At 38.7% G+C, this 71,603-nt stretch overlaps 5 protein-coding genes and 1 long non-coding RNA gene across 6 annotated transcripts; 2 read left to right on the plus strand and 4 right to left on the minus strand.

The window, feature by feature from the left end:
* The first annotated feature begins 3,260 nt into the window (after positions 1-3,260).
* On the plus strand, positions 3,261-4,098 carry LOC122672133. The gene is made up of 3 exons (XM_043869630.1): positions 3,261-3,428; positions 3,608-3,820; positions 3,931-4,098. The coding sequence occupies exons 1-3, from the start codon at positions 3,261-3,263 to the stop codon at positions 4,096-4,098; spliced, it is 549 nt and encodes a 182-aa protein (XP_043725565.1).
* A 10,055-nt stretch (positions 4,099-14,153) lies between these two features.
* Positions 14,154-15,738, minus strand: LOC122671398 (peroxiredoxin-2). Its single transcript, XM_043868588.1, has 3 exons — positions 15,581-15,738; positions 15,026-15,105; positions 14,154-14,551 (listed from the first exon to the last, which is right to left on the minus strand). The coding sequence occupies exons 1-3, from the start codon at positions 15,733-15,735 to the stop codon at positions 14,298-14,300; spliced, it is 489 nt and encodes a 162-aa protein (XP_043724523.1). The 5' UTR covers positions 15,736-15,738; the 3' UTR covers positions 14,154-14,297.
* A 10,433-nt stretch (positions 15,739-26,171) lies between these two features.
* On the minus strand, positions 26,172-28,886 carry LOC122671397 (protein NRT1/ PTR FAMILY 1.2-like). Its single transcript, XM_043868587.1, has 5 exons — positions 28,814-28,886; positions 28,635-28,756; positions 28,276-28,493; positions 27,618-28,171; positions 26,172-27,051 (listed from the first exon to the last, which is right to left on the minus strand). Exons 2-5 carry the CDS (start codon positions 28,732-28,734, stop codon positions 26,175-26,177), a joined length of 1,749 nt encoding a protein of 582 aa, XP_043724522.1. The 5' UTR covers positions 28,735-28,756; positions 28,814-28,886; the 3' UTR covers positions 26,172-26,174.
* A 5,653-nt stretch (positions 28,887-34,539) lies between these two features.
* On the plus strand, positions 34,540-36,740 carry LOC122672135 (F-box/LRR-repeat protein At2g42720-like). Its single transcript, XM_043869632.1, has 4 exons — positions 34,540-34,581; positions 35,167-35,526; positions 35,807-35,953; positions 36,104-36,740. The coding sequence occupies exons 1-4, from the start codon at positions 34,540-34,542 to the stop codon at positions 36,575-36,577; spliced, it is 1,023 nt and encodes a 340-aa protein (XP_043725567.1). The 3' UTR covers positions 36,578-36,740.
* A 2,366-nt stretch (positions 36,741-39,106) lies between these two features.
* Positions 39,107-40,657, minus strand: LOC122672136. Its single transcript, XM_043869633.1, has 3 exons — positions 40,390-40,657; positions 40,153-40,220; positions 39,107-39,376 (listed from the first exon to the last, which is right to left on the minus strand). The coding sequence occupies exons 1-3, from the start codon at positions 40,616-40,618 to the stop codon at positions 39,107-39,109; spliced, it is 567 nt and encodes a 188-aa protein (XP_043725568.1). The 5' UTR covers positions 40,619-40,657.
* Positions 40,658-58,898: 18,241 nt separating this feature from the next.
* Positions 58,899-67,075, minus strand: LOC122670755. The gene is made up of 3 exons (XR_006334248.1): positions 67,017-67,075; positions 59,924-59,926; positions 58,899-58,911 (listed from the first exon to the last, which is right to left on the minus strand). It is a non-coding gene; the product is annotated as an uncharacterized LOC122670755 (long non-coding RNA).
* Positions 67,076-71,603: the final 4,528 nt, after the last annotated feature.

Below are 71,603 nucleotides of genomic sequence, written 5' to 3' on the forward strand. Positions count from 1 at the left end.
TGCTTTCCAGCCTGCCCTCTTCCACGAGTGTTTCTTGCCACCCGCCATACTACTGGGTTTTCCACGGCTTGTGGAACTTCAATGTTGGTGGGAACCATGTTATGTTCGCCCGCCATGGTCTTTGATTGATTGACTGGTAGAGGTAGGGCTGCAAGTTTGGCCCTGTCGGCCTGAACCCGCCCTGAGCCCGAACAGGGCCTGGGCTGAGATTTCTGGCCCTGAGGGTGGGTTAGGGCTAGAAATTCCTATCCCTGAGTCAGGGTAGGGTCGGGTCGGGTCAAGGTTGAGACTTCGGGCTCAGCCCGACCCTAATTTTGACCCTGATTTTTTACCTTGATTTTGGCACTGAAGAAATTTCTTTATTTATAAAAAAATAGAAGCTATTACTAATATATAGTTTGTATTGTGGAAAAACCAATTGCTACCAAAAGGTCTTGGGTTCAAGTCTCCTCTCTCACATCTTCTCTAGACTTGTTATTTTAATTTAATAATTTTTGCAGGGCCAGGGCCATTAGGCCAAGCCCGACCCAATTAGGGCCAATCAGGGTGGGCCTGGGCTGGGCTTGGCTCGTCAGGGTCAGGGTTAGGGTCAAGGTATTAAGGCGCTGAATCAGGGTCAGGGCGGGCCTAGGCCCAGCTAAGGGGACTCAGGGTTGGGCTAGAGTTTTAAAAAGCCCGGCCCAACCCGACCCTGTTGCAGCCCTAGGTAGAGGGTTTTAATGGCTTGTGATTGTCGTTCCCACAGACAGTGCCAATCTATTGCATCAAGAAACTCGCCAGAGCGTGCTATGCCTACAAGATGAGATTAGCAGAGAGTACCGACGACGCAACAGATAATCCAAGTTGAATTCAGATGATCGTAATGAGTGTTACCTCCTTTACTTAAGGTGGGCGATGGACAGAATCCTGCCCTAATAGGAAAGCTAGATCCTCGGAGTGGAGTGAGAATGTTTAGGAGAGATGTGGGGATAACGTTTATCCATAACTTCCCACGTGCCTGATTTGGCACAATGTGGGCGAGAATCTCGGGCCATGGTAGCTCATGGCAAGCCATAAGGCGTTTGTACAAAGTATGGAGGTCGCCCCTCCTGCTGGCTGGGACCAGGTTGTTGTCATTTGGACAATGGCGCAACGAGCTAGCACTGTGGCATCGCGCCCTGCGGTGCATGTTGCTCATTGGCCTCGTTCAGAACGAGGTCGTTGGCTCGCGCCTAAACACGCGTGGCTTTAGCTCGCTCTCCACGCACTTATCAACTCGTTCCCGCGGTGGCAGGTTCCTTGACCCATCAGAAACCATATCCCTCGTTGTGCGGTAATATGGAAACTCCTAACATTAATGGACCCCTACTGACTAGGGAAGCACTTTCCCAAGAGAACTCTGCAACAAGATCTCCTACCAAGAATAGAAAACTGACTAGTACGGGACTCTCCATCACTGCCTCTACCTACAGTCCACATTTATATACTCAGGTATAGATCACAATGATCATCTATAATTCTAGTAATCTATCTACTGCTATCCAGAGAAAAGCTTTTCAGTTTGACTCTCATCGAAGCTCTCTCTCCGGTCGCCACTGCTACTGTAGGACTAAAGGATCTTTGCTTTTCCGGTTGGCTCCAACCTTAACCTCAAATCCATTGTTTGCATAAAAAAGAATGACACCCATTGCTGTCGATGATGTCATCCTCGATGAAACCCTGGCCTGCTTCGAGAGTCAAACTGAAAAGTTCCATGCGTGGGACGTAGGGGCCACACCTAGACACAGTGCGGGTGGAATGACTGCCCCGCCCCATGAATGGTGGAAATATCGCCCCCAATGTGCCAACGCACTTTCATTGCCTGTCGTTCGCTCATGGCCCCCGCGTTCTCATGCAAAGAACGGTCCCCCATATCGTTATTATCTTAACCAGGTAGTGATGATATGCCAAGCTTTCAGTTTTGATCTTTACCCTATAATTTCTCAAACTCTCTTATTGAGGACCCCCCCAATGTAAACTTCCACATCTCTTTCTTCATTGATACTTTAACATCCTAAATTACCTCTTACAACTAGTCCATCGTTTTGAGCTCCACCTCCTGCTGCGATCTTCCCTTGGTGACCTCCCGTTGCATCCTCTCTTGTAGCATGTAGAGAAAGGCAGATAGAGAAGAAAGAAGCGGTTAAAGTTCATTGTTTGGCAGATACAGAAAGACCAACTTGAGAGAGAGAGAGAGAGAGAGAGAGAGAGGTAGTTAGCCAAGGTGACGGGATAATGGGGAAACGAGGCAGAGTTTGTGACTGGTGACTGGTTTGAGGGTGATTTAGGGATTTTAAAGTACCAGGAGACCAAGAGCGTAGAAGTTTACTTTCTGTGGAAAATCAGAAAAGGAGTTTGAGTAATTATAGGGTACATGTAAGAGACTATTAGAAAAAAAATATTATTATTATTATTTTTAGATAGATACATATTCCATGGGAGGGAGGGAGAGAATATGAGAACCAAGAAGCTTGAATCCAATACCTCCTATTAGGCGGGCTACAAATTATTGTCTCATACAAATGTTTTCATTCACTATTTTGGGAGGAGGATCTACACACTAGTAGCTTGGAAAGAAATCCCCAAATGAATAAGGGGCGACGACAATTCTTCTGATAAAGAGAAAGGAGGAAAGAGAAATATCAATTTGAGAGAGTGTAAACTTAACCGGGCAATTAAAATATTTTGAATAAAGTTTTCCTCCACCCATAGAAGACCGTTCCCCATAACCTTGGAGCTCACAAACCCCTCCTAGAGTTTTTATACGTTCCAAAATACTCTCCCAATATCCATTACCACCCTAATGTGGGTGGAGGGAATCAAGGTCCAAATAATTTTCCAATTTTTTATTTATTTTTTGGCATAAGGTCAGTGCACCATGCATGGTCAAGCACTGACCTTGGTTAGTGGACAAGAGGGGGTCCCCTATTTGACGCATCATCACCCACCCTGCATAATGTGAAAACCTTCACCTTCTTTTTTAAACCAAGTTTTACTTTCCCCTCACTTTCTTTTACTTTGCATATCGAGTCGTGGCTTTGAAAAAACACTGTGAATGGTTGAAACATAAGAGGGGATGGAAGTTTAAATATTAAAGGGAGACCTTCTCACCCACCTAACCCTTGATTTGACCAAAGTTGCGGATGATTTGAAGCAGAAGAACAAGGGTCGCGCATGTACAAATATGGCCGCTTTGGGAAATTAGTTCGTCACATTACCTCATCGGGTGGGTGAAGTAGACGATGGGAAACGAAGCAATCTTCGTGGAAGAAGCGAAGAAATGGCTTCAAGAGCTCGGGCGGAGACGCTTCAACCAAGATATCCAATACATATCGCTTCAAGGTCTCCAGATCGTACAGGCCCAGAGGGATTCGATACTCTTCAATCAAATCCTTCACAAAGAATTAGCTGTAAAATCTGATATCATGTCTCATCACCCTTTCTTTTCTACTTTTCTCTTTTAATCGTCTTCTTCACTCCCTGTATCCTTCGTACCTTAAATTCCCTTATTATTCTTTTTTGTGGGTCTGAACTTTTGTTATATATATTTGTGAGTAGTGTGTTTTGAGGGGTTTCAAAATCTGTGCAGGATAGAAGAGGGAATTGTCATGTGGGAGCCATAGCTTCCATAATCGATGCAGTTGGGGCGACAGCTATAGCGACTTACACAGGGGACCTCAAAGTCTCTGTTGATTTCAACATTTCCTACTTCTCAACGGTTAAGATCGAGGTTTCTTCTTCCTCCGTTTCAATTCCCAATTGCTCTTCAGCTTATTCTTACCAATTTGAATTCCATAGAACAGTCAGTGGTGCCCAATTGATTTTTATGCGTACGGTGTGGCTAGAATTTAGATCAAAACCCATAACCCAATCATCTAGTCGGACACTAAGCAAATCTCTGTGCAACTGCAGGAAGAGGTGGAGATTGAAGCTAAGGTGGTAGCACACACAGGAAAACTTTCATTGACGACAGTGGAGTTTAGGAGGAAGAAGGATGGAGTGGTGGTTGCTTTGGGTAAGCAATGGATGTCTCAAATCAACGCCATTCCAGGTCTTCAATCTCTCCGAACTAGGCTTTGATTTCGACCCAAATTCAACTTCAAATGGACAGAGTCAATTTCTTTTTGCTTCAAATTTCTTCTTTTGTTCTCCGAAATGTTCTACTTAAGATTTTTCATCCCACCCCAAATCCATCATTGAGAATATGCAGTTCAGATCAGAATGGGCCACAACAGAAATTTCCAATTGTGAGTTTACTGTTTTTAGTTTTAAGTTATATGTATTTTTTCATTTTATTTTCCAATATACTAACCTTTGTTTTGTAGTCAAACGTTTTGGGTATGTGCCCATCTCCAACATTTAATTAAAAATATTATTTTAGATAGTTTTGATCAAGTAAATAAGGTGATGGATTTAATCGGGTAGACTAAGGTATCTAACACCTTCCTTGGTCTGCAACTTAACTTTAACTTACAATTTAGTTTGATTGGCTTTCATTGTAGCCGTCATGGAATCATGTTTTTATTTTGTACATCCTAGGCCCTAAATCTAGGTAGCGATTCCTCACACCCATTCCCTATCTTTGCTCAAGAGAAGAGGATGCTTCTTTAAGTGATCCAACTTGCAATTAATAGACTTCCCCCTATCCCCCTTCTCTTCAATGCCTCAATCAAACGGCAATGGGAAGGAAGCCTTACAATATTGGAGCCGATGATGACAATATCTTCATCTCCGGCCCCGTACTTCCTCCTTCTGAACAAGTGTAGGAGGAAGGTGCAGTGCTTTGCGAATGGCACTGGTGAAGTTTTGAAAAGTTTGACTTGTTGCCTTTTATCTTCAATTTAGATCTCAATTGTGTTGATCCTTCTAAAACTTTAAGAATTGAGAAGCACTTCGTTTTTACTTCTCAATTTAGATCATTCATCATAATTATTTTTGAATACCCCTTTTGAAACAGAGAAAGGGTTTGTGGCAAGAGATCGTGCTACAAGCATGGTTTTAAGAATCGGGAATCGGATCTGAATCGGTTGACACCAATCCCAATTTCCACTGTATGTTCCTAATCATTGCTTTCTGAATTGGAATCGGATTGGCTGATTCTTAGTCATTTTCTTTTTAAATCATCTTCAATCGGACCAATTCCCGATTCCTAAACCGATTCATTTTTCACCATAAAATAGCTTAAATTGCCAATTCCTGAACCGATTCAGGCTGATTCTGATTCGATTCAGATCAGAATCCTCTCTGACCGGTTTCGCTCCCAATTCCGAGTTATAGTACAGGGAGGGAAAGAAATTCTGGGTAGAAGTTTTAAAGGGAAAGCAGAAATGAAATTCTGCGTAGAAGAATTTGAGTAATCATACATAGGAACTGAAAGAAAATTATCCCTCACAAAAGTTCTCTCTCTATTTTGAGAAAAGGACATTCTACACTGCTAGAATGGGAAGGAATCCCAAACAGACCAAAGGTGGTTGGGGATGATGGCACAGGAGAATATAGAGGAAAGAGAATACTGATAGTTTAAAGGGAAAAGGTTCTCTTGGGGGAGGCCACGCCTAGACATAGTGGGGGCGCAATGATCGCCCACCCCCCATGAAAGGTAGAAATCCTAACCCCAGATGCCAGCATGTGTGTTCTCATTGACTGTGTCTCTTTCGTTCCCCCCACAAAGATCGCTCCTCCTAGTTTAAAATAATTAAAAATTGATGTGACCGGATGCAGCATTGCTAAAATGCTGCCTAGTGCAGTTGGTGAGCTATGGTGCGCTTCATGCCCATTCTCAGTAGGAGGTCTCGAGTTCGAGTCTCCTGGATGGTACCTTCCTCCCCCCCCCCCCCTTAAAAAAGGAAAGAGCAAAGTACATGTACCCCCTGGTGTTTGAAACAATAACAAAACACCCCCTAGTTTCACCTTTTACTTGCACCCCCTGGATTATTGGGAGGTTTATAGATAAGCCCTTATAGTCAAATTTAAACCGTGAGTTGTAGTTAAACTTTTGAAAAACCCTATATTACCCTTCAATTTTTCCCATAGACCATTTCACCCTTATGAGACATAAGGGTAGCCCAAACCCATCTTCCCCAAATAAGCCGTTATAGTCATGTTTAAACCCATCTTTCGTTTGTCTCCTTGGTTTTTGGATGAAATGATGGTGGAGGTGTTTTTGGTTTGTCGGAGTTTGAGGCATATGCCGCAGATCCAGTGGTTTTGAGGTCTTAAATTCGCTTTCCTTCTAAATTTCTCTGTATTTATTATTTTCAGCTGGAAATTGTATTTAAATAATTCTTTCGTATGATGAATTGTTGTTGATTTGGATTTTTCGGTTTGATAAATGAGTATTATTGTGGAATTTAATGTGGATCTGGACTGATCCAAGGTTGTTGAGCTGGTTTATGGTACTGAATCTTTTGTTTCTTTCTTAAAAACTTATGTTGTGGAGGTAAATGAACTATTTGTTTTAGGGCAGGGTCAATCAGGGTCAACCCAACCCTGCCCGACCCTATCAAGGTCAATCAGGGTTGGGTTGGGTTAGGGAAAACCCTAGCAGGGTCGGGGTGGGTTGAGGGTTTCTTAGGCCCTACCAGGGTTGGGTTGGGTTGGGTTAGGGTTTAGGTTAAGGCCCCTAGGATTGAGTTAGGGTTTAGGGCAGCCCCGACCCAACCCGACCCATTGACATCCCTAGCCATACTTTTGGATAGAGTTCTTTTTCCCATATTTGGATATTCTCTGTGAATGATTGCCCCGTCTTAAAAGGAGATGAAAGCCAAATTTGGGAATTTATTCTCCAACATTTCTTCCTTGGGTGCGTGCAGAGGGGGGCGAAATATCAGAGAGAGAGAGAGAGAGAGAGGAAGCAGGTGGAGTTGGAAGCATACGGGGGAGTGGGACGATGAGAAACGAAGCAATCTACTTGGAAGAAGCAAAGAAATGGATAGAAGAGCGTGGGCGGAGATGCTCAAGTCAAGAAAATATCTTCTACCTAATGCTTAACGGTCTCCAAATCGTACAGGCCCAAAGGGATTCCATGCTCTTCAATTACATCCTTCACAAAGAATTAGCTGTAACTCACTCAGATATCATCCCACCTTTTTTTTCCCCTAATTTTCTCTTATAGTCTTCTCATCCTCTGTATCCTACCTTCCTTCAATTCTCTTCTCTTTCTTTTGTAGCTCTGACCTCTGTTATTTACTTCTATGGGTAGCCTTATTTATTTATTTTTTTTGCAGACCCAGATGGGTAGATACAAATTCATTGTAATTTGATTGATTTGCAGGATAGAACAGGGAATTGTCATGTGGGAGCAATAGCTTCTCTAATCGATGGAGTTGGGGCAATAGCTATATCGATTTACACAGGCGACTTCAAAGTATCTATTAATCTCAACATTTCTTACTTCACAACGGTTAAGATTGAGGTTTCGTCTTCCGTTTCAATTCCCAAATGCTTTTCCCACCTGGATTGTTCAAAAACTTGAATAAATCATTTATAACTGCAGGAAGAAGTGGAGATTGAAACTAAGATGGTAGCACACAAAGGAAAGCTCTCTTTGACGACAATAGAGTTTCGGAGGAAGAAGGATAGAGTGGTGGTTGCTTTGGGTAAACTATGGATGTCTCAAGTCAACGCCATTTCAGGTTTCCGAACTAGGCTTTGATTTCGACCTAAATTAACTTCAAACGATTAGAGTCAATTTGGACCTTCATTTTCTTCTTTTCATCTCTCCATTATATTTTTGTTAGATTTTTCTCCCAACCCAAACAATTTAAAATGAAAATGAAAATGAAAATTAGAGTGAATTTTCTTTTAATTTGTTGTTTTTTCGATTACTAAAACTCAGAGCCAATCGATAAGGTCTCTCTATCAGCAATTGAGCATCAGTGATTGATAGCTCTAATCTCTGCAAATCACTTTCCAATATACATTTCATGCACCTAGCTCGCAACAGATAATAAGAACTTGTAAGATTTGATAAGAAAATGTGCATTGAATTGAGAATTCCTGGGTCCTTAACGATAACCAATGACCACTTCATTTGCTGAATTACCCTCGATCAATTAATCAAAGCTTCATCCACATTGATCAAACTCCAATTGAGAGAATTTCACAAAAATTTGGTATAAAAAATCCATCACATAAGATTTTTAACCTCATATTCCATGGTATCTTAATTATGGAGCTGATTCAGATTCTAGTCCCAGAGGAACAAGGAAAATAAAAGCTTTTCCCAGAATGAAATTAGAAGTCGTTTCCTATTGAATGTTTGCAAGTCTTTGATCAGACAGAGAAGTCGATTCTGCCAATGGTTTAGATAGTTCTTCGTTTGTTTTTATTTTTGTTTTTGTTTGGGCTTTGCCCTTGTCTTCTCCTTTCCATCTGCAGGTGTATGAAACATCCTCAGATAACAATGTGGTGCAAGAAGCAGAGCAATCCCCTTGGAGTGTGTCCCTACAGATTTGAGAGATCATAGGCCTCTAAGTTCTAACCAGTGAATCATTCAAGTAATGGGACATATTCCTGGGTCCATCCAGGCAAAAAGCAACCGAGCACTCCTAAACACCTCCAATCCAGAAATCTGGAAGGAGGAGGTGCATTGGCAAAATATTCAAGCATCTGGTTAGAATAACAATCACTTCGACTTTTCACAACACATTTAAGGAAGTGTTTGGTTCAGTTAATCTGAAGAATTAGAGTCTACGGAATCTTGATTCTTACAAGCAAATACCTTTTGGTTGATTCTGATATGGATTCTACGGAAGTACAGAGCAGAGGTGAATTCTAACGAAAAACAATTTTTGAGGTACCTAGTATATAAATCAGAAGTTGGGTAATTCCAACCCTAAATCTCCAAATCGCAAAATCCTATTTCCAAAAAATGGAGACTGCAAGCCGAACGAAGAGGAACTCGATTGCTTTCTACCTCCAGCACGCCATCGCCTTCAACCTCCAGCACGCAACGCTTTCAACCTGCTTCTCACTGCTCTCTGCTATCTCTCTCTCTCTCGTGCTCTCTATTATTTCTCGCTCTCTCTCTCTCTCTCTCTCGTTCTCTCTGCTCTCTGCTCTCTCTCTTTTTTGCTCTGTCCCTCTTTGCTCTCTCTCTCACTCTCCATCGCTCTAGCTCTTCTCTCACTCTGTCCATCTATGGTGGAAGCAGTGGGTCTAGGAGTCCAGCCATTATCTTCAGTTTGAGGGAGATACGGAGGGAAGAGAAGGGGTTACATTGCCCTAACGTTTATGTTGCTGTTGTTCGTTCTTCTTACTGTTAATTATTGTTTGCATTCGCAGAATAGAGACAGTTTTCTATTTGTGAGTTTTAGTTTTAGGCAGATTCACCGATTGAAGCACGAGAAGCTCGAACCAAGTCTCTCTCTCTCTCTCGCTCTTGCTCTTGCTTTGGGTTTGTGTTGAAGAAATCGACCAGTTCTGTAGTATATTTTGTGGTTGGCATTGGTTTTAGTTTGATGTGTTAAAATTTCTTCTTTGATGATGCTCTTGAGGATCTAAACTTCTTCCTTCATTCTGTAATTTTTTTATTTGATTTTTTTCTGGGTTTTGGGAGAAATTAGAGATAGGGCAAGGTTCCTGTTTGAATTCTTCTTTCATTTTGATAAATAGATGTTGAGAATTACTGATTATCATGATAGGGATGAAGTTATCTCTATAGTTCCGGCTTAAATAGACTATTCGACAATTACAGTTTTTGATTGATTCATGGAGTGATGTGTATGAAATATGAGTGGAGAACAGCCTTGGAGACGGAAGGTCTGATAGAAAAGGTTTCTGTTAGTGACCATAAAAAATTTATTTTCAACAAAGGGTACAGTTCATGAGGGTTGGTGATAAGCAAGGGGTGATCAGAAAGGTTTGCGTGGACATGAGCAATATTTTATGGTTGCTTGTCTGTGTTAGTTTACTTCCTTCTAAATTCTAATGTATGAAATATGAATTGGGTAATATTCATTCAATTATACAAATTGGTATTAACTGTATGCTCTCATAAATTGAGTAATATGAATTTACTTCCTTCTAAATTCTATTTTTTTGTTGTTGATACTCCCACTTGGGGGTTTTTTTTTTGTGGTAAGAGTCACAACTAATTAGGGTTCTTGATATTACAACATTTTTTTTTGTTGAAATGTATACTTATCTCTCTCCCTCTCTCTCATCAAATCAATGAAATATGATTAAATAAAAAAATATATATCAGATCCATAGAAGTTGAGGCTTACAAAAAAAATTAATGGAACTCTTTAACTGTTACTGTTTTGATTAATGGATTTCTCTAAGATAGTTGAAGGCATGGTTCAGGAAGGGATAAGAAATGGGCTTTCAGGGTGTTGGGATGAGTGAGAAATCATGATGAAAGGATAGACTGTAGTACATGTCGATTCTTGAAGTCAAATTTAGCATATAGTGCATACTGTTCAATAAGAAAAGTTGTGAAGGTGATGAGGTTAGAACTTCACATTCAAGCCCTGAAAATGGCAGTCTAGCTAACTGAGAGATCTTATCTTCACAGAAAAAGAATATTTGAAAGCCAGTGTACTTTTGATTTCTTAGGCTGATGGGGTGTTTCTTTTTACTACAAGATAGATTGTTGAAGTCATCATATTCTAATAGTAGCCGCCATGAATGATGGGCTTTAATTATGATAGATCATAGGGGTGATTCTCATCAATTTTTCCTGGTATTAAGTCGATGTGCAACAGATGATTCTCCTCTCTTGATTAAACCAGTTTTTAGCAATCTAAGGTAAAGAATGTGAAGGATTGAATTATTCACCCAAAAAAATTGTGAAGGATTGAGAATAATTGTTACTTTGTTTTTTACTTGCTTATCTTGGTTGAACCATTTCTTACAATCAAAGTTGTTGCAAGGCATGGGAAATATTGAGAGTTATTTTAGCCACGTTTAACTTGCTTCTCTTGATTAAACCATTTCTTACCATCCAAGGTTCTAAGCATGTGTAGGGTTGACAGTGATTATAACCATGTTTGACTTGTTTCATGGCCTCCTGATTTCAATTTTGACCATTAAAGACTAGGCATAGGAACCTTACCTCAGGACCTTTGTAGAACTGGAAAAAATGAGGAAAAACCAAACAGGAAAAAGCAACAAATTAGAGCACAACCTGAGAGCTGCATGAACAAAATGATAGAGATTTTTTCAATTCCCCATGTGTTTGTACTTTTCCCACTTCAATTTTCATTAGAATCTTCTGGTTTCTATATTGGTAGCTCCATAGAACTCTACTGGTACTCCTTGGTTGTGCATGATGAGCTACCTTTTGCAAGAATTGATTTGAAGCAACTGACAAAAAATGACTAATTATCTTATGTCATAACTCCAGTATAGCAAAACTTTGCATTTCAAGGCATTTTTCCTGTTTGAATGCTCTGTGACAAAGGATTAGCATTCAATCAAGGTTTTTCAGCTATTCTTTATTCAGTTTTTTCTTCTTTAGCCTTTACTTTTTTATTACAAGAATACAGTGTTGAATGCTTCCAATTAGGGAATTGCAGAAATACCATTGTAAAAACAGCAAGGCTGCTAAAAATGTAGTCATGGTTAATGATGTTGTCTGATCAATTATTTGGTCTTATTTGATAAGTGACTTGGCAATTGAATGCAGCAATGTGGAAATAAGGACAATATTTTTGCTTACCAAAAAAGAAATAAATAAATAAGCAAGAAAGTATTTAAAACTTTTTCATTCTCTGCTACCACAAACTAGCCTACATAAGCAAGTTGAAATCTTTCTTGGATGACTGGACTGAAGCATAGGATCCATTATCATTATCTCAGTGTTTTATTGCTTGAAATTTTGTTTTTCATATGAAAATACTAATTTAGGAAGACAAGATTCCCAGATTGTTGTATTTTAGGTGGTGGAAATTTGAATGGTGAAAGAAAACAAAAAGTTAAGAAGATTCTCTAATTCATTTTGTTGTGTATTGTGATACTACAGGTTCAACTTGGATGGTATGATTCTGGAACCTTTGACAAACACATTGAAGAGTGGCCACAACGAGGTGGAGCTAATGGAAGTTTGAGATTTGAAGTAGAACTGAAACATGCAGCCAATGCTGGTAAGGATTCTTCGTTGTTCATAATCTTATCTGGCAGCACTGAACTATACCTGATTGTATATATTGTATTCTAGAACTTTAGGACTGTGTCTTCCCAACATCATGAATGTCAAGGTTTTGTGGCAAGGTCTCAGGGTTATTTGTAAATTCCAAGCTCCATTTGATAGGTCTTTAGCTCAAATTGGTAGAGCACTTGGAATATGAGCATGTTCCAGGGATGGTGGTTCGAATCCACCAAGGCCCTTTTTACCCAAATGTTCATAACATAGTTAATTATGACAATAATTTACACAATTTTAAGTGGTGTTCTGCATTATCTTTTTCTTTCTCACACATCAATTTTTTTCTTTGGTATAGATGGATCACAAAAAGATGTCATAGACATTGTTCAAAAGCTTGACTTACAAAGGAGACAATTAAAACCATGTGTGGGTTTTTTGATGTGTTCGGTTTTTTTTACAACTTGGTATTTGGACTATAATAACTCTTCATTTCATGGATTACAATTTTCTTTTTGTTTTTTAGCTGCGTCTTTGGATAATGATATTTATCATTATTAGAAGTAAGAATTTAGTGATTGTGGTGGACTGTTCACATTTTTTTATTTATGTTGGATTGCAAAGTAATGGCACAATTACATAAGTAGTGGGATAATGTTAATAGCAAGGTAATGGCAATTAGTTTGTATGAGAGGAGAAAATTAGTCTGTAAAAATTCTTTTTCTTGCATATGTTGGACTGAAAAAGAGTTAACAAATGACAGAAACATGGGAACCAAACAGTTTTTAAATCAGATTCCAATTGAATCCAATTGACAAACTTAGGATAACCAAACAGGTTTTCATAAAGAATCAAGACACAGAATTATGGTAACCAAACAATTATTCAGGAAGATTCATGTTACAGAATCAGGATAACCAAACAGTTAAATTTTAAAGTTACGAATCCACAGAAACTGATTTCATAGAATCTGATCCAGAATCAGAATCAGAATCTTATTCTTTAGAATAACTGAACCAAACACTTAGGGATCTCTATGAAGCACAGGTGATATATGTATAATTCCATACCAGGCGTTTTCCAAGTTAGGGCTGCAACAGGGTCAGATTGGGCCGGGCTTTATAAAACCCTAACCCAACCCTAAGTCCCTTTAGCTGGGCTCAAGCCCGACCCGACCCTGACTCAGGGCCTGAAAAATCCAACCCTAACCCGCCCCTCAGGGTCGGGCCCGGCTGAGGAAGAAGGAAATGCATGGGCTGAAATGGGACAGGGAGAAACTTTTCAATTTTACATAAAATAACACTAATAAAATGTATTATATCACTTATTATCTTCATATATAATATATTATATAACAAACTGTGGTTGAAGTTTAAAGTTTGTAATATATATATTATATTAATATATATTCTGTAGTATAACTTAAAATAGGGTCAAACCGGGCTAGGCTAAGCTTAGCCCAAGGCCTCAACCCTGGTCTGAACCGACCCTAACTTAGGGCCAAAAATTTCTAATCCTGTCCCACTCTCAAGGCCAAATATCTCAACCCAGACCCTATTCGACCTCAGGACAAGCCAAGGCAAGTTCAGGCCAACAGGCCAAACTTGCACCCCTAGTAAATATTCTAACGATTCTAGAGTTTTTATTAAAAATCAGCCTCAAAGACCAATCAATAATTGAGATGTGAAGAGGAAAATGCCCATTCATCAGTGAAGGTCCATGTCACCCTCTAGGTGGTTCTAATAAAAAACAAACCAATGATTCGATCCTAACAAGTGGTCCTAATAAAATACCAACTAATGATTCACGCATTAATTGACTTCCTAGACATGGCAGGTAGATACCGTGTGCAGCAGTTTGACCATTTTCCACTTCGTAGTTGATTGAATTTTGAAATTTCTTTCACCAAGCGTTCCTCACGGGAGAATCAATAAACAAAAATTTACCCAAAAAACACAACACCAACTAATACCATCTGAGAACTTCTTATATTAAAGCAAGGTAGCACCATTAAGATCAAGGGAATGCTACTTCCCTAGCCATACGATTCTGTCCACATTCAACTTAAAATGACAAAACATGCACGATAGTGTTCAATTATTTTCTTAAAAGAAAAGAGTTTTAAGTTGTGACCAAGGAAGATGGACTGGGTAGTAGGAGATACTTAAAGGCAAGAGCGGGGGTGAGTTAGTCACAAAGCCTTGAGAATTTCTTCTGCACTGGAGACTGTGAACTCTCCTCCCGCTTCAACATTAGCTACTTTCACCTTGAGGTCGTCAACCAAGAGAGCAAACCTGCGAGACCGGGTTCCAAGTCCTTTCTCTGCAAGGTCAAGCTCAAGCCCCATGGCTTTAGTGTAGTTGGCAGAGCCATCAGCAAGGAACTTCACATGTTTGTTGTCTGGGTACGTCTTTGCCCATGCCTTCATCACAAAGGGATCGTTCACTGCAATTAGATAAAATCAGGGTCAGACATAAATACTCGTTAAATTCATTCCCCAGTTCCTCCAGAGGAACCTGTGTTCTTCATCCTACATTAACCAGAGAAGATAAGATAGCATGTTCTACAGTACATATGCATCAAGACAAACAATAAGAGATTCTGCTTTTAGGATTGTAATTAGATTGCAATGTCTTTGAAATGTCAATGTGATTGGAAGAAACCCTAGAGCCTTGAGAAATTTCTTCTTTTCACACAAACACAAACACAAACACAAACACATACCTATGTCTATGCATGAATTATTGTCATGGGAGATAAAGAACCACTAATAAACAGGTTGAATGGGTTTCTGCAAGAAAGCCTGGGAAGGACGAGGAGGACACAATTGTATAAGAGGAACCTCTGAGGATCAAAAGATGAGAACAGAAAAAAATAGTAAGCCCTAAAAAATCTGAAAATGAGGAGAAGGGAAATTACCACTAATAAGCAGAATTTCAGCAACGCCCTTTGCCTTGAGCACTTCTGCGCTCTCAATGAAGCCTGGCACATGCTTCATGCTGCAAGAATCCAGAGCAGACATTTGATACATGAAATTTATACCAGTATAATTAAGTGGGGAAATGGTACTCAAGCAAAGAACAAAATTCAATTCCAATTGTAGTAAATAAGGAAAATAAAATGGAAAAGAAATGGGAAAAACCCTAATCTGTTGAAAATTAGCTTAGTAAGAGTCGATAGATAGATCGTATGGGTCTGTTTATCCGGAAAGTTAATTAAGTTAACCAGTTTGGCTAATCGATACGTAGCCCCTGCGAAATCTCGACAGCGAAGCCAAGAAGCAAGACCACCCCTTTGCATTCGAGTTTCAAACTCAAGGGGAGGGCGATGATCTGATGATCGAGATGATATCCCAGCTATCTGATCTGATTAATTATGATTTTTTTACAGTATCATCTAGCCAGATCGGCTTCACAGTGTTGAGAAAGAAACAAAGAACAGTCAAAAGAATAAAAAGCAGAGAGAAAGAGAGACCTGCAAGTAGGGGTGAAGGCACCGGGGACTCCGAAGAGGATGACTTTCTTTCCAGCGGCGAGGGAGTGTATGGAGACGTTCTGTAGCTGATCAGACTCGTCGAAGTAGGCAAGGGTTCCATCGGGGATAACGTCACCAACAGCTATGGGTGCCATTATATTTTGCAAAGCAATGGATTTGAGGTCAAGGTTGGAGCCGGCCGGAAAACCAAAGATCCTTTAGTTCTACGGCGGTCGCAGTGCAACGGCGACCAACGAGTGAGCTTCGATGAGATTCAAACTGAAAACGATTTTCTTCCGAACTTTTCTGAACTCTGTTACTGTATTTATAGTAGGAGGCAGACCATTGTTTTTTTTTTCCTTTACTGAATTTAATAGTGCTCTTACATCCGGCATGAAAGCCCTCAAGGAGGAGTGGTTGCTGAATTTGTGGTCCTGGTGGATCGAATCTCTTATTAAAATTGACCAAACGCTATTGTTCATATGGGGTGACTCACTTATTCCTAAGAGCCATGCCTGGCTTTGAGGGTGTCAATCGATCGGTTGGGGTCGGTTTTGGTTCGGATTGAGTCGTTGTCTGAGTGGGAATGATAAATCCGAAAACAAATCAATAAGGAAAGTTCAGTATCGGTTTGATTTGGGGTTGTATTGGTTTTTTGTAACGTTTTATTATCGGGGTCGGTTTCAGTTTCAGTTCAGTTTTGGTTCGGTATAACATACATATTTAAAAAAAAGTAACTATTTTTTACTGGGTTTCAGGTTCCCATTAGAATAGATCGGTTCGATTTCGGTTTTGGTCTGGGTTTTGAGCTAGTTTTGATCTCGGGTTATTTTGGTTTTTTAGTGTGGTTCGATTCGGTTTCGGGATCGTAATACTGCAATATGAAACTTGTCCAATAAGACATCGATGTGATTTGGTTCGGGCGGTTTACTCGATTCGATCCAATTTTGACACCCCTACCTGCCTTTGGTTCACGGAAAGACCCCAAGCCCACGCTCGTTATGTCAAAATGGTAGAATAACATTTTGAAAATCTTCTGGGTGAATGAACATACATGAGAGGATATGTAAAAATAAGAAAGAGCCATGCCATTCACAATCTTTTCCCCCTTTGTGTATAACCATGACCTATTTCCTAAACCATGAATCATTTAGCTTCGCCCAAAAAACAAATGCCCTCATTGCCAAATCCACCCAAGTCAACTATAAAAAGTGATCCTTGATTGGAGTGATACCAAGTTCAAATCATCTTGAGTCTTTTCTTGAATATTGAATATTTATAGATCCCCTCCGTCGATGGAAAAATGTATATTGTATGGTCAACCGAACCTCTTCAAAAGGGAGAAGAAAGAAAAAAGAAAAAAATATATATTTGCATGGTCAACCAAACCTCGAGATTCATAACAAGTCTTTAATCCTCAAGTTAGGGTGGAGACTTATAAACAATACTGATGAGCAATGTACTAAGGTTATAAAGGCTAAATACTTTGCCCCACACATCCATCTTTGACCCTACTATATGCAAAAAGAAAGACTCTTGATCGTGAAACAGTATAACTCATATGCTATCAACCCTAAAAAATATGGTCCTTCACAAAATTGGTAATGGCAAAATTTCTTTTTTTTGGATTGACCCATGGTGAAATCAATTCCAAGTCACTGCATAACCAATTTTTTGTATGATGAATTCAAAGGGGATTCGGTCTGTAGTTACTTTTTTATTTTTTTATGAAAAGATATATATATATATATATATATATATATATATATATATATATATATATATAGAGAGAGAGAGAGAGAGAGAGAGAGAGAGAGATATTAAAAATAAGAGTAATTTACAAGAAAGCCCTTACAGAGATGTTCAGACTTCTCAATAAGGGGTTTAAGAGCCAAGGAGTTCAACATAGTTATAAGTTTAGCATCCTCTAAACATTTGAAAGAAGTATTAGTAAAGTTAGTTGTGTGATCAACGAGTTCTAAAAAGTTTGGGAGGAGGTTCCAAGGAATCTTACTAGACTCAAGAAAGAGGAGAAGATTGATCAATTCTCTGTTTTGACTCCTAACTTATATGATTTTGACTCCTATAGAAGCATTAAGCTTATGAGTCACACTATGAAATTATGGGAGAAGGTTATTGAAGTCCGTTTGAGAAGAGAGACTCATATCTCAGTGAACCAATTTGACTTTATGACAGGTAGATCTACGATAGAAGCTATATACTTATTGATGAGGTTCATGGAAAGATATAGAGAAAGCAAGAATGATCTCCATATGACCTATATTGACTTCGAAAAAGCATATGACCAAGTCTATAGAGATTTAATCTAGCGTGTCCTAGTGAGGAGAGGAGATCTTAGTAAATATGCGAATATTATTAAAGATATGTATGAGGGTGTGGTGACTAGAGTGAGATCTGTGAGAGGTCAGGAAATGGAATTTTCAATTACGATTGATTTACACCAAGGATCAGCCTTAAGCCCATATCTATTTGCGCTTATCATGAATGATCTAACGAAGAACATTCAAGATGAGATCCTGTGGTGTATGTTTTTCGCTGATGATATCATTTTGGTGGATGAGACAAAAGAAGGGATTAACTTTAAGTTAGAGCTTTGAAGGTCAACCATGAAAAAAAGAGACTTTAAGATCAAAGATGGAGTATATGATGTATACTTTTAGTCACACTGTGATGGATACTGATATGATGTGAATTGAGGATAGAGAGTTACCACAAAGTGACTTTAGATATCTAGGATCAATCATAAATGAAGAATGTGGCATAGAGGATGATGTTTCATAGAGAACTAAACTGGGATGGATGAAGTGGAGAGGTGCGTCTAGAGTGTTGTGTGACCAATGTATTCCTTTAAAGCAGAAAAATTCTATAGAACTGTTGTACGACCGACTATGATGTATGGAGCAGAATGTTGGGCAGTTAAGAAGTGTCATATTGACAAGCTTTGTGTAGCAGAGATGAGGATGTTAAGATGGATGTGTGAAAAAACAATGATGGATAAAGTATCAGATGAAGGTATTAGAGCAGACGTGGGAGTCATCCCGATCAGTGCCAAGCTCCGAGAGAGTCGTTTAAGGTGGTATAGTCATATTCATTGGAGGCCTAAGGACGCCTCAATAAGGAGTGATATGATCCCAATTGAAGGAGCTAAAAGAGCTAGGAGTAGACCTAAAATGACCATAGGAGAAGTGGTGAGGAAAGGACATGCATATCCTAGGTCTTGTACCAAGTATGACTTCGGATAGGGCCTATTGGAGGGCAAGGACCCACGTAGCAGACCCCATTTAGTTGAGCTTCTCTTGTCATGCTGGGTTGGGCTTTTTCCCTCTTACTATCTTTCATCTTTCATTTGGCATTTGTCATTTTCTTTTTCCATTTCTCCTTTCTTTCCCCATTCTTTTTTGCTAGAATTTAGTTTTCCTTTGCTGTGTTTGGATCCATGTAGCCGACCCCATTAAGTTGGGATAAGGCTGAGTTTGCGGAGTTTGTAGTTGGTTGCCTGTTTCCATCCATGTAGCATCCATGTGAGTTCCCCTTCCAATACATCCATAGAGTTGAGAAAACCTGAACAAAACCAAAGAGAAGATTGTTTATCAAATTTCTGGAGAGGAAAAGAGAACGACACAGTTGTGCCAATAGGGTCTGTAGTTACTTCGATCATAATAGATTGAACACATCTTCCATCCCTTCCTTTCCCTACTTGTTATGTATCTGCTTTTGTTAATTTGTCTTTAACTAATACTGTAGACAGTTAGAGATGTTTTATCTCTAAAAACGGTAGATTCACTACTCGGTTAGCAACCGATTTTATTCTATCTACTTTGAGACTGTCTAAACGAGCTAGAAACTCACGGGTGGCGCTTTCTCTAGAAGCTTCCTATTCATCCCAAATTTAAACTATTTTTTTGGCATGTTTTACATGCAGGGATCCCTGTCAAAGCGAGTCTCTCGAAATGTATCCAAATGGATTCCCGTTGTGTATTTTGTGGATCTTGTGTTGAATCCATATGGAACCTCTTCCTTTCATGTGATTGGTCTAAGCATATATGGGTGGCAGGCCCCTTTAGAACAGAGTATCTCTCCCACTAATCTATGGTCCAGCTTTGTGTTTCTTATCTCTCTTACAAACACTTTGACAAGGCTTTTTCTAGATGGTTGTTCTTCTCGGTTTTTATTATAACCTGTTATTTTATTTGGCACCTTAGAAATAAGGTGATACATAAATTTGTCAAACCTGATCCTATGTGGGTCATCAATAATATCCGGGCATGGTTATGAGACTTGAATATTTTACCACCTTCCCCCACATTTTCCTATGAGATTTTTAATCCGGATCAATGTGAGAACTCTTTATTATCATGTTTGGATTCATTGCCCATATTACACTATCCTATTCTGATTTGCATAGGAACAACTTACCCTCCTTTGAAGAGATGGATGTATTCCATTTTGTTGAAAGGACAAATTATTTTGATAGCTGCAGGATTTTTGGGAACTAACAATTTTTTGAAGACAAAACTTTTTGGTCTAGCCCAAGGTCTAGATCATTCTTCTCAACTAGGTTACAAAATCAAGGAAATCTGGTGTTGCAACAAGGATATCCCTGTCATGATTTCATCCCCAACTACTATGGTGCGACCCTAAGTCTAATTTCTATATTGATAAAGTATCACAATCAACTTCTGTCATTCCTATCATCACCACTAAGAATGGTCATATTTTGGATCTTTCCAACATCTTAACTAGACATGTAGCTGATATATAGCAGGACTTTGTTTTGTATGATAACATTGTACAAACTCTGTTATCTTTCTTCTAATATATCTTTTATTTTTCTCTCCCAAAAAAAAAAAAAAAACAAGAAAATGAAAAGGATTAGAAAAGGAAAATACACTTCAATCAATCCCTACCCTTCAATGAGAATATAAGAATACAAAATAATAAAGATAGCCGCCATAGAGCTGCCATCACCGCCAGAGAGCCGTCATCATCGCCAAAGAGCTGTCATTGCCACCACAAAGCTGCCATTGCCTATAGAGAGTTGTCATTGCTGCCAGAAAGTCTCATTGCTATCAGAGAGCCATCATCACCACCAAAGAGCCATGAAACCCCCAAAAGTGCTCAAAAAAATCTAAAAATGATAGAAAAATCAACCTATATATATATATATATATATATATATATATATATATATATATATATATATTAAAATAGATATTCCTAGATACAAAATATGCTAAAAATGATGAAAACACTTTATTATTAAATGATAACCTAAGATGTTGTACAAAAAAAACCCATATCGCCACCAAAGAGCCATGAAACCCCCAAAAGTGCTCAAATAATATCTTAAAAATGACAGAAAATTCAACCTCTATATAAATTAAAATAGATATTCCTAGATAACAAATATGCTAAAAATGATGAGAACACCTTATTATTAAATAATAACCTAAGATGTTGTAGAAAAAAACCCATATCGCCACCAAAGAGCCATGAAACCCCCAAAAATGCTCAAATAATATCTTAAAAATGATAGAAAAATCAACCTCTATATAAATTAAAGTAGATATTCCTAGATAACAAATATGCTAAAATCGATGAAAACACCTTATTATTAAATAATAACCTAAGATGTTGTAGAACAAAACTCATATTGTCACCAAAGAGCCGTGAAACCCCCAAAAGTGCTCAATTAATATCTTATAAATAATAGAAAAATCTACCTCTATATAAATAAAAATAGATATTCCTAGATAACAAATATGCTAAAAAATGATGAAAACACCTTATTATTAAATAATAACCTAAGATGTTGTAGAAAAAAAACCCATATTGTCACTAAAGAGCCATGAAACCCCCAAAAGTGCTCAAATAATATCTTATAACTAATAGAAAATCAACCTCTATATAAATAAAAATAGATATTCCTAGATAACAAATATGCTAAAAAAATGATGAAAACATCTTATTATTAAATAAGGGGACAGTTTTCATACACGGCTGTGTAAGCCGTGCATGTGAGAGGGTGAGAGTTTCAAGGCATTAAAATAGGAGTGGGGTTTTATGACTTTTCTAACTCCCTGTGAGAGGGGACACCACCGTGCATGCTTGCACAGCTGTGTATGAAATCTTTGACCATTAAAGAATAACCTAAGATGTTGTAGAAAACACCTATAAATTAGAACACACTCTAAAGAATGCAAACCTAACAGTAGACACCAAAGATGAGTGGATTTATTTTAAACAATAAGAGGGGAGAAAACATTTCTAGAACAATAAAACATTCAATAACAATAAAGCATTCAATAATGTACGGAGGATTATTTTAAAATAGCAGTAACATGTAGGTTTTAGAAAACATTAAAAATAACATAAAAGCAAGGAGAAGAAAGAAAAAGTAGGTTCAAGACGGAAAAATATCTCCTGTGATTCCCTGACCGGTATAGTTTCCCTAATGTCTCTAATAAGAGGGGGGGGGTGGACCTCACCCGGGCAGAGTGTTCAGTCAGGAGTGGAATGGTCATTTCGCCTGCCTTGTTAGCTAGGGAACCGCAGGTGATAAAGATCCAGTTCAAGACCCCAACCTTAAGGGTAAGACCAAGCAAGAAGAAGGGAAAAGGGATCAAGAAACCCTACATGCACTATGCACCATTAAAATTATGAAGAAAACCAAACAAGGGAGAATCTACCTACTGAAACCAATTGTAAACACTATATTAATGCATGATCATAGCATGTACCATAAAGCAAAATAAAAATGAACGTAGAGCAAACATGATGCTTTAGGCGGGTGGTCCCAAGAAATTATGCAACGGCGAAGGCTTGATCACGAGACCTCGCTTACTGAGGCAAAGTATCATGTCCCCTCCAAGCCAGCTCCGCTAACCCCTTGAGGTTAAGCCTAGATATCAATGTCTAATAGCCTCACTCGATGTCTAATGCATGAAGATTGACATCAAGTACATGGGCATTTTGGGCCTGTTCGGTTCGAGGTTTGAATTGGGCATGGTCCAACCTAGTCCAAATCCATTAAACCTGAAAAAAACATATAAGTTTTATTCTAGTAGAAGTCTAAATTTAATGATTCAAAATGCATTTTGAAGCTTATTCCAAATACTTATAAATGTTTACAAAAAAAGTACTATTAAAAATTATCCTCAAAACAGGTCTCACATGATTAAAATGTAATATGTACTGTTCCAAACTAGGGATGCAAATCAGACCAACTTTGAGTTTAAGGATGTCGATTATTAAAATCATTTTAATTGAAAACTTATGTTAATTTTAAATCTATTTGATCATACTTTAACCTAGTCAACCCTATAGAGGCATTTTGATCATTTTACTTTACCAGATGATTCAAGACACGTTTAAAATTACATGGAACCTCTCAAACCACAAAATAAAACATTCCCACAGTTCTCAAACACTTGTTAATCATCGTTGAATATGCTTGAGGATTACAAAATAAGGTATCTAAACATGATAGGTCATGTGGTTGACACCAACCATTGTATTATCTGGTGGTTTATGAAGTCGATCCCAATCCATCCAACGGTCAGGTTGCCAAATATCTAATCGGTCCCATGGATTAGGACTAGGACCTGTTAGTAAGATGGCAGTGGATCTTGGTTCTTAAATAGTACTAGTCACGCGATTCTTAATCGATTCCAAAACCCAAAACGACAAATTGTCCAAAAATGAGTGCTTTCTAGCCCATATATAGTATAGGACAAAGTTTTCCTCCACCCATAGAGGATGGTTCACCCACCATCCTAGGGTTCGCAAACCCCTCTAGGATTTTTGAATGTTCCAAAATATCCTCCCGATACCTATTCTTGTCCTCTCCCATCCCTCGGTGAATGGGATCCCATTCACTGTGGGTGGAGTGAAACTCGGTCCTATATTATATACAAGTCATAATCTATGGTAAAATTAGATGAAAATCTATGAAAAGGGCAGACAATTGCAAATTATAACATGAGTATGTTTGGCCCAAGCGGTCCTTACAGTTATTCAACTCGGTTCGATTTCGATTCCAAAAAACATATCACCCTAATGGTTAGGACCAAAACCAACCAATTAATGATTGGTCTGGTTAGGTCTGGTTTTAAATCGGTTAGTCCCAGTCTGATTAAATGGTTTCGACCCTAGCAAGTGTGATGGAAAGGGTTCCCTAGTGCATAAATTTGGCCTGAAACAAGGTTGGGCCATACTGGACTAGGATTAAGGCAACAAGGCCAGCCCAATCTGTTCCCTAGCCCAAATTCATATAGGGGTTAGGTATATTATATACACCATAGGGGTATACCATGTCTACAATGTACATAATATATTATGGTTTCAAAGATTTTTGCTGTTTAATTGGAAGAGTTAGCACAGTGTTGATGGGCCCTTGGTATTTATTTTACTCCAACAATGGTCAAACCCTCAAGGGTATCATCATTGTGGTTAGTACTCCCTCTGTCCCATAAAGACAGTTCTATTCAGGTTTGCAACTGGGTTAGGCCTGGTTTTTTAAAATCTCAGCCCAATCTTAAATCCCTTTAGCTCTCGACTTAGGTCCAGCCCAGTTTGAGATTGGTTGGAATATCACAGCCGAGGACAAGCCCTACTGGGGCTTAATCAGCCCAGCTTGCCCCAGCTGATTGACCCTGATTGCGCCAGTTGGCACTGATTGACTAAGGCTGCCCCTATTTTTATCATTTCAATGCTAGGCAAGGTTGGGCTAACCCCTTTTTTAAACCATATGTATGATATTATTATGTATAAGTGTGTGTGTGTGTGTATAGACCTATCTCGATCCTAGAATCTCAACCCTGGCCCAGCTTAGGCTCAGTCAAGCTCAGGACAGGCATGGCTGAGCTTAGGCTTTGTCATGCTCAGGGTGGCCATGGGTGGACTCGAGTTTGCTGGGCCAAACTTAAACCCCTAGTTTTTTTTTTTTGTTTTTTTGGGGAGGGGGGGAGTGCTTTTTTTTGTCAACAACATAAAAAAGATTCAATAGGAGAAATCATAGGAGAGAAACCTCGTACCAAGAACAAAATGTACAATAAACGAAGGAGGTGTAATACCCCCTTCACCGGTTTGTGGTTTTTAACTATAAGAAATGGGCAAGAGATTGTTGTTTAGTCGCTTGGCCTTACACCAGTGTGGGGCTAATGAGAATGCGCACAAGGGCATCAACAAGGATGGGATACTTGATTTCACAGGAGAGGAGCAATAATTTCGCACTTCAGGGAACATTCTTTTTGCCATTTATATGCCCATTTTGAAAATCAAGATATGAAGTTTGTTGGATTCTGCATAATTCCGGTATTTAATCATCCATACTTTATTGTAATTAATTGTCATAATTGTTTCCTCTCTACTACATAAGCGATAGTAATACGTATAAATGTATAATGTTTTCAATGCCAGTCTTATTGGTCACTGTGCTGGTGTAGGGGCTACATGACCGGTTAGCGACTTAGCATTCTCTTGCGCTATTAAAATTTACCCCTCTTAAATCATTAAAAATACCTGCCATCTCCAGCCCACATACCTTGGCTTGAAGTTTATATCTGCCATGGATGATAGACACTAAATGTTTTTTTATGATTCTCTTCAATGTAATCCACAACTATTATCAGAGGCTTGTCTGTATTTGGACTAATTGCTGATCTTAAGCTTCATTTATTAAATCATTTTGTTGGAAAAAGAAATAGATGAATTAGTTACAATCTCTGAGATTTTATTCCAACTTCTGTCATGGATTTTGCATCATTTGCAACCACATTTTGAACATTTTGAAGATTGACGAGGAACTAATTTTAGGTAAGACATTGATATTTTTTTAGTTTACAAATGCAACACAGTTCTTTGATTAGCTTGATTGGACAAATGGTTCCCTCCCCCACAACCAAACTGTTTGTTTTTTGGTTTCAAACAGTGTAAGACTTTCCCATTTCCAACTCAGATTTTTCGACAGTCACCAATTACTCCTTCAAGCTACAAACAAGAGAAAGGTCCTCCAACAGCAAAGCTGCCTTGCAATAAATTGCCACAAAGTTGTCACCAATTGGATGTGAAATCTCTTTTTAAGTTTATGCTTACCATGAATTCTGATGGGTTTGTGTGTTTCACCTCAGTTTCTCAAATAAATTTTATTTTGCCTTTGTCATTTGCAGGTAGCGCTGTACCCTTACAATCAAGTAACACAACAGAGTTAAAACAGTTTCAGTCATCACCAGAGAGAGAGAGAGAGAGAGAAACGAGGTGCTGGTTCAAATTTAACCTTTTCCACACATTTTTTTCCACTAACTTTGTTACAAGAAGATTTTTCCAACAAAAAAAAGATACAATCTAACACAGATATACACCAGGATGGTTTCATATCAACCAAGACAAATATATAGAAGCAGGTATTAATTGGGGAGTTTCTATTGATGACCCACCAATTGGTACCACATACCAAGTTTAATGGGTTTTGAAAATTTGTAGAGAGGTAGCCCCAAAAGGTTTAATGGGAAACCATCCATAAAGCCTTTTGCCAAAATAAAATACACTGATAATGGATGGGTAATCCTCAGGCTTAGGTTGCAATACTTTCTCCAGCTCCACCTTCAACCTTGGTTTCCTTCTCTTTGTTAGATCCATAAGCCCAACAACATACCAGAAAATAAACCATATCAACTGAACAAACAATTGCAAGAAGCCAGTAATAATAGTCATAGTGACCCTTATTAGGGTTACTTGACACCCAACTCTCCTTACCTTCTCCCTTTGTAATTCCATCCACAATCTTCACTATGAGACTCCCTATCAAGTTACCAGCAGCCATACCCAATGTGAAAAGAGCCATTGCCATGCTAGCCATGTTCTTAGAGAAATGAGAGTAATAAAACTCTATTTGTGCCACAGCACTTATTGCCTCAGCTAAGCCATTCAAACATTGCTGTGGAACCAACCACATAGCCGACATGTCTACCTCTCTGAATGCATTTTCTACTAACCCTTCTCTGATTGCAGTTCTCCTTCGAACCCTCTCAACTCCTGCTGAGACTGCCATGGCTGCAACAGAGACCAATATTCCAATCCCCATACGTTGATTTTGGCTAAGCCCTTGAGGCCTTCCCATGTGTTTTGCCATTAGAGGAACAATTAAACGATCATACATGGCTACCCATATCGTCAAAGTGAGTACCAAGAACACTGAAAACGAACCTGCTGGAATTTGGAAGTGAGAAGTAATGTGTCTATTCATGGTACTTGCTTGGATTGCTGTGAATGAGGATTGGTTTATGACCACCTGTACAATGATACAACTAGACCATATAGGAATAACTCTCAATAGTGATTTCAGTGATTCCACTTGATCCACTGTGCAGAGCTTCCATGGATTTGATGGTGAGTTATCAGGTTTTACATCTGTCACCTGATTCCCAATGATGCAAGCTTTGTTTAAGAACCTACAAAGAAAAATTGATCAATGGAGTTCTCATTTAATCAAGCGACGGTCAGAAAGTGAAATAGAAATATAGAACAGCAAATTGTAAGAAAAGTTCAGTTTTTTTTTTCCCTACAGATGGAGCAGCTTCAGGGAGTTCTTGGGTTAGATTGTTGGAACAAAAGTCTTTTACCATTCCGAAGGATTAAGACCTATCGTTAGATGGGTTCTAACATGAATGGGGAAGAAAGGGAAAAAATTGAATTTATTTTGGTCAAAAGAAGTTAATGCAGGATTGAAATTAGCACAGAGGAGGAGTTAATGGCTGGATGGGGACTAGCGTACGCTAGAAGCCATTATAGTACTTGCTGAAGTCAGCATAGCTGACCTGATTTTTGGTTTTTTACCGATCCCTATGAATCATAGACTTAAAGTACTGATTTGGTGATGGTGATGGTGATGGAACAGGTGCATAGAATCATGGAAATGGAAAAGATCAAAACAAATCTAATTTGATTTTTACCTATGAGAATGACTATTCTGTTTATGTTTATCAATTGCTTGTGAAAATGGGCAAGAGTACCACACCTTAGGTTCTTGGTCGGTTCAATGAGCTCTGAATCTGGGGCTTGATGGTAGTATTCATTAGAGTTGTTGGCAGGGAAAGAAAGATTTCTGTTTTTAAAAGCCACCACAAACACTTGAAAGAATCCAGTGAACAAGCTCTTACTGGCCTTCACTTTGATGTAGAGAGGAGAACCCATTAAGAACAGGAGAGAAGCTATGAACATGAGAAATGCAGGAACTGCAAAACCTACTCTCCAACCCAAACGGTCTTGAATGTACACTATTACGGTGAGTGCAAAGATGGTGGAAGCACCAGTGGAAGCATAAAACCAGTTGAAGAAGCTCTGTAAGAGGCCCTCATTGTTTGGATCTCCTTTCTTGATCAACTGATCTGCTCCAAAGGCAATGGAGCAAGGCCTAATGCAACCGGCACCTATGGACATGAGACCAAAGGAGGAAAACAGGAAACCCAGTTGGGCCGCCGAGGCGGATTTGCATTTTCCGTACGATGCGTTACAGAAGGGAGAGGGCTTCGTTTCTGGAACCATAGCTGTTAACCATAGCATAATCATCCCCTGCCATGACCAAAACCACTGTTAAAAATTGGATCTTTTCTCAAAAGAAACGAACGAAACAGAGTAAAGATTGTGGGGGAAACCCAAATGAAAGCTTTAATTACAAGGAGGCTAGAGAAGGAACCCAAGGCGACGACACGAAAGCGACCAAAGCAAGAATCGGAGAGGAAAGCTCCCACCATGGCAAGGGCATTAGAAGTAGCAGACCAGAGCAAGAGAATGGTAGTTCCAGTGGCGGCATCCAAGTGATAATCTTTCATCAAGTAGAAGATCATATTGGGCATAAGCCCATAACTTGCAACCTTCTCAAACGATTCATTCACTGTAAAATTACAATAAGAACAGAGAAATGTGAAGTAATCAAGAAACCCAGTTGTAGTTGTGAGATTATTCTCAAAAAAAGAGAGGGAAAAACAAGTAACCTTCTCAAAAAATGGAAAAATGGAAGAGCTAATGAACTCACATATGATGAAGGGCATGGTTCTCAAGCCACCCTTTCGCATTGTTGAAATTGAACACAGTTGGGTCGTTTTCGGAGAGCTTCGCGTCAACTCCTCGTCCATCTTCTCTCTTTCCTTCCTTCACCTCCAACTACTACTCTGCTTTTAATTCAAAGAGAGAGAGAGAGAGAGAGAGAGAGAGAGTTTTGGGTGTTTTGGGAGCCTGAGCTTTGTGTAGTCATATATCCAGTTGCCCACAGCCCACGCAATGGGTAGTGGGGTTTTCAGAAATCACAGAGTAACGTAATAACAGGTGCAACGGTAGAAAAATTATTGAAATCCTTCGTTCAAGCACAGTAGATTAGGAGAGGGATAGAAATGGAAATTGGATCTGGAGATTTCAGAAAAAGTCTTGTAGTGTGGAACTGTTTATGTAATTGTTGGCCAATGGTGGTGAATGGTCCTCACATTTCTAACAATACAAGAGTAATCAAGTTCTGAAATTGCAGATAACCATGGAAGAAAGAACTCCACAGAACAATCTGTAAGAGTGGGTATAATCTGAGTAAGGGAAGAAATCAAAGGAAAAGGACAAAATGTTTGATATAATCCAAGACAATGTCACTTTGGCTATACGAACAAATGGATCTTTTTCTCTGTTCTAGTGAAGATCTCCAGCAATTCCTCTGATCTCAAACAAGCCACCATGGCCCATAAGTCAATTATTACGATTTTGTCTATTTCCTATTACAGTATAACCCTTATTTCAAGATACTTCAAAATACCAAATTTGACCTTTATTTTGGGTGTAATCTTTTCTACTGTTAACATAAAGGGGAAGCCATAAACTCAGAACTTCTGGTGAGTGTTACCAAACGCAGCCTAAGCTATCAAAAAATTGACCCGGACTGACAGATCGAATCAAAATCGACTAATTAATCGAAGTTGGATCATGCGCTCGAGAGTGATTGACAGTGATAATCGATCGTGATTGACTGGTTATAGCCCAATTAGACCTATAATATCTTGATCAACTCATTTATAATCTGTTTACTATCCGTTTATAGCCCAATTAATCCAATTAGTTTGTTTATATCTTCATCACCTGCTTTCATCTATTAGATTGGAACGGATTAGACGGGTTTGCCCTTGATTTTTTTCAAAAATCTTTTTTTATTTTATTTTGTAGTTTTACTCCTAGTTCGTATCATTCCATTGATATGGGATCGATTAGATATCAGGATTGATCTATGCCAATGCTAATATGTGACCTAATACCTCAAACCATTAGTTATTATGATAAAAAAAAATGTAGAACCGATTTTCGCTCCACCCACAATGAATGAAATTCCATTAATCCTGAGACAGAAGCGGATGGGAGAAAGCATCACGAGGGTCTTTAGAAAACATACTAAAACCCTATTAGGGTTTATGAACCCTAAGATGGTGGATGAGCGTGTAAACTCACTAAATAAACCACAGGGGAAGGTCAAGAACATTGTCAGAAATTTGAGAGGAGATATGTGAAGTTGCCTAAGGGATTCATCATTAAATCATACTTCTCTAAGTCAGCAAAAGATTTAAATATTCAAAGAGGGAGAAGTAGAGGAAATAAAGAAAACCTTTATAGATGCATGTGGATGTGGGTCACCTAGGAAAAGAGTGCAATTGCAACCTGCCCTATACAACTATATATTAAATACTCATAAACTATAGATTAAACTAGAGAACACAATGTAAGTGGTATGGATTATACCCATTATTAAATTAAGATTGTACATAAGAAAGAAGAAAACAAAGAGACCCAGTTGGATTTGGTTCACAAACTTCACATGGGGAGATGGGTTAAAGGAAAATGGATGGACCCAATACTTGGAAATGGAAATTGGTCCTACCAGAAGACAACCAAAGTTTATGGTCCAAAGGTCACAAAAATAGCCACACTGCAGTAAAGATATGGAAAGTTGATAGTTTTGCAGCTTTTCTCAATTCTTCTTTTTTGTTGTACCCCTTACTGTCAAGAAAAGCTTGACATCTTTATATTATCTTATTAGTTGGGTGGATGGAAATTTTATCCTCCTATACAATATTCTATATCTAGGCTAGTCATGGTCAAAACCCAACATGTTCCTTGGCCTGGTGTATCTTAGGATGTAAATCGGTTTGATTTGGTTTTGGTTTTGGTTTATTCATTTGGGTTTCTGATCAATCTCGACTGTTTATAAACTCAAACCGAACCCAAATCGATTATTAATTGGTTCAAAGTTTTGAAGCCATAGTTGCATGGTTTTAATCTTGCTTTTGATTATTATCTATTTTAAACAGAATCAAATCAATTAAAAAAATAGCTTACACTAGCCCAAACCAAAACCGAACCAACTAATAACGGTTCAGTCTGTCGAAGGGTTAATTATACAGTAATTTAGCATCAATTTTCTATAATCCTTGATTCAAACAGAAGGGTGTTTCCACATGGTCTGGATTTTGATATCAAAGTCAAATCCTTCAAACTCCTTGAAAGTTGAAACTTGAAACTTGAAAAGTGCTGCATTCTTTGACAACTTAACTAATAAGTTGAACTATAAGGTTCATACATTTCTTAATTACCTTAGACCTCTACAGCTTTTGATGGCTAACGACAGAGAGATCATAACCCAAAATAATTCAGAAAAGTTTTCTTCTTTTTTCAATTTGAAAGGATGAAAACCAAAAAAAAAAAGAAACCCAGCAAGCAAAGCAAGAACGAAGTGACTTCTGTTTCTATCTTCTGTGCTTTCTATATTTGTCCCTGGATTCCAGGCTTTGGTTGACTCTTCAGTCCAGAGAAGATATTCGTGTATGGGTGTGTGTTTATTTTAAGTCAGGATTTGAGGAGATTTGTAGTTCTTAATGAAAGCTATTAAGTGAAGACTAATCCAATCATTTAAGGCTTTCAAGTTTTAGATCTCAAAGAGGCAGTTAGAATATCCTGCAACAAGGTAGGGCAGGTGAACTCAGTAAAAAGTCACACCAAATGTTCAATGTACAAGCACACGACAATAACAAAATGGTTTTTTTTTTTTGGTCTTCTTAATTGATAGAAAGAAAGGGAACTTTACTGCTGAAGAGAATCTAATCTACGAAACGAGATGGTAATCCATACTACCGAGTCTGCAGGCTCACAGCCACAATGGCAGGGGCCCAACCCAGATTCAAAAACTCCCTCTCTCTCTCTCTCTCTCTCTGGAAAAAAAAAAAGCCAATGATGACAACAGCTTCGCCTTGTTCTTCTTTCTATTGATATTAACAAGACAGATAGCGTGGGGGAGAGGAGTTGGGACTTTGCATTCAAACAATCTAACCCCCTTTACGGCTCTTCTCCACTTCTTTACAACTTCAGAAACCCTGCTCCTCTGTTCACTGTTACCCATAACGTGCCCTTGATTCAATAGCTTAGTATTGAGTCATTGGGGAAATTGTATGTCTTGATTATTGTATCCGTTTCGAAAAATGACCTGCTCCGATATTTTTGATCGCGATTCGAATGAAACTTTTTTCTCAAATCTGTGATGGTAGCGGAGGGCTTGGGCTGACCCGATGGATCGACTCGATCTAATGGAGGAGTATTTATATTCTTTACCCGCTTTGTCGTAAAGAGAGTAACATTTGGGGTTTTTTGATTTAGGGTTTCTGGGAGAGAACAACAACGTCGATTTGGGTGTTCTTGAGAGATCTCCATTGTTACTTTCTCTGATTTACATAGTGAAACATCTTCAGCTTCGCCCGTGGATGTAGCATACTATATTGGTGTGTGAACCACGTAAAATCTCTTTGTCATCTTGCTTTATTTTTGTTTCTATTCGTGTTTTGTTTTAGTGTTTGTTCTAACAGAAAAGGTCCAAGTGGGCTTGGCCAGTGGTAAAAGATGTAGTGTGTGAACAAGTTCTGAATGAACCCTCCCCCCCCCCCCGCCTTGTTGATAAAGCTATCCTTTCCCCTTTGTATTGAAGGCATTTTGCTTGCATCCACCTTCCCCTATCAAAAGAGGCTTATGAGTTGAAAAATATATTTTTCGCTCGGGTTAAAGGTTAGGGAGATCACATTTAATCTTAGGAGAGAGAGTCTCACTGTGAATTCCATGACTCTGTTGGACTTCTGGCATAGTTTGGCAGTGTTTAGGGAGTTCTAGGTGTATGTGTTGTCATTGTTGGCAACAGTACATGGGTGATGGTATTTTGATGCCCAAGGGCATTTCAATAATTTTACACTTGTCTTGAAGTGGGTTGAGTTTTCTGATGGTTGTTGATGAGTTTTAAATGCATTCGGCATGTGATGACATGTGGTTTTTCATGAGATGTTTCATGGTGGCATGTTTGTGAGTTCTTGGTGTTTATAAGGGTGTGGGCCCACCAAGGGCTAAGGTGGCTTGATGGCATGTCATCGAGTTGGCATTTCTTAGGGTGATGTGGCAAAACACAAGGCCATCGATTTTTTGGTTCTACCCAATTGGAACAGCTCACATGGACTCATGGGCAAGGCAGATGGACAAGAGCGCCCTATGCCTAGGCAGAAGAAAGGCAGTTATGCCCATGTGCATGGGTGGCAACAAGGCCACAAGGCCATGGCCTAGGGGGCAAAGGGCTATCTATGGGCCTGCGGCAGGCAAGGGCATGGCCCTCGCATGTGCCAGACGGCATGCCCACAGAGGCCCCTGAGTGGGAAGGCAGGCCATGCCGGGCTTGGCCACATGGCTCTTGCATGCAAGGCAATCTCCTTCAATGCCTTAAAAAATATTTGAGGCGTTTTGGTTCTAGTAGCTATTGGAACCATTTAACATTCAGTGGGATTTATCCTATTATTCATATAAATAGATGGGGTATACAAAAAGACTCAAAATGGCAGAGGGGCTTGAGTGTTATTATGAAATTTTCGGTTGGTACTGAATGGTGGGTTCAAAATGAGACATGTCAACATTTGTTCTGATAGAAAGGCATGCGGGAATGTATTTGCGTTAGATTCTTTCTCCTAGATGCTCATTGGTTGTGTGCAGAGAGTCCTTGGTAATCGACGTGGCACAGAATTAAAGGGTTTTGCGAGATTCCTTTTGGGGAGCTTTAGTTAGCTGAGTAGAGAAGTGTGCATATGCGATGCTATACGAAGCCCAAAGGTTAAGAGTCATAATGATTTGGGGCAGAGTGCGTACACGATTTTAATCATGTCAAATTCTCTTTACTTGGGTAAGACATTTTATCTGGACACTGACACAAGACGTCAGATCTGACGGCTATTGACTGACGTACTAGGAATCTTTGGATTTGATGGCCAGAAATCCAGCCGACATAACTGTGAGCTTTCAAATGTCATGATCTTTAGTACTACGCTACAAAATTTCACAAAACATCCTTCGAAATACTCATTATGCCCTTTGGAACTTTAAATACCCATAATTTGGACTATACAACTCCAAATTTGATGATTCTATTTGGAGATTTTTTAGAATTTCGTGAAGAACACTTTGGGAGTGTTCGTGACAAGTGTGCCAATAAATTTGATTTTTGAGAGTTTTTTATAGTCAATGCATTTGAATGTTTGGGATGACTTGAAGATTGCTTTGATTCATCATTTTGAAGGTGTGTGAGCTTGGTGGAGCTTGTGAATTCTTCATTGGAGGATAGGTCTTCAAGTGGCTAGTCCACTTAGGTGAAATATTCCTTCTTTTTTTTTTTTTTTTTTCATTTGTAGATCCTAGGATGTGTTGATGCATGATGTATACTCCTAGTTGATCATTGTGGGGGATTGGGGATTTCCATTTTACATTATTAATTCATTACTTATAAGAACTTTTTGAGTTGTTGATAAGGTGTTTGTAAGAAATCCTAATATGATCTAGGTACTCATAGTTGAGGTTGTGAGTGGCTGGGGTTGTTGCCCTTTATCTTTTTAATATCAATGACTAAAGCCATAACTGTATATGGGTATTGCACTGTGGATGTAGGTTTATTGCCGAACCACTTAATTTGTGTGTTGTAGTTTGTTGATTGTGCCTCTTGAAGTACTATGGTGTGTGCAGAGTCGGTGTTACTATGGTGAGGAAGAATCTTTTCTGTTTGTAACTTACCTTTTTAGGGTTCTTTAGATTTGAAACGGTGACGACCCATAGAAACTGAGTAAATTGTAAACTGAGAGAGAGGAAAGAACATTATAGTCTCAATGGGTAATGGAAAGTTAAGCTCAGGTTGACCTGTCCAGTACACCCACACTCCACGTCTTTTCTCTTTGGGAGAGACCATGTTCTCGTGTTCTCCAATTAGGTTTAACAACATTGGCTTGGCCATTTGCTCTGGAAGAAATCGAAGAAGCGGTTCACGAAGTATCATTGGCTAGACTGGAGGAACCTACGAGTAATGAAAGATTTTTTTTTGGGCCCTTAAACACTACGGATGACCTCATAAGGATCATGACAACACTGGCGGTTTAGCTGTTGGGCCGTTCTTGGATTTCAATCCAACGTGTTTTTGCAGATCGAGGGATTCTTTACGTTGAAACAGTTGAGTTCAATCGTCATCTTGTTGACAGGAGATCGAGCTAATTGAGGAGGATCACATAAGCAATCTACCGGACGAGGTCTTGAGCTACATTATATCATTGTTGACATTGAGAGAAGCAGTGCGAACTAGCACTTTATCAAGAAGGTGGAAGTATCTTTGGAGAACATCAGTTTCCAATCTTGATTTTGATGCTGACAACATGCTTGAATTGGGAGCTAGAACCCCTCAACAATACATCAAGCTTGTCAAGAAAGAACATCCAAATTCATATGAGTGGTTGATCAAACCTTGGAGCTTCTTTAGGATTTTAAGGTTCAAAGGTTTAGGATTTGTTCTCACTGGGATAACAAGTATGCCAGTAATCTTTACAAATGGATCAAGTTTGCAATAATATCAGGGGTCAAAGAACTTCATCTTGACTTCTACAACAAAAGTAGTTCTAGACCAAATTCTGGGCTGTACAGATTTCCCTCTGATCTTCTTGCTTGTGGAAAAATATCATCCTTGAATCACTTATATTTGAGTTGTTGCACCTTCAACATCTTGAGACCTTACCCTGGTTTTGAAGGTTTTGACTCATTTACACCCTCTCACTAGAATATGTATTTATAACTGACAAAGATGTAGAGGATCTATTGTGCCATTGTTCTCACCTTGAATGGCTGAAGTTGGCAAAATGCAACTGTATAGTGTATCTAAGGATCTCCAGTCCATCCCTGAGACTCAAGTACCTTGGAGTAAATGATCTTTCTCAGTTGGTTGAAATCAAGTTATGTGCTTCAAGTCTTGTCACATTTGAGTTCACAGGGTACATGGTAAATTTTTGTTTTGAGAATGCTCCACTACTAGAAAATGTAATGCTTCATATTGGGGGCTTTTATACCATGGATGGAGCGACCTATTCCGTAACAAAACTTCCAACCTATCTCCCTCAACTTGAGACTCTAGTCATTTACAACACTTAGCTTTATTTTGAGCCACTGTTTCCATTAGAAAACTTACCAACTTACAGTAAGCTCACTCAATTAGTATTGGTTGCTACAGCACCAGAAAAACATTTTTTCATTTGGATTACTACCCTTATGAAGGTTTCACCTTTCTTGAAAAAACTCCAACTCCATCTATCTCACTTAAAAGATGAATCTGAAACACAAGAAATTATTAGGCCTTCTAATTTCCCTCATATCAACCTCAAGTTTGTTGAGGTAAATGGGTTTGTTGGTTACAAAGAACAGATTGACATAGTAACTTACATTCTTAAGAATGCTATTGCACTTGAGTCTCTGTTGATCGACACTCATCCTAGATTTTATCTTGGAGATGGCAAATGGAAGACCCATGATCACAAATGCTTGGTATCTACCAGGGAAAGTAAGCAGATATATAAGTTGCTTCTTCAAGAATCTCGGCTTGCAGATGTTCGGCTAACAATTCTGTAAATCTTATTAATCATTTTTTTTGTAACCATACAAGTTAGCAAGTATTGTAAAAAATCCAACTTCAAAATTGACTCAAATAGGTGCACATGTTTTGGCTTGGAGGAGAATTAGTTAAAAGGTTCTTGGAATTGTAATTATTGATTGGAAATTCTATTTTCTCTTTAAAAACTTTCAGCCCATGACTGGAAAAAAAAAAAAAGGTAGGCCTAATCAATCTTGGTGGTAGGCAGGAGTACACACGAACTATAGCTGGCCAAATGGGTGCCCCAGCCAGTGCTGCTCAGATTGATTTATTCAGCTCTTGGCGGATTGTGAGTGTGATTTACATTGATGACCATCAATGGGACTGTTTTGGGAAGGAATTTTGGAGACTACTGATTCAACCTCCGCTCAGTAGTGAAGCCTAGTACAACAGACTCGTCATATAAGAGGGTGTGAAAAGAAAATTTGTCCCCGAGTTGACAACATTAGCCCTGGAGTGCACTCATTGCATTAAATCTCCCTTGCTTTGGACCATGAGTCCCCATATGACTGGTATAATGACAATCCACTCTTGTACCATTTGACAGCATTCAACAAAAAAGCTCGAGCTTTAGGATAGAAAGATCATTCCCAAAGATATTATATTGTCCCACAAGGGCTTACTAGCCAACTGATGTGAGACTAAACTCCCCTTCCATTCCTAGCCATGATGCGTACTTACCGTAGCATGAATCCAAATAATCTGAGTAAGTTTTTCAGCAGTCTAGAATTACTTATTTAAGATCATTTTAGGTCTAAAAATACAACTTTTTTTTTTGGTAAGGCTAAAAATACAACGTAGGCTTCACATTCAATTTGAAGTGTGCCTTCATGTGTCACAGAGGTATTTGATATGCCTCGTGCAACAAGTTCTCATTTTCTTGCCATGTTGCATGATTTAAACGGAGTAAATGGGTCCATGTGATAGAGAACCCTATGTCCATCTCATTTGTAAAATTTTAGTTTAAAATAAGAATGGGAAGGGGTTAAAAGTTTTTATAAATTACAAGGTTGCTAGTTCATTATAAATAGGTCTAATGGCAAATTTGTAATTTTGTTATCATTTTGAACTCAAATCGACATACTTCTCTACTTGGTTTGACCTGAATCCATAGAAGACCATAAAACCACTTTGTCTTCCATGATCTTTGATCTTCGAACTGCCACACACCACAGTTTTGTTGCCAGCATGGACGACATTAACAAAGAAAGCATTCAAACGACCTAGAATACGTAATTACATATCAAGAATGCATACCAAATGCAGCATAAGGCTGTGTTTGGAATACGTTATCGGAATAGATTCTGGGTCTAGAACGCATTCTAACTCGCTTTACAATGCGTTCTAGACCTAAAATCCATTTCGAGAACACAGCTTAAGATTCCCAGTCAACCCTCTGGCTTGAATAATTAGAGTTACTTAAGGACAAAATACAATTTAAATGAAAAATTAATTCATCTACCCCTGAACAAGTTAAGCTTATAGAAAACGAATCCTAACATTATGCAGAAAAGAATGAAAATCGCAAACAACAATCACACAATGTACACAAGGATTTTCATGGTTCGGCAAGATTGCCTACGTCCATGGTGAGATGCGATCTGTTTTACTATCAATAGAGAATAGGGTTACAATCACTCGTCCTCACACCTCTCTTAGATTTCGTTACAGAGAAAGAACCCTCACTACATATTTATAGCAAAACCCTATACAGGAATTTTACCGAAGTACTCATATAGTCCTCAAAAAATTTTCTCTGAGACTACCACCCCTGAACCCCCGCTTGGACCCACTAGTTTGTCGAAGTCCTGCCAAAATAGTAGATTTATGTGCAAGTGAGCCAATTCCTCTGGGCCTCGAGGCTTACAGCCCTTCGAAATCAACCCACAAACCAAGCGACAGAATACAAGAGCTCATACCCCCAACAAAACTACATTTCATTTTCATAATATCTCATATAATTATAAGCTAACATATAATAATATTGAAACCATCCAACAAAGCATTTGATCTAAAATTATTTATTACATATAACCAGAGCATTTAGTCTCAGAGTCAGTCCTTCATGAGAAGGAACTAACATTGAACTTTACATAGAACTAATAGTAGCATCAGGGAGATCCTTGTGCACATACTTGATGAAACGTGCTAGAACCTGAATGAGATTCTGGACATGAATAGGACCAAAGGTTTTTTCTTGATCATATAGAGCTCTAAATGATATGAAAGGGATCTTTTCTTGATGACAGATCAAAGCCATTGCTGCACTTTCCATGTCCACAGCACTAACTCCAAATTTTGAATACAAGAACTCCTTATATGCATCATTATCAAGATGAACACTGGCACTACTCCCTCTTTTCACTCTCACTATTCGTGGAATTTCGCTTAAACATGTTGATTCATCAATGCATTGCTCCAGTTTCATTTCCTAATGAACATCAAGAACATATCTGATTCAATTCACAGTACTGATGAGTTCAAAATCATAAAAAACAAAGAACTACTTAATTAGTTCTACTTGCCTCGAGTTCTCTGGTGAATTCATATATAGATTGACAAACAGGAACCCAGAAAGTTTTACTCTTCGAATCAGGGTCTTCTTCAGAATGAAAAATCTCTTCTGGTTGATACCAAATATTATTCAGGAAATTATCTGCAGAATCATCATCTTTTGTTTTGTACGTATAATTTCCGAAATTCAAGTACCCATATTCCCTAGTAAAGTCTCCATCTTCCTCCAGAGAGAGTTTGTCTTCTGGCCCATCTCCATATCTCTGTACAGAAAGTAATAAAAAGAAGAAGAAGACAATTGGAAGGGAAGAAAAGATTATTGATCAGACATAAATTCAATTTATAGGACTAAGTGCTTTGCTACCTGCCAATTCCATAGTCCTGTGTGTGCCCAAGACTGAGGAACTACTATGTCCCCCACATTTTGAGCCTTGTCTGTATTCCCAGCAAATCCATAGTGAACAATGCCTTTAATTGAAAACAGAGTGCACATTATTTGGGTAGTAACAGCTGCATTCATCTGTAAAGAAATTGCAATTAAAATGTAAGAATTATGGGCTTAATTAATTATCTAAGTTGATTAATTGATGAGAATCAAGTTGCACAGACCGGTTTGATTTACTCTTCAGTTTAAGAATATGCTGGCCAAATCTATTGTGGTTTAGGGTTTAGGGTCAAGACGGTATTATATATACTATGTTTTGGGTCCCCACCTCTTCATTTTATTATTCTCCACTTTACCACAAGAGAGAGAGAGAGCAAAAGGAGGTCTGAGGTGCTTTAGAAGATCCAGAATCAAAGAGGAGAAAATTGTGAAGAACTGCATCGAACCATCTCAAACAAACTTCAGTGCAAAGTACGCATCTATTCTCCGGTTTTTATTTGATTCATATTCTAGATCTTGTATGAGATTCGATGAGGGTTAGATGCAAAACCCCAAGTCTAACATAAAATTCAAAAACAATAACAATAACTAAGGCAATTAAAATCAAAACTGAGATAAGGTAATATTAGTCCATATTCACATAAAAATACTAACCATGCCTTTCCCAGTTACAGCCAGTATTGCACTCTTATCTTCAAATTCACCTATATGAAATCTCCTCCCTTGAGAAATAACACAAATTAACAAAATATTAGTATTTCATCAACTTGGATACCTATTTATTTCATTTAGGTTGGCTGATCCTAATCAATTTTCTTTGAAATTGCGTCTAATCCATTAAAAATCAAACTATTTGTAGCTTTTCTTAAGTGAACAAGAAGGATTTTTCACCTGCATAATCAACGCGGTCGTAAGGTTTATCCTCAGATTCATAGCTTGATGATTGAAGAACAGGCTCCAATAAAGACTTGCTTGGGACCAGAACTCCAACAAATGGCCCTTCCCTGTTCACCTTCTTCATCTTCTTGAGCATTTTTTTAGAGAGTTCAGCTTCAGAGGCTTCAATTATGCATGATAACAAGACCAAATAAACCATGAGAAGACCCCTAAAACAACCCATCTTGTTTGCTGACCAAATGAGAGGACTGGTGAGAACTAACTCTTGATACATCCACACCCCCCCCCCCTCCTTAAATAACTAAGCCAAAGATATTTGATATTTTAACTTTAGACAAAGAAAAATAAAATTGCTTGGTAATTTTTTGTTCTCTCCCCTCAAATTAGATGAAAATAGATCTATTTAAGTATGTAGCCATGCATGTAAAACAACATTCTTCCATAAACAAAGTGTTTCTGTAATCTCTATAAGGTTGTTTTTATTTGATGATCAATCTCTATCAAGAATTTGACTCCTCACCTTACAGATACAAATAAGTTTCTTAGAATGATATAAAACCATGATACCTAAATTAATGTGGTTGTAGGTTAGAGAAAAAATCTAAGTAGTTACACTTTTATATGCATGATACATTATTGGATTAGATAAATCCTATGGGTTGCCCTACTTAACAAAGTATTAGATGGACCCTTAATTTATAATAGAACAGTACTAATCAGATGCAAATTGTCATTTTAGGGGTTAATTGTTGTTTTCGCAGAAGTTAATTCCTGTATTCTGTTCATTTAATCAGAACATGAGACAAACTAAATACCAATTAAGGTTTTCCCTCCATCAAGACCATAAAAAAGAGTTATAAAGGAATTTTAAAAAAAAATTCTACAAAAACAGATTCTAAGAAGAAAAAAGAAGAGGAAGTTTCCTATCAGTGGAACTTGGTTACCAAAATTAGATTTTGAGAATCCAAACTTGATGTCATCAATTGAAATCAAAATGAGGTAAAATTTCATTAGAGAGTAAACCTTTCATGAAGGTGATTAATTGGAGTTTTCTTTTGTGTGGGTAGATGGGTGGGTTGTGTTTGTTTCTATATAACCGTCTATTCTATAGTTCATTTGGAGGGATTGGGAGGTGGGGTGGGGTGGGGTGGGGTGGGGGTGGGGGAGGGGAGATTATCCCAATTGACTGCTGCTGGCACGGTCAGAAGATTCTGGGCTTTATTTACCAAAAAAAGAATATACTGGGCTTTATATAACTGGGTTTGTTTTGCCTAAATTTGGCCAATTTGCGTGTGTGCTGCGACAGTTACCTATGACACACTCAGCCCATACCAGCCCAGTCCATCAGAGAAAAAGAGGAGGGCACTTTTTTTGTGGCAACCGGCTGTAATGGAATTCTGAGCAGCGAGAGAAGTTAAGGTGGATGCCTCCACAGACTATGTCAGAGAGAGCCCCGATGACGATGAAGGATGGTGCCCTTTGTTGAGATTGTTGTAGAGGAAACCCATGTACTGTAGTGTAGGCAGCATTTTCCATATAAATCAATATTCTATTTCACAGTGAAGTTGCAACCTTGCGCCATAGTTGCATTAAAAGGGTTTTTTTTTCTCTTTTTTTTGGTCAAAAGAAGGCTATTCATTCATGCACACCCAACGCCAAACAACGGAGAACAAAATACGTAACACTGATAGATAACATGGTAATCGTGAGGTATGGATATACGATATCCAAAATCAAGGAGTGGAAATTAACCTGGTCTCACATGTCATTGATTGGGTCATCCAGACTAGGGGTTGGTTCACAACTACTACCCTAGAAAACAGGCTGTAAAAACAGCTTAGTTTAAGTGCATACACATACGTGCCAATAAAAGGGTCCCCATATGTGCTGAAGAGTAAAATCCTACACTGTCCACGCGTGCCGACACACTGCCACAACCTACTTTCAAACAGACTTGCCGGATAGGCAATGGTTTGATGGATCGACGAGTGGAGCTTCGATTGACGGCAAGAAGACCATCAGAATCACTGCCACAACCTACTTTCGAACAGTACAAGGGTCTGCTGGATCGACGAGTGGAGCATTGTCCGACGATTGGAAAGGGTTGGTGCAGATTGAACGGCCATTGGAACATTCGAGCCAAAGTCGACATCACCTGTAAACACACACAAAAAAAAGAGAAACGAAAAAACTCCCTTAACTGGGGGCCTCGCGGTGCAGTCCATAAAGAATCCAATAACTGAGACAGTCATATGGATCACAGAACCGGGGGTTGTTTGCCGACAATGGCAAAGAGCCCCAAACAACCACATAGCAGGGAGCTTCAGGGGAAGGGAAGGGGGAGGGAAGGGGGAGGGGGAGGGGTCCAGAAACCAAAAGATCGATGAGAAGGTTGGGGGTGTGGAGGTGGTGGATCCGGTTGGGGATGACGGAGAGGGCGTCTGGAGGGCGGCGTAGCTGGGCTGCTTGAGAGTGGGTGTCGCCGTAGGGGAGACTCAGATGGCTGAGCAAGCGCATAAGCTTCTGGAAAAGGCAGCCTCAGATCTTGAGGACGATGGCCATAAGGATGGAAGAGGGTTGGAAGAAGACCGGAGCGGCGACAATGGAAAGGTAAGGAACAGATAAGGGGAAAGAGGAAAAGAACGAAAAAAATAAAACAAACAAACTTTACGCCACTGGGGCGGAGACTATCACGCCACTAGGGCGGACAAGCAGCTACATCGTGAAGGATAGATCATGAAAGGGCGTTGGCAATATGGAAGATGGAGTTCAGAGCGGTGCTAGGGTTTTCGTTTAGAGCGTAAGTTACGATTGCAAGGGAAAAACATAGAAGGGCAAGAAAGAAATAAAATCAATACAAAAGTGGAAATTTTTATAAGGGAACACATTCTCTGTCTGAGAGTGTGGCCCTTGTGCCATCATAGGGGCTAATTGGAGCACACACGGAAGCACCAACAGGAGCAAGATTTCCTCCTTTCATGGGGGTGTGGCAATCATTTTGCCCCATCCTGTGTCTGAGTGCAGGGGCTATACTCTACTCCTGGACAAAGTTTCTTTTTCTATTTTATAATCATTACCTCACATGACTGTATAACTAACTCTAAAACATATCAATTTGGGTTAGTAATTTGCAATTTACTTTGTAATCAAATTTCTTTGAGTTGAAAAGTAAAAGAAATTTTACACTAGAAAACATATGGGAAAAAAGAATGCTGCCCAATGTTGTCCCACCTATGCCCTCTCACATGGGGCAGTAAAATGACCATCACATCGTCCCTTGGATGCCTATGCGTGCATTCCCATTGGCCCATGCGCTAGCACAAGGGCCACGCAGCCCGGTAGCAAACCCCTTTTCAAAACAGATTTATCGATTAGGACCGAGTTTTCCCACACCCACGGGTAAGGGAGACTGATGGTTGCGGGTGGTGAGAGGATATTCTCAAGAGGTGGGAGGTATTATCGATTATGTCCTATAGGAGGCCAGACATTAATGACCCTAGGATGGAGGCTGGTCCTTCAGCGTACGGTGAAGGAAAAATTTTCCAATCAAATATGATAATAGTTTTAGGTAAGTTATTACAAGGGAAAATTACAAGATTAAACATTGTTGGGTTTTTTATTACAAAACTGTACACTTAGTGTTTGAATTCATGATAATATATAAATTGGGTTTAGGTTTACAAAACTAGCCAATATAGTGCTCCTCCTATCTATCTTGCCTGCTATACCCTTACTTCCCTCCACTTACTCTTCTCTGGTTATCATGTCTGCAACCCCTCCTGCTAGAACCTCCCTTGCCTTGCCCCGCCCCACCCCACGGCCTCCACACTCCATACCCAACCATTGCATTTGCTCCGCCTTGCCGCTTCAAGCCAAGCCGCTACAGGATACTACACATCTTGTGCACAAGCTGCCACATAAAAGTACAATATTCAATTCCTCTAACATCAGGATTGCGGAGGGGTTGCAGGGGCAGCAAGTTGGAGAGAGAGATAGGAAGAAGTTGGGGTGCGACAACGCGGGTGATGGTTGTAGGAGTTAGGCACAGTATAGTAATGGTGATGCGATGAGCAAAATTGGATGAGGGGTTGTGCAACGGTGAGGAATTGAAACAGGGGTGTGCGAAAGAGTGTGGGTGGGATGCGTTCTTAGGGATGATGAGGAGAGGAGTGGACAGTGTCAAGAGTGTTGGGGACGAATGCACAACCACGAGGAAGAACCCAAGCAAACAATCACACACAACACAAGGAATTTATTGTGATTAAGCAAGATTGCCTAGAACGACCCGAGAGAACCAGAGATTTTCCACTATTTCTTGAAATTCTCTACACCACTCTTCATGTCACTAAGTGTTCCACTTTGCTTGTGACTAGGGTTTTACACACAGAGACAATATATAGGGAAACCCAAAACCTTAATCACCACACAATTATAATTTTACCCATGTACATGAAATTGAACCAAAACCCATCCCAATTACATTTACGCGGACCCACAGAATATAAAACACACCCAAACCCAACAATCTCCACCTTGGCTTGGAGGTTATCTTGAAAAAGACTGGTGTTGCTATTGTTTCTTCGAATTTTGCCATTGTCTCTGCCTTACTCCCATGCCCAAACCGGCATGGCCCACACTCCACTCGGGATGTCTCACACCTCACAACCATTGTACGATGTGATGTGACTCTACCTCTCCTACCATTACATCTTGCTTTGAGAGATCACCGCCACTCACCAAATCCGAAGTGAAAAACACCCACTTCTTTTCAAACTTGCACTTGTTCATTGCTTGAACCATCTGTAATCTCTATCCTCCACCTATACCTCTTTCCTGAGTTCCAACAGGAGCTCCACTTGTTTCAACACTCCTTGCAAGCTTATACATATTCCCAATCATCTGTCTCTACATTACAACCATAACCCCTCTTAAAACCCTAAGAAATCCTCCTTTAGATGAACATCTGAAACTTCTCAAATCCAGTGTTCCTAGTGAATCAGATTCTTCTTTAGATCCGGCACATGCCTTACCCTATTAAAAGTTCGCACAATCCTATCAAACATGTGAATCCATAAGGTCTCAATCCCGGCAACCTTGCTTTCCTTGTTATTTTTCATTTTGATAGGTTCACTCTCACATGCATGATATGTAGCAAACTGATACCTGACTGAACACATATGAAATGAACAATCAGAATCTAAAATCCAATCTAAAGTATCCATACCCGATGATGTAGTTAGAATGATATCTCCATCATCACTCCAAGACTCTTCCACGATACCAACAGTGGATGATTTACCTTCCTTCTCCTCATCCTCCTCGTTTCTAGCCTCCGTACGCCTTGGACAATTCTTCTTTATATGACATTCCTCCTCGCAATAATAACAATTTATTTTACGACCATTAGACTTTGAACTACCCTTGTACTTGTCGAACTCCTCCTGTCTCTCACTTAATCCGCCTCTAACCTGACCACCACCTACAACCAAGGTACTACCCTCCTCTGATGTCCCTTCAATGCTATTTTTCCGTTGTGTCTCATTCATCAGCAAAGCAGTAATTACCTTGTCAATTTTGAGAGTATCCTTACCAAATAGTAGTATAGTCACAATGTGATCAAATGAAGGAGGTAGTGATGCCAATAGGAGAACTGCCTTGTCCTCGATAATCACATCAAGAGACAACAATTCCACCTTATCCTCAATCTTCACATCAAGAGACGACAATTCCGTCAATATCCTGTTGAACTCATCCAAGTACACCTTAAACTTTGCTTCCTCTAACAACTAAAGACCATAGAATTCTTCAAAAATAGTTGATGTGTCAACAACTTGGACTTGTAGATGCTCTACATTTTTGTTCAGACTTCCTCACAAAGAGTGTTATTCAAGATATGACTGGATCATACTGTTTTTCAAATCCCTCAACTCTTGCCACTCATCGTCCCTCATTTTCTCTGGCTTTTCTAATTTTTTCCTGAGAGCCTTGACTGTCCTCTCCCGTGTAAGAATATTCTTCGTCTATTGTTGCTACAAAGTGAAGTCATTATGACAATTGAAAGGTTCTATGGAGAAATTTAAACTCTTCACCACCATCCAATTTACCTGACCTGTGTACTCTATGCTTGTCATCAACCTGAACCAACCATATTATTGTTGATCTCTACACAAACCCACAAGATCTATACCAACAAGGTGGAATTGTCAAATCCATCCCTTCTACTAAGTTCGGAACACTGGGACACAGACAAACCTTAGGAACACTAACCTACGTACCACACCCTTTGCACAAAATGAGATTTCCTGTACAGAGCAAAACCTGTACGGTACCAGCTCAATAAAATAGGAGCTGTCAAGATTAAGAGGGAGATCCAACATACCTAGTTTTTCTACTTCCCAACATCATTTCTGTCTAGCAATTTAGCTATTTAAGGACTGTGGGATTTATCACATGCATTGTAAATAGGCATGAAAGCAGGTATTGAAATACAAGAATGGTAATTTAATTTATTATAATTATATATTTTCTCATATAGCAAACTTCTTTGCACATAGAACATCTAGGCGCACTCATGCCAATAAACAGGGCTAGTAAGCATTATCTACACACAAACCTGGTTTCTGTTCACCAATGATGAATCCACACATTTAAGTATTTGGATGAGACTCCTGGAATAGTAAAAATGGTGGATCATCTATCCCTACATGTATATACATACGTACAATTAGGTGATGACATTTGCCACACCTACAACAACTAATGGTGCATAAAAGGGCATTTATAGAAACAAAAAGAACAAATGTCATCACATAATCATACGTGAAGCGTACACATGTGAGGTAGGTAATCCAAAGTCCAAACTTATAATTATGACCTCTGATTCTCTTCGATCTTATGGGTGGAGAAAAACTCTCCTCCATACAAATGCCCTTAGAATATTTTATGGTCATAAGGTTTAATTTGGGTAAGCTAATTATCATTCCTGCAACCAAAACAATAAAATTCATCATTCCAACAAATAATTTCATTCAAACATACATAAAATGACATAAACTATGGGTATGCATTTAGTTCTAGCCATACACGCAACAGAGCTTTACTTTGAAAAGTGGCTTTGATTTTTTTTTTTTTTTTTGATAGGTATCTATTCAACTATTCTATGGGGGAGGGAGGGAAGATGAGAATCATGAGGCTTGAACCCAAGGCCTCCTGGTAGGGTGGGCTTTTTTGCTCCACACCAACTGCTTTAAGCAGTTGTTCTCAACTAGCTTGGATATTGGTTACTAACCACTCACACATGGGGCAAAGGTGCTACAATAAAAGGCTTTAGGGGTCATAGATCATTTTCTCAAGGTTACTAATCTTGAAAGAGATTCTTGTATATGGAATAGTATCTTCTTACTTCAAGATGATTTCCTTTTTTTTGGGGGGGGGGGGGGTAAAAAGATGATCTCCTACAGTTGGTTTGCAAAAAGGCGGGAGATGGTTCTACTATTAACGTATAGAGAGATCCATGGATCCCTTTCATATATGGTTTTCAATTACCATCTTTAGTTACACCTCATCCCCTTTATATCCACGTCAATGATCTTATTTCTTGTTCACTGGATTGGATTTTTTATATTTTACAGTCATATCTACCTTCAAAAGGTTATTAACCACATCACTAGAGTAAGTCTTTCATGGACCACCTTTAATAATGATTTGTTCTGCCCTTCAACAGAATTTGGAGGAAGTAGATTAAAGTTTGGTGCACATTATTTTAGTAATCAAGGTTGAGAACATAACCCTGATTCAAGTTTTCCCTTGAAGAAGTTTTGGAATCTGTGTTGGAAAAGGAATTTAGTTAGAAATCGAATTCTGATTCCCATTAGAAAAATTCAGGGGTAATATGGTAAGTATCCCATAACTTAATATTAGGGTTTTGCATTATATAAATATATGTTTACTACAAGAAAGTGGAGCAATGTCGGCACTTCAGTTGGAGATATAACAATGCTTTTTATACACCCCATTAAATATGTATAAACCGCGACATATTATTTGAAATGTTGTTACCTATAGATATACAATGACTTTTATTAGAGTGTTTATTAATATACATCGTGATATGCCTCATATTTACGTCATCATAAATTTATGGGAAAAGAACTATGTCTGGGAGTCTGGCCTACGCCAACACTCCCATGAGTCTATCTCTCTCCTCACCATGTGAAAAGACACATCTGCCCCTTGTTTTGAGGAGGAGAGAGATAGACACATGGGAATGCTACGCCAGCACTCTCGGATAGAAAATTGCTTCCCTAAATTTTTGTACACTATAAATGCAATAATTTATGCAGCGTTTATATATAAACGCCATTGTATACTTGTATCATAATACATAGCTGGGGCAATTACTATCACTCCCCTACACTTAGCCTATATTTACTAAAATTCCCCTGCCTTAAACTTCTTTTCCGATACTCCCCTGCTTTTAAACCTTTACATCTCCTTCTCCCCTCATGTTTTTAAATACCTAGATTGCCCTTCTTTTTCACCTGGTAACCTGCTTTTACCAAACCAAAAAAGAACCAACCAGTTATCATCTTTGACTCTCTAAGTCTCTCTTCTGTCTTTACGTTTACCTACTTTACCAGTTATCATTTTACCTCTTTCCCTGCTACGGTTACCAACTTACCACTAACGGGTAACCCTAAACGGTTGACGGAAAGATGGAGCCGTGGAGGAGGGCCACTGGGCCAGAAGGCTCTTGCATAGTTCAATAATTCTATTTGTAAAGATTTCACGTTCTGCAAGAGTGCAAAAGAAACCTTTTTCTTCTTTTGACAAGTATTTTATTATTTGTCTTCTTCTAGACTTCTCCCGGCAAGTTAGCAATGTCTTTTCTTCTCAATTTTTATATGTTCAAACTTCGAAACGTCAGTTGATAACAAATAGAGTTTTGATTTCTGTAACCCACATGCATCGCTTTGCCCAAAAGATCTTCTGAGAAGGAAGAGAGAGAGTTCTCTAGAGTTTCAAGAGAGATTTTGGACGGTTTGTGCAAGTTGGATCACTCTCTCTCTGTCTCAGCTACGTGTTGTTTTCCTCTGTTCAGTTGCAGTCTTCTAATCTTGAATCTTCTACACTCCACGAACTGACATCCCAACCTTGCTGCTGCAGTTCCACTCCATTCTCCACTTCTGATCTTCTCCTCCTTTGGTTGCTGAAAGCTGTGGGTTGAAGGCAGAGTCGAGTTTTTTAGCAAAGGAATGTTTTATACTTAGCTCTTAGCCGACTTCTGATCCACTCCATTTCCACTTCTGATGTCTTCCTCTATTGGTTTTAATTTGTGAGAATTAGAGAAGTGTTGAATGCATTCAATGATTGAATAATAATAAGGTTTTGATTTCTTAAAGTTTTTTATTTTAATTGACAATGCTACTGTGGAATGTACGTGGATGTTTGTAAATGACTAAATGCAATTATTTTTTGTTAGTGCTACGGACTAGGGAATTGATCTTTGATCCAATGCATAAAGTAATATTTGAAAGTTGAAATCCATTTTCATTACTACTTGAAATCTAATGAATAAAATTGTAAAATCCGTAATAAATTTAAATTTTTAGAACTTGTGTGATTTCAGGTTCCAGTTCTGAGTCGATGCTTGCTTTTATGTTATGGGCTGCATCGATCGAGGTACTAGACCAACCATCTGACACACCTATGGAGGATTCTGGGGAGGAGTCTTCTCAACTTGCCCTTCTAGAGTCAAAGAACCCTGATGGGGTCCCGCATCTGAGCTACCTGTGTCAGATATGCTACCTGGAGGGGATGCGAAACCTATCCCTTAACTAACTTATTGTAAGTATGAACTTATTTGTGTATTCGTATGCCGATTATATGACCAATTAGACTTTTAGGGGTATTCTGGTCATTTTATCCCTAAGGGACCCACATCCCCAGAGGAGAATCCAATTCCCAATAATTATCCGTACCCAGTTTACCCATGATGTCATGTGACATCATTCTATAATTACATTAAGGTAATAAGTACAAAATTCTGGTTAAAAATAATTTTAAAAATTAGTTTTAAAAGCTGTTTTTACATTAAAGGACCAAACAGCTCTTAGATAACTCAACCACTATAAATATAAACCAATTATACTAATCATCAATCTAAGAGGTTAATAAATTAGTTATAGAAATAATTAATACTCAAATTACCACCCTACCCCTTAGTGCTTAAGTATTATGCAAATATATAAACCCCCCCTTTACTATTCTCCTTCTTCCTCTTATTTAAATATAAGAAGAATCGATCCAGCCTTGAGAGCCTTAGGGAAGCTTAGAGAAAGAAGAAGAAGAAGAGAGAAGTACATCATACGTTGGGACTTTGATTCTACACTTGGAGTTGAAGCTTGAGAGTGCAATTGGAGTTCTTCTTGCACAATCTAGCACTGCTGTCACACTGATATCACCATCAATTTCAGGTAGGTCCTTAAATTTCTACTGTTTTGTTCTTTTTCTTCTCTAATCCTAAGCCTTAACCCAGTCCTAACCCATGGCACCTATTAAAACATGTAAACTAAGCTTTAAAAAAATAGAAATACTATCAACATAAACCTAATTTAGAACAAACTAGGTTCTGTTATACCTGAAATTTCAGGGTTGTTTCTCTGCTGAATCTAATTTCAGGTTCCATGAACCAATTTATAAGCCCTAAATCATTAATTTGAGAAGTAATTAACCTAAATCCCTAATTTTAGTATTTAAATTTGAAATTCAACAAATTAGTGAAATGACCCACCTTAATTATTATCTGAAACCAGAAATTGGGACTGTGCATGTTAAGATCTGCCCATTTAAAGTAAAACCCCCAATTCTGCCCCTTGAACCGGACAACCGGTTCAGCCGGTTTAGTCATTTATGACCAAAATGCCCTTGATGCCTTTACCTGACCTCTGGCTATGCTCTGACCTCCAAACATTGCTGATTTTCTGTTGGTAGGGACTGTTTCCAGTCTGTTCTTTTTGGTTTGTCTGTTCTGCTGAGCTTTTTGGAGGGTAATCGTTTATACCTTACCTACAGAGACAGGTAAGAAAATTATGACTTTAATTTTGGAGTGTTTATCATTTTAATTTGTTTTTGTTCTAATTGCCATGTCATACATCATCAAAATTATCCTGTTCATATAGTTTATTAGCTTTTATTTATTGCATTAGAATCTGCATATGATTTAGGTTGCATTGGCATCTTGCATTTGCATTGATATCTACTTGTTACTGATGGCTATTATTGAAAAAGTATTGTTCTATTAAATTTAATTATACATACATGTGCTATCATGCATAGATTGCATTGGGCTAGGCTATTTTATCATAACCCAGTACTACGCCCCTTACCAATAAAGGGTAAGGTGTTGGACCACCCGTGGTACAACCGAAGAGTATGCCGGGGTGCCATTTACTGTCCCATGTTAGCGTGTGTATTCCACTGTGGGAACAAACAGTAGGGTTGGTCTTTGGGGGTCTGTTGGGTTAGCTGCCTGGTGATATGCTTTCCTGGCGGGTCTTCACCATGGTAGAATGGTTTCACTCGGGTGACCGATGTCTAGAGCTGCCTGGTGTCATGCTTTTTGGTTGGTCATTGGGGGTCTGTTGGGTTAGCTACCTTGTGTCATGCTTTCCTGGCAGGTTCTCTTCGAGGTTAGCATCTACTACAGTAGTACTTATACCCCATGTGACTTAGTATCCATGTTAGGACATGCTACTTAAAACATTCATCATAATTGTTGTGATTTGTTTGCATGCATTCCCTTATGGGGCTCAGTTGAGAGCTCACCCCTCGTGATCACTCTATTTTTATAGATGAGGCTTCTATCACTACTGCATGTGTTCGTATGGGAACTCCTTCTATTCAGGATTCTCTTGTTGATCGCATAGCTGATACTTATGTACTGGTGGAGTACGATGCTTCGTGCTCCTGTGATGACTGTTCGTTCTCCTGATCTCCCAGACTGATCAGGCTCTTTATTCCTTTTGTTTATATCACTTTTTGTAGTACTTATGTATATAACCTTTTTGGAGTTTGTGTTACACCTCTGTGAAGCAACATTGTAACCCTGATATAAATGGATGTTCATATATATATAAATACTACTGTTATCAGTAGTTACCTTTAATTACTGTCTTATTTCTTATTAAATTGCTTCCGCTGCACTTTGATTTGATTATATTGTGAATGAAACTGCGAATAGAGAATTGCATTGTGATCTTGGTTGGATGTCTGGGACATCCTGTCTCACTTGGCCCTTATTAACCGGGCTGGGGTGTGACATTTAAGTGGTATCAGAGCATACCCTGCTCTTTTTTCTATTCGCAGTCAAATTCATGATTGGCAGCTCTTGAACTCATTGACCTGAAGGTGAGTTCAACTTAGGATTAATTAAAAATCTCAACTAAAAGCAACCAAGTAAAAATAAATGGAAATTGACTGTAGATAGTAATATAAAGATAAAACTTCTATTATATAGATTTGAATTATACAAAATTTCAGTGCATAGACTGATCTGGTTACATCAGGTTGATATAGGTTAAAAGCTGAAGACCATAGTCCTTACAAAGTATAAAAGAAAATTACATATAAGTTAAGACCTAGTCTAAACTGGTAAGCTATAATAGTAGCATCGGATAGTCATCGTGGTTGTGGGCTCTGTCCCTAAAAGTGTGACCTCCACTCTGACAGTTGGGTCTCCACTGCACTCATCCTTCCACCCAACTCAAAAAAACCCTGTTGAATGGTCCTCTCCATGCTTTCTAATCTGCTGAACAGTTGTGCCCATGTGGTACCATCACCTGTGTACTCTGGAGCAGCTGAAGAAGAAGAGGCACCTGGATGCCCAAATGATGCTACAAGCTGAGACACTGGTGGGCAATCAATAGGCTGTGGCACTGGGACCTCGCCCTCGCACTGCAGCCATTATAGATCAAGCTGCAATAAAAACAAAAAAAAATATAATTTAGATAATGAGTGTAAAATCAATAAAATGTAAAAGAAAGTGTATTTCTTTATGCGTGATCATATATGGGACAGCATCCCATATGTAAGCGTGCATTGACCAAGAATACAACAAGTATGTAGTCTAGTCAAGTGTAGAAAAATATATATAAGTATACATGTTATTCTTGTGTATGAGTACGTGTTTATAGCTTATAAACCCAATATAAGCCTAAACAAATGTAATGGACCAAGTTAGGCTAGACAAACAGGCACATTAAGGCTAACAACTTCATTTGGTCATTTTATCAAACATTAGCTGTGCATATTTAAGCTTGATTTTATAGGGAGATTTGTGGTTATGATATACCATTAGAAAATAAAGCATCTGAAAGGGGAATACCTTAGAATAGTGGTCGGCATGAAAATATTCATAAAAACAGTAAAAGAAACCCAAAAATAAGTTAGGAAGGTCATTTAGGCATTTTAACATACACTTGCTGAGCACAAGCTGGGCATAGTGAATGTTGCATATAGATCTTGAGGAAATGAAAGAACAAGGGTGAAATCAGCAATAACATAGCACATTGTGACAAAATGAGCTAAGGAAAGTGAATGTGCGAGAAGAGAACAAGAAATTTCTGTTTTAGTTGAAGAACAAAAAAAAAATATAGGAAGAGATGCTTATTTAGATCTAAAATGAAGTAAGAAAAAGAGAAGGAATGAGGATTTGATCACTTACATTTGATTTGGAGAGTGAAATCTTGTGTTAAGATCCCTTCTTTAGTCTTGAATGCTCTAAGGAACCCTCTTTGGGGTGTTAGACACGTAGAAAAGAGAAAGGGAGAAATAAGAGCCGAATGGGTTTCAAATAGAAAAGATGCAGGTTTTTACACTTTTAAAGAGGAATTGGTCACTGCCGAGTGAACCGGATGACCGATTCAACTTGGCAGTGAATCCGATTCCCTTTTTGCTTGTGAATCCAATTCACCCCTTTTGCTTTCTAAAATGGTTTTATAAATTATAATAAATACTTAGATAAATAATGAATTGTACCCTATAATATATTAAAGTAAAATAATTATATCCTTATAATATAATAAAAAAATAATAATAATAAATAAATAAATATAATAATTATAATAAATTATTTAAAACAAAAATAAAATAGAATAAATTAAATTAAATTAAATTAAAACCAGATAAGTATAGAAATAATAATAATAATAATAATAAAATAAAATAAATACATTAAAAATTATTTAAAATCATTTATAATTATTAAAAACTCATATAAGAATTTTAAAAATGATATAAAATTCTTAAAAATATGTTTGTGTAATATAAGGCTTGTATATGCATAAATTGAGTGTAAAGTTACACTTTCATGTCTTAAAAATGTTGTATTGTATGATTTTAAATGTATCAAGTGCTATTATCATGCTTAAACTAGTAAATGGCTACGAAGTGAATGTTTATTTATTATTCATTATTCATTGCTTCACTATATAATAATATATTTAATATGTAGCATGATTTGTGAGTTTTCTTTATAGGAGTTCGATTATTGGCTTAACATATAACACCAACTTGAGATGAGTTATGTGTTAAGGCCAATTGAGGAGTACAATTACAACCTTGAGAACATCAATGAACTCAATCGAGCGCTTGAGTTGCTTGTTAATGATCGGGTATATCTACAGTCTGTCTTATGGAATGATAGCAAATCCTTGTGGGCCAGAGATTTTTACATCATCGATCGAAAGATGGATTATCTTCGAGCCCACATTTCTCGCATCGAATCTATCCTCCACAGATGGGCAGATATACTTCAAGGCCTCCCTTGAATTCTGTGGAGTACAATAAGGCTTACCCTGCCTTTATTACTATTTTCTCTATTCTGTGCATATATGTATATCAAACTACTGCATGTGCTGATAGTTTGATGTTTACACTCTTTCTCAGCTGATCATTATGGATCCTCAGCCTCCTATCCCATATCAGAGGCATAACATCGGAGGGTGTGCACAGGCAGCCTCATCCTCCAATCCTACCCATAATAATCCTCCAACTGGGGGTACATAAGCAAATCCTCCTCCTCCTTCTGATATGCCTGCTCACGACACAGCTAGCCTTATAAGGGCTATTGTGGAAGGGCAACAACAGCAAATGTATCAGATGATTACCTATATGGGTAATCAATTCCAGACAGCCATCAGAAGCATCCAAACTTCACAGGCAGCCCCTGCAACTCCTGTAGCCCCTGCTATCCCTCCCCCTCCTGCTCCACAACAGGATACTGAAGGCCACATGATGGAAAGGTTCCTCAAGATGCAGCCTTTAACTTTTGCTGAGATCAACAAGGACACCCTGCTTCCTGTTAAATGGGTGAAAGAGATGGAGAAAGCCTTCGAGTTTCTGGGATGCAATGACCAGCAGAAACTCATATGTGCTAGATATAAGCTACAGCATGAAACAGAGGCTTGGTGGGAAACCACAAAGCCTATCTTGCAAGTGGCTCACCCTATCCTAACCTGGGACATTTTTAAACAAGCTTTCTTTGGGAATTACTTCCCCATCAGTGTGAGGAAGAGGAAAGAGATTGAATTGGCTGAATTGGTTCAGGGATCGAAGTCAGTGCTGGAGTACCAGCAGAAGTTTGAAGAGTTATTCTGCTTTTCTCCTCTTCACTTGGGAACAGATGAAGCTAAAGCACAGAAGTTTGAAGATGGATTGAGACCACAAATTTCTTCGATTATGGCCACTAGACCGACCCAGGGGTACTCAGAGACCGTGCAAACTGCAAAGAGGGTTGAGGATAAGAAGAGGGATGCTTATCATGTTAGTCAGTCTTCAGGCAAAAGAGCAACACCATTCCCTGACAGAGGATTCAACAAGTATAGCAGGTTTTCTGGATCTAGTGCAGTCTCATCCTTGCCACAGCGAAGTGAGTCTGAGACATCAGTAACCAGGTCGGTGTATGCCAATCCAAGCACCAAGGTGTCAGATACTACTTCTACTGCTCCATCGAGTGTTGCTGAGTACAAATGTTTCACCTGTGGCCAGATGGGTCATACTTTTAGGACTTGCCATCACAAGAGGCCTATACTTCCTCCTTGACAACCGGCCGGTAGACCTTAAGGTCGAGTCTACTCTGTGACTGCAAGTGAGGCTGAAGCCAATCAAGCTGTAGTTACTAGTAACTTTCTAAACTCAAGCTTGATTATAAATTTTAATAATTACTGTCATACATACATAATCATCAAGTCATGGCATATAGGTACCATCCTTATATGTGATCATCCAGCATATACATTGTTCGATACTGGAGTGACGCACTCCTTTGTGTCTCCATCCTTTGCTAAGAGGATTGGTGTGTTACCTAAGAGTTTATCAGAAGGTTTAGCAGTCAGTACACCTATCGGGTCAAGAATAGACTTGAATACTTTATATGAACTGTGTGCAGTGAGAATTGCTGGTAGAGTCATGAATGTACATCTGTTGCTGCTCGATATGACTGACTTTGATGTTATATTGGGTATGGACTGGTTGTCGGCTTATAAAGCTAGTGTACTATGTGCTAAAAGGAAGATAGTATTCCAGCCAAAGGGCAAGAAAGGATTCATCTTCGTGGGTGATAAGAAGAAAAGACCAAAGAAGATGGTAATTTCAGTCTTAGAAATGAAGAAATTATTGAATAAGGGATGCCAAGGATACCTTGTGTCGATCTTGGATACCAAGACACAGGTTAGGCCAATGACTGAGATCCCTATTGTTGAGGAATTCCCTGATGTCTTTCCTGATGACTTGACAAGTCTGCCTCCACCAAGGGAGAATGAGTTTGTGATTGATCTCATACCTGGAGCGGCGCCAGTGTCTAAAGCACCATACAGAATGGCACTGATAGAATTAAAAGAATTACAGACTTATCTTCAAGACTTGTTAAAGAAAGGCTTTATAAGACCGAGTATCTCACCTTGGGGTGCTCCAGTCTTGTTTGTGAAAAAGAAAGACGGCTCCATGCAAATGTGTATTGATTATAGAGAGCTGAACAAACTAAAAATCAAGAACAAATATACTGTACCAAGGATTGAAGATCTTTTTTATTAGCTTCAGGGTGCCCAAGTCTTTTTGAAGATAGATCTCAGATCAGGGTACCATCAGCTTCGAATTAAGGAAGCTGATGTTAGTAAGACTGCTTTCAGGACTCGATATGGGCACTATGAGTTCCTGGTTATGTCATTTGGGCTTACTAATGCTCCCGTAACATTTATGGCTTTGATGAACAAAGTTTTTCATGATGTCCTAGACAAGTTTGTGATAGTCTTCATTGATGATATCTTGATCTACTCCAAGAATGAACAGGAACATGCCCAACATTTGAGGTTTGTATTGCAAAGGCTAAGAGAGAAGCAATTATGTGCAAAATTCAGCAAATGTGAATTTTGGTTGCCTCAAGTTGGGTTTCTAGGCCATATTATATCAGCTAGAGGGATTGAAATGGACCTAGAGAACGTTAACGTTGTGGTAAATTGGGAGAGTCCCAAAACAGTAGCAGAGATTAGAAGTTTTCTGGGATTAGCTGGGTATTACAGAAGGTTCATTGAAAACTTTTCAAAGATAGCCATGCCCATGACACAGCTTACTAAGAAGGGCGCCAAGTTTGAGTGGAATGAGGACTGTGAAAATAGTTTTCAAGAGCTGAAGAAAAGATTGGTAACAGCCCCGGTTCTTGTTCTCTTTGATGGAATTGAAGGGATGGTGGTGTACACCGATGCCTCCAAGTCAGGGTTAGGATGTGTGTTGATGCAGAATGGGAAGGTTATTGCCTATGATTCTCGACAGTTAAAGGACCATGAGAAGAATTACCCTACACATGACCTAGAATTGGCAGTAGTTGTGTTTGCACTAAAATTGTGGAGGCATTACCTGTATGGTGAGAAAATTATGATTTTGACAGATCACAAGAGTTTAAAGTACTTCTTCACACAGAAGGAGTTGAACATGAGGCAAAGGAGGTGGCTTGAACTCATTAATGATTATGAGTTTGATATCTCATATCACCCAGGTAAAGCCAATATAGTGGCTGATGCACTCAGTAGGAAGTCTGTAGATTAGGATATGGGTAGATTTAAGGTTGAGAATGAAATTCTGAAGGACTTACATGCTATGGATGTGGAAATGATATTTGGTGAAACTGAAGAATTGATTTTTGTATTGATGGTGCAACCATTACTGCGAGCTCAAATAATAGCAGCACAGTCCTCTGATGAAGAATTTCAACACATTGTGAATAGTATTAGTACTGGGGCCCAGAAGAGTGCAGATTTTTCACTGACTTCTGATGGAGTGCTTATGTTTAAAGATAGACTATGTGTACCTACGGATAGTCACTTGAAGGAGCTCATTTTATAAGAGGCTCACCGATCTCCCTATACTGTGCATCCTGGTGGTACAAAAATGTACCAAGACTTGAAACAGTTCATTTGGTGGCATGGTATGAAGAATGATGTAGCAGCCTTGTTTCCAAGTATTCTACATGTCAATAAGTTAAGGCTGTTAGGAATAGACCACAGGGACTTTTGCAACCCCTAGCTATACCAGAATGGAAATGGGAAATATAACCATGGATTTTGTCACTGACCTTCCTCACACTAGGAAGGGAATGGATACAATCTGGGTAATTGTTGACAGATTAACCAAAACAGCCCACTTCATTCCTATGAAGATTACTTACTCCATGGATCAGCTGGCTAAGCTTTATGTGGATAACATTATCAGACTTCATGTGGTACCAGTGAACATTGTGTCTGACAGAGACCCCAAGTTTACTTCAAGGTTCTGGAAGAGTCTATAGAAGGCTTTAGGTACTGAGTTGAGTCACAGTTCAGCACACCACCCAGAGACAGATGGACAGTCAAAGAGGACAACCCAGACTTTGGAAGACATGCTCAGGGCTTGTGTACTAGAGATGAGTGGCAGCTGGGATGAACACCTTTCTCTGATAGAATTTGCTTCTAATAACAGCTACCATGCATCTATCGATATGACCCCATTCAAGGCATTATATGGGAAGACTTGTCGTACTCCACTATATTAGGATGAAGTTGGAGAGCGACGCATTTGGGGCCCTGAATTAATCTAGAAGACCTGTGAGAAGGTGGATCTGATAAGAGAGAAGATCAAGACTGCACAGTCCAGACAGAAAAGCTATGCAGATAAAAGGAGACAGTACATACAGATTAAAGTTGTGGAGAAGGCATTCTTGAAGGTGTCTCCAATCGAAGGTGTTGTGAGATTTAGGAAGAGAGGGAAGTTAAACCCCAGATACATCGGTCCATTTGAGATTCTAAGTAGAGTTGGTCCAGTGGCTTATCAACTAGCACTGCCCCCATCTCTTGCCGGTGTGCATGATGTGTTCCATGTCTCTATGTTGAGACAATTTATCCCTGATTCTTCATACTTGCGGCCTCAGCAACCACCTGAGCTTATTGCTGACTTAACTTATGAAGAAGTGCTAGAGGAGATTGTAGACAGAAAGGAACACAACCTGAGGAATCAAATTATCTCTTTTGTTAAAGTCAAGTGGGGTAATCACTCTGTAGCTGAAGCGTCTTGGGAAAGAGAGGACTTAATGAAAGAGAGATACCCTTATCTCTTCGATCTTCCAGGTACGTCAATTTCGAGGACGAAATTCTAATAAGGGGGTGGAGTGTAAAATCTACAATAAATTTAAATTTTTGGAACTTGTGTGATTCCGGTTCCAGTTCTGAGTCAATGCTTGCTTCGATGTTATGGGCTACATCGGTCGAGGTACTAGACCAACCATCTGACACACCTATGGAGATTTCGGGCAGGAGTCTTCTCAACCTGCCCTTCTAGAGTCAGAGAACCCTGGTGGGGTCCTGCATCTGAGCTACCTGTGTCAGATATGCTACCTGGAGGGGATGCGAAACCTATCCCTTAACTAACTTATTATAAGTATGAACTTATTTGTGTATTCGTATGCCGATTATATGACCAATTAGACTTTTAGGGATATTCTGATCATTTTATCCCTGTGGGACCCACATCCCCAGAGGAGAATCCAATTCCCAATAATTACCCATACCCAGTTTACCGATGATGTCATGTGACATCATTCTATAATTACATTAAGGTAATAAGTACAAAATTCTGGTTAAAAACAATTTTAAAAATTAATTTTAAGAGCTGTTTTTACATTAAAGGACCAAACAGCCCTTAGATAACTCAACCACTATAAATATAAACCAATTACCCTATTCATCAATCTAAGAGGTTAATAAATTAGTTATAGAAATAATTAATACTCAAATTACCACCCTACCCCTTAGTGCTTAAGTATTATGCATATATATAAACCCCCCCTTTACTATTCTCCTTCTTCCTCTTATCTAAACATAAGAAGAATCGATCCAGCCTTGAGAGCCTTAGGGAAGCTTAGAGAAAGAAGAAGAAAAAGGGGAGAAGAAGAAGAGAGAGGTACATCATACGTTAGGGTTTTGATTCTATTGAAGCTTGAGAGTGCAATTGGAGTTCTTCCTACACAATCTAGGACTGCTGTCACACTGATATCACCATCAATTTCAGGTAGGTTCTTAAATTTCTGCTGATCTGTTCTCTTTCTTCTCTAATCCTAAGCCTTAACCCAGTCCTAACCCATGGCAGCTATTAAAACATGTAAACTAAGCTTTAAAAAATAGGAATGCTACCAACATAAACCTAATTAAGAACAAACTAGGTTCTGTTATACCTGAAATTTCAAGGCTGTTTCTCTGCTGAATCTAATTTCAGGTTCCATGGACCAATTTATAAGCCCTAAATCATTAATTTGAGAAGTAATTAACCGAAATCCCTAATTTTAGTATTTAAATCTGAAATACAATAAATTAGTGAAATGACCCACCTTAATTATTATTTGAAACTAGAAATTGGGACTGTGCATGTTAAGATCTGCCCATTTAAAGTAAAACCCCCAATTCTGCCCCTTGAACCGGACAACCGGTTTAGCCTGTTCAGCCATTTGCGATCAAAGTACCTTTGATGCCTTTGACTGACCTCTGGCTATGCTCTGACCTCCAAACATTGCTGATTTTCTGTTGGTAGGGACTGTTTCCAGTCTGTTCTTGCTGGTTTATCTGTTCTGCTGGGCATTTTGGAGGGTAATCGTTTATACCTTACCTACAGAGACAGATAAGGAAATTTTAACTTTAATTTTGGATTGTTTATCATTTTAATTTATTTTTGTTCTGATTGCCATGTCATACATCATCAAAATTATCCTGTTCATATAGTTTATTAGCTTTTATTTATTACATTAGAATCTGCATATGATTTAGGTTGCATTGGCATCTTGCATTTGCATTGATATCTACTTGTTACTGATGACTATTATTGGAAAAGTATTGTTCTATTAAATTCAATTATACATACATGTGCTATCATGCATAGATTGCACTGGGCTAGGCTGTTTTATCATAACCCAGTACTACGCCCCTTACCAACAGGGGGTAAGGTGTTGGACAACCCGTGGTACAGCCGAAGGGTATGTCGGGGTGCCATTTATTGTCCCATGTTAGCGTGTGTATCCCGCTGTGGGAACAAACAGTAGGGTTGGTCTTTGGGGGTCTATTGGGTTAGCTGCCTGGTGATATGCTTTCCTAACGGGTCTTCACCGTGGTAGAATGGTTTAGTTCAGGTGACCGACGTCTGGAGCTGCCTGGTGTCATGCTTTCCGGTTGGTCATTGGGGGTCTGTTGGGTTAGCTGCCTTGTGTCATGCTTTCCTGGCAGGTTCTCTTCGAGGTTAGCATCTACTACAGTAGTACTTATACCCCCTGTGACTTAGTATCCATGTTAGGACATGCTACTTAAAACATTCATCATAATTGTTGTGATTTGTTTGCATGCATTCCCTTATGGGGCTCAGTTGAGAGCTCACCCCTCGTGATCACTCTATTTTTACAGATGATGCTTCTATCGCTGCTGCTTGTGTTTTTATGGGAACTCCTTTTGTTCAGGATTCTCCTGTTGATCGCAGAACTGATACTTATGTATTGGTGGAGCACGATGCTTCGTGCTCCTGCGATGACTGCTCGTTCTCCTGATCTCCCAGATTGATCAGGCTCTTTCCTTCCTTTTGTTTATATCACTTTTTGTAGTACTTATGTATATAACCTTTTTGGAGTTTGTGTTACATCTCTGTGAAGCAACACTGTAACCCTGATGTAAATGGATGTTCATATATATATTTATATATATAAATACTACTGTTATCAGTAGTTACCTTTAATTACTGTCTTATTTCTTATTAAATTGCTTCTGTTGCACTTTGATTTGATTATATTGTGAATGAAACTGTAAATAGAGAATTGTATTGTAATTTTGGTTGGATGTCTGGGACATCCTGTCTCACTTGGCCCTTATTAATCGGGCCGGGGTGTGACAAAAATAATATTACGGTTGTAGAGACTCGGGAATTGATCATTGATCCAATGAATTATTATTTGTTAATGCTGGGAACCTAGGAACCATCTCTGTTTGAAATCCAATGAATAAGATAGTATTCAGGATTACTATGGATTACCCCAAATTAAATTAATCCAACCCGATATCAGCCCGATATTTTAAAAACTGTTTATAAATGGTTTTTTTTTGGCTTGAAACCCTTTACACATGTATATTGGACTTTAACTTGATCTATGGCTTCAAGTTTGGCATCTTTCCTCTTTCACATTTTATTTAGAGAGAATTATTCAAATCTCCCAATTCTTTACTTTTCCTCCCTCCTTTATTAGATAAGATTTTTCTGCAAACTTTGGTTAGATGCATGTAGCTTTTAAAGTAAATCTTAACCTAATGCCACTATGCCCAACTATTGATATATATACATATTGTCAATATATGATGGGTTAGAGTTATAAATTTTATATATAAATATAAACCTAGGTCAGTCTATGAATGTCAAAGAAATACAAATGACAAGTTGTCAATTTGGAAAAGGTCTATGATTTTCACCCACCTTAAGCTTATTTTTTATCTTGAGATCATTACATCATTTTATCATTGAATTACTTGTTTTGTGCTTGTTTTCGATTGTTGATGTAGGAAAAAGACAATGTTTCATACAAAAGGTCAATCCACTTTTGCCGAGGCTACTGAGGATACATCAAACACTTCTAAAGTAGCTATTGTTGAACTTTATAGTGATAACGACTCAATAGATGATGCTATTTTTGAGCATGCACCAACAAATATGGTCAGAATAGATGATATGAGGAGCAAGGAAGGACCTGCTACTTACTCACATAGAGCCCCTTTTTCTATACATGTTGACCAAGTGTTTGAAAACTTTCATGTGTTCCGACAAGCTCTAATTGATGTGTGGCAATCAATGTTGGATTTGAGTTGAAATTTGACAAATCAGAGAAAGCACGTGTTACTGCACATTGTGCAGCTATTAGATGCAAATGGTGTATACATGCATCTAAAATCTAGCAAAAGTGAAGACACTAATTGATTGCCACACATGTCAATGGCTTGCTCAGCCTAGTCATCGTCAAGCAGGTAGTAGATGGGTTGCTAGTGTTGTTATGCTTCGTTTACGAGAACATCCACAATATAGGGTAAAAATGATAGTTTCTTTTATCAAACAAATGTATAATGTTGATATAAGTTATATGGTTGCTTGGAGAGCTAAAGAAAAGTGTATTTCTACCCTCCACGGATCATGGGAGGAGTCATATGTGATGATTGAAGACTACATGGCTCAAACCTTGCAAGCCAATCCAAGCAGTATAACAGTTGTATTGTGTGTTGAGCATCGATATTTTAGAGGTGTTAACTATCATATGCAGCTTGCATCAAAAGGTTCAATCGTGAATGTAGGCCTTTGTTATTTATTGATGAGACACATGCAAAGGAAAGATACAAGGGCACAATATTGAGTGCAACGACTTTAGTTGGGGATGGAAATTTTTTTCCTCTTGCCATAGCAGTAGTTGAGAATGAGTCCACTGACACCTGGGAGTGGTTCTTCAATTTTCTTGAACGATCTGTTAGATACCATATGACAGTGGAATTACTCACTATTATTTCTGATCTTATAAAAGGGTTATCTGATTCAGTTGCAATATACTTTCCTAATGCATTCCATAGTACTGTGCATGACATTTGTGTCAGAACTTACAGAAGAAACATGGTAAGTCAATTGGGACACAGTTTTGGAAGATTGTAAAGTCACTAATTGTATCAGCTTTTGATGAAGAATTGACAAAGTTAGAGGGAATAAACCATGCTGTCGCCCAGTGGATAAAGTCAAATCACCCTGAAAATTGGGCAATATCCAAGTTCCGTGGACTAACATATGGACATATTACTTTCAACATTGTTAAATCATTAATAGTTGGATATATCAAGCTAGGTTCTTTCCATTGATACAGATGCTTGAGAACATACATCTTAAATTAATGACGAGATTCCATGATAATCACATGAAGTCCTTCCAGCTTACAGGTAATCTCACTCCAAGTACTGCAAAATATAAGGAGAAGCAATCATCTAAGTCACGAACCATAAAACATATCCTGCTAATGCCAATTTATACGAAGTTTATATAGTAGAAGAAGTTCAATATAAGGTGGATTTGCAAAGGCGAATATGTTCATGTTAGGTTTGACATATTGTTGGGTTGCCTTTAGTCATGCTCTAATAGCTATTTATACGGCTGGTAAAAATACTTATGATCATTATCAGAAATTCTTCGGTGTGGAATTTTATCGTCAAACTTATTTTGAGACTATTTATCCAGTATTGCCATCTATTGATATGGGGTATAAAAAAATGATGTCCTAGCACCACTAGTTCATCGTATGCCAGGATGACCCAAAAGTATAAGAAGAAAGTCCGAGGTAGTTGAGAAGAAGAGAATCATGCAACGTAGCAAATGTGGGGTAGCCGGTCACAATAAGAACGGATGTGAGAAGTTTGGGGGATAGTTGACCCTTTTATTGGCAAAGTGAAAAGAAGCCCAAACTGGTAATTAGAGGATTAATTGGACAAATATTTTGTGCTTCGACACTTATTGTTTTGAATGCTATTTTATTGTAAATCCTATGAACTGCTCATTATCCAATTCCTAATTTGGTGGTAATTTATTGTCACACTTAAATATACCTAAACAACATTTTTTTTTTCTTTCAGGTTGAGCCTCGTTTGGCTTCTTGTTTCTCAGTTTTGAAGCTTTTTAAGATGATCGGTCATGCATTGCACATACACCATGTGTTTTATGTTTCAAGTTGACCCTCTGTTGTTTCATGTTTTTTGAATAGTTTGCTATATAATCATTATAAGGTTTAATATATATATTGATTGAAAATTTAAACTCTTGGATTTAGCTAGAGTGGTACATGGTTTTTATCAAGATAACACTAGACATATGTTCAGATAATGTCAAAGCATACAGATCTATCCAGAGGCAAGAGACAATCCAACAAGTTGCATCTTTTCATTTTACTTCATATGGACTTCAGATTGTTGTGAAGAACTATTCATTTGTAGGTCAATGTTCCACATAGCTGAGTATGGGAATCAAAACTCAGAATTATATACCTTTTTTTTAACCTATCTCAGTAGTACTAATTTATTGACTAACTAGTTTGAAATAGAGGGTTACGTGACACAAGGGAGTCTACAGGCATATATAAAGCTTAACAGGTTTAGGCATATGCCTTTTGGAATTTCTAATTTAGAATAAGATGAATGAACAGAAGGGTGGCTCAGCTTTAGTTTGGAAAGTTTCAATGCAAACATTTGTCACAGACTTAAAATCAAGCTTCTTGTGGCCCCTTTGAACTTTGGCTGTTTGTTGTTAAAGAGCTTGCTACTTCAATCTTTTCTGAGCATGTTGGATAAAAAACATAGGTTGTTCGCTTTCAAATGTGCAAAAAATACCTACAACTATGTTCTATGTTAATATCTCTCATGTCCTACTACAGTGTCAAAAAAAAAGGTCGTAACTAGTGCACAAGGCTCCCACGTTTAGTAGGATTTGGGGAAGGTCAAATGTCTGTAGCCTTACACCTATTTCCAGAGAGGCTATTTCCAGGACTTGAACCGTGCCCAAGTGTTCAGCAAGTGAGCACTTGACCAACTCGCCAAGCATGACCTTATAGAGGTTCTCTCCTACTAATAATATTAAATTTAACTCTTTCCACCTTTGTTTGAGGAAGAGGGAGAAGATATATAAGGACGTGTGGAAAGAGGAAAAGACAATGATATATCGGTATTGGTTAGGGAAGAGATTGATTTGATACTAATTTTTATAATTTCTTTAGAGCAAATTACATGCACCCCCTGGTGTTTGAAACAATAACAAAACACCCCCATAGTTTCACCATTTACATGTATGCCATGGATGATTGTGTGGCTTACAAATAAGCCCTTATAGTTAAGTTTAAATCGTTAGGTGCAGTTAAACATTTGAAAATGGCTATATTACTCGAGAGAACAAAATCCTTTGTGGAGAGAACGAGCCTACGAACAAGTAGAAAGAACGAGCCATAAACCAAGAATCTGCGATTCAAATTCTCCTGATCAGTCAGTAGGCAAGCTTGATGGCACTTGGCTTGATTTTCAAGTCTTGATTCCAGCTAAAAGCTCGAAAGCACTAAAGCAGGCTGCGGGTGGAGATAAAAGCCATAAATCATAATTTTTTACATGGACCATTTACCCTTATTAGACATAACCCATCTCCCCAAAACCAACGGTGGAGGAGATCTCTGACAGAGGAGGAGGAGGAGTGTTCCAGGGAGTTGGGGATGGGGCGGAGATGGTGGTTTTCGCAACTCTTGCATCGTTTGGATTTGGTGGGTTGGATTTGGGTTTTGAGATGAGCACCTGTTGCCATGAATCGTTGTTTCTTGTCCTTCAGGGCATCGTGCATCGCACAAGCCACCACTCACCACACCGCATGGAGTGGATAAGAGAGAAGAGAGGAAGAGAGAGAGAGGGAGAAAGAGAGGGGGTGGGATCGTGGTGGAAGGGTTTACAACAGAGGGTGGGGGGTTATAGGGGTGAAGAGATGGGTGATAGGCAGGGGTGAGGAAATGGGTTGCAAGGGTGGAATAGGGGTTGCTCCTCACCAAACCCAACAATCCATCAAAGGACTCTCCCAGACCACCATTGACTACACACCACCTAACACCATCAAAATAATAGTTCTAGTGCCACTCCCACAGCAAACCAAACCCAACCTACCCTCTCTTAAATCGCAAAAGGAGAAAGAAAGTCGCAACATGATTACCTACGAGTCTAGAACTTAAATGTAGAATTATACAACATAACAGATTTTGATAATATTACACAGGCTTTGGAAACTCAGATGAACCTCAGAAGGAGCATGAATACAGAATAGCCACAGACTCCTTGAAAATATTAATCTCAAACCAAGAAAAAATTAGCAAACAAAAAACTTGGGCCTATGTAGAAATGCATTATTAACAAATAACCACAAGCACTAGACACAGCAATACCTTGGGGATGATTTGATATAGAGCAAACTAGGTGATGGGTGGTGCGATGGTGAAGAGATTAGGTGATGTAGAGGCATTGGAGAAGGAATGTCGGCAGCGATGGGTGTGGGAATTGGGTGATGCAAAGGTAAGAGAGTAGGGTAGTTATACAGGGGCGACGAGTAGAGGGGGATGCGCAGAGGCGAGCTTACAGTGGTGATGGAACAGAGGGTAGGGTTGCAGCGATGCCGATCGGTGATGGGTGGTGTTAAGGTGTGGCCGTATTGCGATTGATTGGAGGATGGTAGCAACGTGAAGACAAGGGTTGCGATTGCGATGCCAACCGTTAATCAGATGGATTTCTGATTATTATCCTCTCTTATCTATCTTTCCTTTTCTTTTGAAACGGGTCAGATCTGAACTTCTTCTTTAACCTGCAAATAACAATTCTCTATCTTTCTTAATAGCAATCTTATGGTATGTTACTGGAGAAAAAGAAAAGTGTAGGAAGAAGAAGAAGAAGATGGGGCGGGATTGCAGAGGGGTGGGGGTAGGAGGAAGAAGAAGAAACGATTTGGGGATTTAGGTTGGAGGATGCAATAAGGGTAAAGCTATCTTTTTACTTTCAAAACTAACAGCTCATTAACACCTTGAGTCATTAGGAGGTTATACGTAAATGGTAAAATTATGGGGGGTGTTTTGTTATTATTTCAAACACCAGGGGGTGCAGGTAATTTGGTCATTTCTTTATTATTTTTTAGGGATAAAGAACACCACCCGGTCAAGGGGGTGCGCCGGTATTTCATTCACGATTGTGTCTTGGCACAGGTACAGGCCGCGTTGTGCAACCAAGTGGCGTTCCTTTTCCCTATCTTTTAATCCCTAAAATCTCTTGTTGCTACCTTATTGAATGTACCATCGACCCCATCCCAATACGACTGAGACCAATACTAATCCCATCCCAATACCGATCTTGCCATCGATTACTAAATCCATGATGATGGATGAGACAAAAGAAAAAAAAAATAGATAAATTGGCATATGTCTTTAAATAAGTGCTAATGCATTTAAATATAATTCAATAAAAAAATAATAATTTAATCACATTAAAATACATAAGGGAAAGAACAACTTCGTTAGTGGGAGGAGTGTTGAAAAGCCAATGCTCTTTCTTGGTTTGGTAAAAGCAAACTTGTCAAATTTTTTTTAACTAATTGGTTCTTTCTTGGTTCGGTAAAAATAACTTGTGAGCCACTCACTAAAAATGGATAAATAGATTAACAGGTTATGAGGTGAAAAAGAAGGGCAATCTAGGTATTTAAAAACATGAAGGAAGAATGCAAAAGTTAAAAGCGGGGGAGTATAAAAGAAGTTTAAGATGGGGGAGATTTAGTAAATATAAGGGAGAGGGGGGAGTAATAGTAATTACCCTTATATAGCGGAAAAATTTTCCCTCTCTCCCGCCCAGTTTTGATGATTTTCCTTTCTCCCGCGCTCTCAATCTCTCCATCAGACTATCCCTCGCGCTCTCAATATCTCCATCTACTTCTTTACTTCGAAACCCCTAACCACCTACCTATCTCTCACTCTCTTGTGCTGTCAATCTACCTTTTCCATTCTCTCTACTACGAAACCCCTCGACAACCCTGCGACTCTCTCTCTTGTGCTGTCAATCTCTCTTTCCCATTCCCTCAAGCGTTTTACTGCGAAACCCTAGGCTCCACTATCGCTCTCTGCTACGAAACCCCTTGACAACCCTACAGCTCTATCTCTTTCTCCAGATTGGTGAGTATGATTCAATTCCATCTCCAACTTTTCTCATATGTGATCATTAATTTTGCTACCATTGTCGTAGAACTTAGTTCTGGTTTGGGAATGGTAGTTCTACTTGTTTAAAGTATTTTCATGTTTTCTCCCATTGTTTACTTGTCTATTTCTCTCTCTGTGCATAGCTCTTTGAATGGCGTGGAATAACGAGACTGTTTTGAGCTTTATCTGTTTTTCCCCCTTTTTATAATGTTAAATCTGAGATGTTCGGATGCATGAGCAAGGCTAATCAGATACAAGATTTAGTTTTTTCTTTATCTGTTTTTTTTCTTTCTTTATTTTCATTTTCTCCCATTATGTGCCTAATGGGGGCCAATCTAGTGTACGTGGGTGCGAGATTGGACTAGCCCTAATATGGGATAGGTTAAAAGAGCTTGATTATTCCATTAGCTCCGGAGCTTTTGGGCGTATCGGTTAAGTACTTAATACCTCCCTTTCTTTTTTCCTTCTCTATTTCCCTCACTGATTTATCTGCATCACTTAGGCTTACAATTTAGTTTGCCTTCGAGTTTTTGTTTTCCTTTAGCTGTGTTGGAAGTTTCTTGGCAGGAAGTGTTTTATCAGTATCAGAAGGAAAACGAGTATTAGTCAATCTACATCTGTGTCAGTGGCTACATTCTCTACAAGAATGAAAACTGTCCAATGTTGGGACTTCTTTGGGTCTTGGATCAAATTTTAATACCCTGTCCACCACCTACCCCACCGCTTCCCCCTTTCCACTCCTTGACATAGAACTTGTAGGTTCTTCAAAATGGTGGGATTCCACCCTGCTTCCCAAATTTTATTTTTTATTTTCTAGATGAGATTTTAGAATGTTGTATCCTTCCTAAAAGAGGAAAGGGTCGGTGTAAGGGTGAGGATCAAAAGTCTATGTTACTTATGAAACCATCTTAACTTATGTTACGTAAACCAGCTCAGCAGGTATGAAGCATCTTGAACCATGATACATGGTTATGCTACTTTTTAATAAATTTTGGTTGGGACTCATGGAAATTTTTTGTCTAGTCAATCTTTCATTTGATTTATGTTGTAACTTAGTTATTTTGGGGTATCATTTGTAGCAGATTCTGTATGTGTGTCCATGTGTATGCTCACATTTTTGTATTTTAGTTTTAATTAAGAGTCTCTTGAGACAATTTCTTGATGGTTAAGGTTTTTCTAGGGTTAGTAATATTGTTTTGTATATTGTTTGTAAATAGGGAGGAGTTGACTAATGCAATGTAGAATTTGAAGAAAGAGATTCTTTTATTCTTTTCTGATGTTGATTCTGTACAACTTTTGGTGGTGCTGGCTCCTTCAAACCCTTGTCTAGGGTGTGTTCCAATTCTAATTCTTTGATCAAAAGTTGAGGTTACAACTCTCCAATCATGATTCTATTGTGTTTCTCCAATCTTGATTTTCTTTAACTACCTATACCCATTTCCCTAGTCTCCCATATTATAAAGCTAGTCTATTTTCAATGGGTAGCAAATGAATATTGGATATGCCAATTAGCTATTCTTTAATTGCAGCTAGACCATTAGTAGACAACCATTATCTGCCCCTAATCTAAAATTTCTACAAGTTTCTTTCTTGCTGAATACTTCAAAAAGAGTTTACAAGTGCGACAGTTCTTGCCCAAAGGACTATGTAGCCAATGGGTTAAGTTTACATTTCTTGGAATGCTCCGGCTCCAATTAAATTGCAAGGAGCTCCAAGAAGTCCATATAACAGAAGTAGTATTGGAAAAAATGAACAGTGTTCATTGGATTCTTCAGCCTTGTAGCAACGTAGCATCTATCAATTAAGCTGAAACCTTTGACTGGTAAATGATCCACCATCAAAACTTTACCAGGAGATAACAGTGTACATTTCAGAATTCCTTTCTTTG

Source organism: Telopea speciosissima, chromosome 8, assembly GCF_018873765.1.
Source record: "Telopea speciosissima isolate NSW1024214 ecotype Mountain lineage chromosome 8, Tspe_v1, whole genome shotgun sequence".
Classification (NCBI taxonomy): Eukaryota; Viridiplantae; Streptophyta; class Magnoliopsida; order Proteales; family Proteaceae; genus Telopea; species Telopea speciosissima.

Coding starts and splice junctions, on each gene's coding strand:
- LOC122672133 (XM_043869630.1), top strand. CDS start 3,261: ATGGGAAACGAAGCAATCTTCGTGGAAGAAGCGAAGAAATGGCTTCAA. Junction 3,429..3,607: donor TCCTTCACAAAGAATTAGCT/GTAAAATCTGAT, acceptor AAATCTGTGCAG/GATAGAAGAGGGAATTGTCA. Junction 3,821..3,930: donor AATTTGAATTCCATAGAACA/GTCAGTGGTGCC, acceptor GTGCAACTGCAG/GAAGAGGTGGAGATTGAAGC.
- LOC122671398 (XM_043868588.1), bottom strand. CDS start 15,735: ATGGCACCCATAGCTGTTGGTGACGTTATCCCCGATGGAACCCTTGCC. Junction 15,106..15,580: donor GCCTTCACCCCTACTTGCAG/GTCTCTCTTTCT, acceptor GGATTCTTGCAG/CATGAAGCATGTGCCAGGCT. Junction 14,552..15,025: donor TGAAATTCTGCTTATTAGTG/GTAATTTCCCTT, acceptor ATCTAATTGCAG/TGAACGATCCCTTTGTGATG.
- LOC122671397 (XM_043868587.1), bottom strand. CDS start 28,734: ATGGACGAGGAGTTGACGCGAAGCTCTCCGAAAACGACCCAACTGTGT. Junction 28,494..28,634: donor AACCATGCCCTTCATCATAT/GTGAGTTCATTA, acceptor GTAATTTTACAG/TGAATGAATCGTTTGAGAAG. Junction 28,172..28,275: donor GTTCCTTCTCTAGCCTCCTT/GTAATTAAAGCT, acceptor TGGTCATGGCAG/GGGATGATTATGCTATGGTT.
- LOC122672135 (XM_043869632.1), top strand. CDS start 34,540: ATGACTAAAGCCATAACTGTATATGGGTATTGCACTGTGGAT. Junction 34,582..35,166: donor ATGGGTATTGCACTGTGGAT/GTAGGTTTATTG, acceptor TCTTGTTGACAG/GAGATCGAGCTAATTGAGGA. Junction 35,954..36,103: donor TTGAGTTCACAGGGTACATG/GTAAATTTTTGT, acceptor TACAACACTTAG/CTTTATTTTGAGCCACTGTT.
- LOC122672136 (XM_043869633.1), bottom strand. CDS start 40,618: ATGGGTTGTTTTAGGGGTCTTCTCATGGTTTATTTGGTCTTGTTATCA. Junction 40,221..40,389: donor CGACCGCGTTGATTATGCAG/GTGAAAAATCCT, acceptor TTATTTCTCAAG/GGAGGAGATTTCATATAGGT. Junction 39,377..40,152: donor CTGTAACTGGGAAAGGCATG/GTTAGTATTTTT, acceptor CTTTCTGTACAG/AGATATGGAGATGGGCCAGA.